We start from the raw sequence: 72,089 nt of genomic DNA, 5'->3' as shown, positions 1-72,089 counted from the left end.
GACCTGTCGGGCAGCACGGAGAGAATGGTCCGGTGAGTATAACAAGGACCTATAGTGGGTTTTAAACATAGAACAGTAGTATGTACTGTTTTATGTTTAAAATCTTTTTTTCTTAATTTTGGGTGGGAAAGTAGGGGGTGTGTCTTATACATGGGGGCATCTTATACCAAAATACAGTTTGTAGTAAGCTCAGTTCTGGTATTGTACAAATATAGTAAGTTTGGTTCCAGTACTGGAACTAAGTAGTAAGTTTGATTCTGGTATCATATCTACATGGTAAGTTTGGTTCTGGTATCGTATCTATGAAGTAAGCATGTCTCTGTCATGTCTATGTGGTAAGTTTGTTTCTGGTAACATATCTATGTAGTAAACTTGGTTATCATACTGTATTTATGTGGTAAAATCATTTAGAAACTTTAGACAGGTTGGGGGGCCTGTAATCTTCATACAGTCCTGGGCTCATTGGCAGGTGGGGTGCCTTAATATTTTTTTGCACAGGGCGCTACCTGATCGAAGTTTGGCCATGCACAGGATCCATCACTGACAATAGGTGATGGTCACAGCTCATCTCAATGTGGGAGTAAGTTTATGTGTATGTTCATGTATGTGTAAAAGCGCGCCTCCATATATACCTGTATGTGTTCTGGTACTGTATCTGTGCAGTAACCTCAATTCTGTTACCCTACCTATGTAGTAAGCTCAGTTCTGGTAATTGTACAAATATACTAAGTTTGGTTCTGGTACTGTATCTAGGTAGTAAGTTGTGTTCTGGTATCATACCTATGTGATAAATTTGGTTCTGGTATCATATCTATGTGATAAGTTTGATTCTGGTATCGTCTCTATTTAATAAGCTTGTTTCTGTTATGTCTATGCAGTAAGCTTATTTCTGTTATGTTTATACAGTAAGCTTGGTTCCGGTAACATATCTATGTAATAAACTTTGTTCTCATACTGTGTCTATGTAGTAAAATCATTTAGAAACTTTATCATACAGTTCAGGGCTCATAGGGGGGTGGGCAGGGGCTAAATAATTTTTTACACAGGGCGCTAACTGTCCAAAGGCCAACTTGGCACAGGATCCACCACTGACAATAGGTGATGGTTATAACTCATCGGCACAGAATATACCCAAAACATTCCCCCATAGAAATCAATATCATGATTTTCCACTAATAGAACAAGTAAGGTGATATATTCCCTTTAAACAGTCTAGGCTCTGCGTCGGTGTACAATATTATACCACTACTTCATGTCATTTCATGTCTTACTATTGTTTTGATGCAGTTGTGTCTCAGCATGCCAGTTGCAGTATATTGATTTCTATGCACACTCAAATAGCTGATAGGAATATTAAGCTATATCTCTCATCCATCATTGTCCCTAGACTTGTAACATTATGGGCTATAGATGAAGATGAATGCCCTGGGCTGTCTGACACATCCTTCATGCCACATCATGTCTCACAATCTGTAGGGAAGGACTCAATTAAGCATGTCGCTGCACAGTAAGAGGGATAGAAGCATGGCCGTCTTCAGTGCTAGGTGAGCTTGGACATCAGGACAAATACAGTTCCAAGACCAGCTTCAAGGCTTAAGGCAAGCTGGACAAACATATCCAATGTGACTTTTCCCTAGGAGTCCAGATACACTCGTAGCCAGCTCTGGTTGGGAGAGTTTTCTCACTGTTAGGGCTCCCACCCACTAGCGTTTTTTTCTCCACTGCGCTGCGAGAGTAAGTGAAAACTCTCGCAGAGCAGTGCGAGAAAATCGCAGCGATATCGCTGCGACAGTCTTTTCAATGGGGCCAGCGGCAGCAGCGCTAGCCCCATTGAAAAGATATGGAGAATGCAGTGGACTCCTGCCACAGCTGTGACAGCTGTTGCTTTCATTGCTGCCGATCCCATTGAAAGCAGTGGTTTCTGACAAGCCCTGCAGAATGATTATCAGAGGAGGGCTTGAAATATAAGCCCTTCCCCGATAATCATAAAAAAGTGGTTAAAAAAATAATAAAAAAGTTACTCACCTCTCCTGCTGTCAGCCGCGTCCTCCGGCTGGCTCCCTGGCACTGCTACTGAGCTCTTTCAGCAGACGGGGATTTAAAAATCCCCGCCTCCTGAAAGGGCTATGCAGATTGGCTGAGGGATCAGCCAATAGCAGCTACTGCTTAGCTATTGGCTGAGCGCTCAGCCAATGGCAGATAGCTCTTAGCTATTCATTCATGAATAGCAATATCTTAGCTATTCATGAATGAGTAGCTAAGAGCTATCTGTCATGTATTTGCAGAGTCATTTAGTATAAATTTACCCTCTTAAAGGGGTTTTCCAATGAAATACTGTTGATGACCTATCAAGATAGCTTGTCAATAGTTGGTCGGCCGTGGTCCGTCGCTCGGGACCCCGACCCATCAGCTGAGCGGACGCAAGCTGTCAGTGCTGCAATAACACAGAGGTCGGAGCTGAAATCTCCACACCGACCTCTGTGTAGCGGCCGGCGCTTGTAACTGCAGGTACGGCTATGATTGAAATCAACAGGAGCCTTGCCTGCAGTTACAAGTGCTGGCCACTACATTGGAGGTCATTGCAGAGACTTCCACTCCAAATACACAGAAGTCGGACTGGAAGCCTCCACACCAACCTCCTTATAGTGGCTGGTGCTTGTAACTGCAGGCACAAACTCATTGATTTCAGTGAGAGCCGTACCTGCAGTTACAAGCGTTGGCCACTACAAAGAGGTCGGTGTGGAGGCTTCGCCCACTCAGCTGATCGGTCAGGGTCCCGAGAGGCGGACCCCAGCCGATCATCTATTGATGACCTATCCTGATGATAGGTCATCAATAGTATTTCACTGGAAAACCCCTTCAACCTCTCTACAAAAGATCTGATAAAATAATCCAGAAACTGTAATAACCCCCAATTCTTTAGGTTCCGATCAACCAGAGTTACCCTAGCACTTTTCCTCTTGGTGAAACTATAATTGGCAAGTTATGATTTACCCGGACTGAAGCTTGGCAGCCAATAATGAAGTTGTAACTCCTAGCTGGTGGCATGTGTCTAACACAACAACATCTGGAAATGTACAGGTCACCTGAGCAGACTTGGACGGGGGCTATATTTTACTCCAATCCCTTTGACAGTAGAATTACTGAGAGGTTTTATATTGTTCATGAAGCTATCCCAAGCAGACTTATTACCGTAACCGTTTCCACATTTGGAATCATTTCCATACAATCCTATGTCCAAGAAAGTAAGCAGTGACAGATCCTTGTATTATACACGATGAGCCTGTGGTCTTATTTGCTTAATTCGCTTCTATTAAAATGTACTCTACATCCTCGACTTGTGCTGCGGGCCACCCAGGGGGTTTTGCTGCTTTGCCTCAGTGTTCCAGACCTCACACGTCTACGCCGCGCGCTTTAATAGAGCTATATTTCCCCTTTATATTAATGTATTAGAAAGCATAAAACCAGAATCACATCCATCCGCAAGGGACAAAACCTTAACTCCTTCCTGCCCAAATCTGGAATTTACAACAATTATTTGTATTAAATATTTCGTATGATATGAAAACAACTAAATAATAAACTAAATCACCAGTAGAGGTAAATCATCGCGCTTTTCCAGCATTTTCAGTGACATTAGAGTATATTTAACATCAGCCTTACAGAGCCGGGGTTTTATGGGTTGGTTTTAAATCTGGGATTATGTAACATATGTTGTGAAGAATAGGAAAATAATGGTATAGTCCACTATTATGTTCTTAAATCAGATGGCAAATGTGATCTTTTTAAACCTTATTTAACCCCTTAAAGTGCAAACTATTTTAGTTTATTTTCTATATATTGAAAATTTTCAATATATATAGAGAATATAGCTGTAGAAGAAGTTACCACTCCAGTCATACGTGAACCATTGAGATCCCATTCACAGTATTGGTGGAAGACCCAGTGGTCCCAGATTTTGGTACTACCCTTTAAACTTTACTCTGGAGTCAATTTAGTTGTGGTGATTCCAAATACTGTATGTATTGCTTTTTTATGACCTTTATTGACCTTAAAGAAAACCTGTTGCATTGAACATGGTAACTGATCTACAAGCCGTGTGGTATAGAGTTGGGTAAGCCAAGCAGATTGAAATATAGTTTTATGGGAAATATTCAGTATACCTTGTATTTTGTTTAAACCTCTGCTCATTCTGGTCTTAAGAGTCCAGTAGGAGGTTTCACTCAATGACTGACAGCTATCTGAAGAAATAAGTGATAGTGCCGCCAACTGGATTTTTGAGCATAGAAAGAGAGAGAATTTCAATGAATAGGTTATTCAGTTATATTGAATCTTCTTCCACAAAACTATTAGAGATGAGCGCGCATACTCGCTAAGGACAATTACTCGATTGAGCATTGTCCTTAGCGAGTACCTGCCGGCTCGGAAGAAAAGGTTCGGCTGCAGGCGCGGGTGAGTGGTGAGTTGCGGCAGTGAGCAGTGGGAAGCGGGTAGGAAAGAGGGAGAGAGAGATCTCCCCTCCGTTCCTCCCCGCTCTCCCCCGCCCACCACCGGCACCCGAACCTTTTCTTCCGAGCGGGCAGGTACTCGCTAAGGGCAGTGCTTGATCGAGTAATTGTCCTAAGCGAGTATGCTCGCTCATCTCTAAAAACTATATATCTATCTGCTCAGCTCCTCCTGCTGCATAACCTAGTGGTAGTAAATTGGACAGTATTGTCATAGTGTTCAAGAACCATAAATTTTGTATTTCCCATCGACATGCACAGCTTACTTAAAATGTGGCATTTATTTCTACAGGACCACTGAAGAGAAGTCAATTATAGTGCTGGGCTATCCCCAGCAGTCCCACTGAGATGAATATAGTGGCAGCACGCATGTTGACTGCTTCTCCACTCATCTGGCGGGGAGAATAGGACCCCCTTACTAGTGATTTTGAAGGTCTCAAAGGTTTCACCTCATGACGCCCTTATATCCAAGGCTGGATCAGGAACGTACAACCCCAATTCCCAAAAAGTTGGGACGCTGTGTAAAATGTAAATAAATGTAAAGAAAAAAAGAATACAATGATTTGCAAATCTCATAGAACCATATTTTATTCACAATAGAACGCAGTACACATATCAGAAGGTTAATGAAAGAAGAGAAGAAAAAAGGGGAGCCGAGCAAATCTATATACCGAAGTTTTAGTTTGAAAACATTTTTTGTTTTCTTTTTCCTCCTCCCTTATTCTATGCATAGGAGTGAGATTAATTGATTCTTAACGAGTCTGAGAGGGTGCAACCAGTCCACGGAAAGTCGGACCTTCCAAGGAGGACATACGTACAAGTTCAGTGCTCCACTCCTCTGCAAAGAGAACACACCAATGTTGGCTGTGTATCCCCAGCTAAAATACTGAGGAAAGGGCGCAACAGCCCCGAAACGCGTCTATATACTCAAAAAAGATAAATGGGATTGTGCCTATAACCACTTTTTTTTTCTACATTAGTCACATATCAGAAGGTGAAAGCGAAACATTTTTCTCTTTCATTTTAACAAATTAACTAATTGATGGCAGCAACACATCTCAAAAACGTTGGAAGAGGGTTACCAAAAGGCTGGAAAAGTAAGCGGTACTTATTAAAAACAGCTGGAGGGTCACTTTTCTGCTAATTTACATGACTGTGTATAAAAAGAGCATATTAGAGAGGCAGAGCAAAGGTGGTCAGAGGTTCACAAATCTGTGAAGACTGCGTGTAAACATTGTGGAATGATTTCAGAAAATTGTTCCTCAATGTAAAATTGCGAAGACTTTCAATATCCAAGCATTTACAGTGCATAATATCATCCAAAGATTCAGAGAATCTGAAGAAATTCATGTCCAGAAAGGACAAGGCTGGTAGTCAATATTGGATGCTCAAAATCTACAGGCCCTCAGGCGGCATTGCATTAAAAGCAGGCATGATTCTGTAATACAAATCATTGCATGGGCTCAGGAATACTTCCAGAAATCATTGTCTGTGAATACAGTTCGCTGCGCAATCAAGAAATGCAAGTTAAATCTGTATTGTGCAAACAAGAAGCCATTTAGCAACACAATCCAGAAAAAAGCGTCTTCTCTGGGCCAAAAGTCCTTTAAAATGAACAGCGATAAAATGGACTGTTGTAAAAAGAAGAGGGGATGCTACACAATGGTAGACATTAGAGACGAGCTAGTATACTTGCTAAGGACAATTGCTCGATCGAGCATTGTCCTTAGCGAGCATCTCCCCGCTCGGCAGAGAAGGTTCGGCTGCCGGCGCGGGTGACGGGTGAGTTGCGGCAGTCAGCAGGGGGGAGTGGGGGTGGAGAGAGAGAGAGAGAGAGAGAGAGAGATATCTCCCCTCTGCTCCTCCCCGCTCTCCTCCACTGCTCCCCGCCCGCCGCCGGCAGTCGAATCTTTGCTCCCGAGCGGGCAAGTACTCGCTAAGGGCAATGCTCGCTCGAGCAATTGCCCTTAGCGAGTATACTTGCTCATCCCTAGTAGACATGGCATTGGCCCAACTTTCTTGAGACATGTTGCTGCCATCAATCTCTAAATTAGTTAATTTCTTAAAATGAAATTTTAAAATGTCTCATTTTCAATTTTGGTGTTTTATGCTTTATTGGGAATAAAATATGGTCATATGAGATTTCCAAATCATGGCATCCTTTTTTTTCATCATATTTCTTTAGATTTTACATGGTGTCACAACTTTTTATAAGTTGGGGCTATATAATTGTGCTAGAAAAAAAATCTAAAAATGGCCTCATGTTGTAGGTGGCTCTAAATTACTAGCAGAGGGGCGAACACAAGTATTACCTGATGGCACATCTATGCTTTGAGATGTCATCCTTATATTGTTTGTTTTTCTGGGCCTCGATGAGCTGGGCACAGTGCACAATTGCACCAGCTCAGCTTTTTATCATGCCAAAAAGGAAATCGAGGTAGATGTTTAAATTAGAAGAGCCAACACAGCAACCTGATGATGACACAAAAACTAAGCACAACCACCATGCTATGTAGCCACCATGCCTTCTGTGATAAATGGTCCTCTACTTGCAGCCAGCCTGCAGATATTCCCTTAGACCCCTGAATCAGTGGGTGAGTGGGGTCTTTAGCAAGTACTCCATTTTACAAAAACCCTAATTCAGCTTTAATGAGCCCACTGAAGTGCAGTGTATCAGGCATCTGCCCAAGTGTGACACCAGCCCAGTCTGACAAGACCAGACCATGATCTTACCGGCCTACTGGGTGTTTTTCCTGGTAACTCAGGCATTACTTATATCTTGGAACAACCTCTTTCATTTATTTGATTACCATGGGTCATCAATATTTGATTGTTGAGGGATTCTGCCCCCATTATCCCCGCTGATCAGGGAACCTTCACTGTAGTACCCAACACAATGACATCCATAAATATGTAACCATGTCTGGTAGTGTAGCCTAGCCCACTCAAGTCAACAAGCTTGAGTTGCAGTACCATAAAGGACAGCACCGGCACAAATGTTGCTGTGGTAGTACCAGAGTGAAGGGGATGCCGTGCCCCAGCAACTCCCTGGCCCCTTTTGTTCATCTGATTAGTGGAAGTTTCAGGATTGAGACCCTTAGTGACCAACTACTTTTCACAGATTGATGACTTATTTTACATTATGGTCAAAAACTTGAATCTTCCAAGCCACTTTAGGAATCCTCTCAAGCCACAAGTCATAATTTTAGACATCCTTCCAGTGATCTGACTGCCAGATGAGTCTAGTTAGCATTCCCTGTGTTTACTCGAGCGTATTTCAAGATCTCTCCGTTACAAATCAAATATTATACTGAAGCATGCAATATCTCATTTTTCTTATGAAACATTTCATATCATCTTTCATAGAGGAGGAAGGCGCTCTCTGTTCATGTGGCTTTGTGTAAATGACATTTCTACAACTCTCCGACATGTAGTCACGCTGAGGCCTAGGCGCTTAAAGATATTATTTTTCAGCCACAGGGTCAGGAGTGCATGTTCCTGTGTGTTCATGCTGTATGCACAGCTGTCCTCATCTACTTTCCTAGATTTGCAGAGTAAAAAGTGAAAGTCTGTCTTTTTCTTTCTTCATTCAAAGGTTACTTAAACATTCCCTTTCTTTTTGACCAGACTGAATCTTCCCTTGTTTTATTCATGACTTATTTATCTTTGTAGCCAGTCTGCAATGAGTCAGTCTGTTAACTTTGGCTCTTGAAGAATTCCCAACCATGGCAATAGAGGTTGCAAGTGCACCATGGATATCTATATAGTTATCCTATAATCTGTAAGGGGCTTTCCTAAAGGATTAAAAATGTTATCATGGTGATGAGCTATAGGGTGCACCAAAAAGTGTGCCAAAATTACAGCATGCACCACAATTTGTGTCAAATTTTGGCATGATAAATCTAGGCAAGCTCAATAGGTGCTTATTGATTGGCTGAGCCTGCGATATAAAAGGGCAATTCTTGCTGTGCCACAGGGAGACCACAGGGTGTTATCTGCTGAGCTGTAGGTGGTGCCAGATAGCTGTTGGAGACTGTGGGGTACATCAGTGGACAGGGTGCAACACAAAAGAAGAGGAGGTTTCTGACAGAGCGCAAACACAAGGAAAGCAAAGGAAAGCTGAGCTAAGCTGAGCTGAGTACCAAGCTGTAGGGATGGCCTACAGAACGCCTTGCAGAGTTGCTAGAGTAAGATTCTGAGTGGTGAAGAGCCAACCAACATTGGTGAGAACACAGAGAGGACATCACAGAGTTTGTCTGAAATGATTTGTAAGTGAGGTCGGCCTCAGAAAAACTGCTAGATATGAACACCAATGGAAGGGTTAAAGACAGTATGTTAGCAGACCCGTTATAGGACATAGGGCTCATATTATGTACAATGTTTAGATGTAAGGCTAGGAAATTGAGACCCATAGGAAGAAAGGCATGAATGTGTGCTCAATATTCTGATACTGGACGGTGTCAGAACCCCGTGAAGTGGTTTCCAGCAAAAATCCCCCTGAAATTCCAGATCTGGCATATGACAGGCAGAAATGGTGCCCAACAGATCCCACTGACTATAAGGAGGTCTATTTGTCTCCTGTTAAGCCCTGACGAACTTTCATTGACTATATAGTGCAGCATGCTGCATTATTTTGTTCAGACTGCATGGATGGGGCTACTTACCCTAAACTATCCTTACAATAACCAACCCAGAAACCTTAAAGAAAAAATCATGGTGCACTTTACTTGTGGATCAATTGGGTTTGGCCACAACTTATTTATTAACATAGTTAGAACTTTTAACATAAATGTTCCATACCGATATCATAAACGTAGAAACTTGAACTTCAGAGTTCTCTGCTGGAAGTGATACAGCAGGCATGTGGACCAAATGCCTTATTCTCTCCTGGCAGACAATTGTGCCAACCGCTGTGACAACGTAGAAGCAAAGGGATCTGCAAATCTCATCATCTCAAACCAAATGAATGAAAAAAAAAAAACATGGGGGAGTGTATTTAGCATAAATGGCAGAAGGTGCTCTCCTCCTGTAAACTCCTTCCTTTTATACCCTCCTACCCCTCCCTTCTCCTTAATGCCACATTAGCCAGCACAATCGTTAAACAGGCCCAAATGTATCCTGCCGTCCCTACACTGCATGGCAATATAGGCTCTAGCGCTGGGTCTGTGCTAGAGGCTCTGAACAGATGTGAACAAAGCCATATGTAGCGTCTGTATCAAATATTTGCAACAAAGTACAGTAGAATACACGGGGAAGGGTCTGTCAAAACTCTATTCACATGTAACCAAATTTAACTTGTATTGGGTACAAATCTGCTGCATGACTATTACAAGTAGGAAATACCCTGTTTCCCTGAAAATAAGACATACCCTGAAAATAAGACATGATTTTCCAGAATTTTTGAGGATGTAAAATGATTTTTCAGGCTTTTTGAGGATGCTTGAAATATAAGCCCTACTCCAAAATTAAGCCCTGCTAACATTTAATCAAAAAAGTCAATTTAAATAGTATCCAGGCAGCTATACATGTAAAAAAGTTAAACCTTTTTGAACAAAAATTAATATAAGACACTGTTTTATTTTCGAGGAAACACGGTAGATATTTGCTCTGGATTTCATTCTTTGGGATAGCACCACAGGAAAGAGTGTCACAAGGGTGTAGGGAGTCTAATATAGAGCAAGCAATGCTCTCTGGGAAACACTATGCAAATGAGTAATGGAATAATCCTCCACAGCACCACCTATTGGCAGGTAACTAATAAAGATGAGCGAACGTACTCGTTTTGAGTAATTACTCGATCGAGCACTGTGATTTTCGAGTACTTCAGTACTCAGGTGAAAAGACTCGGGGGGCGCCAGGGTGTGGGGGGAGGCGTGGCGGCGCGGGGGGTAGCAGCGGGGAACAGGGGGGAGCCCTCTCTCTCTCCCTCTCCCCCCCCACTCCCCGCTGCAACCCCCCACTCACCCACGGCGCCCCCCGAATCTTTTCGCCCGAGTACGGAAGTACTCGAAAATCGCGGTACTCGGGCGAAAAAGGGGCGTGGCCGAGTACGCTCGCTCATCTCTAGTAACTACCCTACCATATCCAACATTTCAACAGGCCCTGCAATGTGACTGGGGATATAAGACAAATCAGAATACCCATGTACAACTATTTGAAGGTTCTTGCTCCCCATCAGTGCACAGAACAAGCTGAGATGCTATCAATGTAAGACCAGGGAAGGAGGGGAGGGTAATATTTACCCTTATGGAGAGCACCATAGGAGAGAGTGCCATAAGGGTATATACACATAGTCTTATATGTACTATGCAAATAAGTCATGGGACAATCCTCCACAGTTCTGGTTTGGCTTACATCCCTAGAAATGTTGCAAGGTCTGATAGAAGATTGGTTATAGACTCAAGTAGCTAACTTCCAGTAGGTGGCGCTGTGAGGGATTATTCCATTGCTCATTTGCATAACAAAGGATAAAATTCATACCAAAATCTGGATATGACACATGCAGATTTTGCAATGGATTTACTGCGGATTAGTGTCAAAATCTACAGCTGAAAAAGATCTGCTGTGTCTGAATGAAAAAAAAAACCTTGAACTTCGTCTTAAAAAAAAAAAATTAAATAGATGAATTGTTCTGCCTTCTGCATATGTTTGTGTACAGAATTTGATGGAAGTTGCTGAGGCAGAAAGTGATTCAGAAATGAAGAGCCAAAAAACTTGTAAATTAATATGTGATGATGAATTCTTCTTCGTACCCTGCCAAATGGCACCGAAAATGGGATCTGTGAAGAAGGGAAATGATATCTTGTCTATGCAACAAACTTACCCTTTAACATTTGGAAGTCATCACAATATACGTGTGAATTATTAAAATCATTTTTCAATTGCAGTTTTCTTCCAAGATGACTTAATGTAATGTTTACATAGATGACATGATGTCAGGTGGGGGGAGCGCAAGCAGAAGATATTTGTACGGTGCAGTTCCTGGAAAAATATTCTCATTTTCATAAGTGAAGGATCTAGATTTCCCTCTACTCATAAGCCGTGACATCCTCCAAGACGTTCTGTCAGGTTGAAACAACGACCCAATAGATGGAAATAATACCACTTTGGAGGCTATGGGAACGGTAAATATATTTCTGGAACTTACTGGCATCTTTCATTAGGATTTTATTTATTTATTTTTTTCGACTTTCGCAGTCTATGTATTTTTTTCGTCTGGCGCTGCAGACATCTCTTGTGGATTGAATCATTTCCTGGATTTTACATCAGTGCAAGAGTGTCTTATGTCATCATTCACTCATTTCACGAAAAGAGAAAACATCACACGTACAGAGGAAACTGTCATTGGATTCATCATTATTGTGCAGAAATACTGATTATTTTGGCAAAAAAAACCCTCCAAAAACATGCAAATTCTATGAACAACCTGTTTGTAAGGAGGGTAAATCCATGCCGCTGCTTAAAGTTAAATTGTGTGTTTCACGCAATTTTGTGTGCTCTCTTATTGTATCGGAGGTGGGATTCAAGCCGCTGAACCGTAATGCAAAATCTGTAAAAGGGTCCCCCGAATATAATGCTTCATTTATAGTACTGCTCTTCTCATACAGTGAAGAGAGTACCTTTAGGCCCCTTAAAGGTTCAGAATTTGGGTGCAACCATACCCTCCGCACCCATTATAGTTATACCCCTGATTGTATCCCACATTTGTATGTTCACTTTTTGTTGCACCAGCTGGTAGGCCGCTATGCACAGCACCACCAACAGACCCTACCAGCGTCAAGTTTCATGGTTGCTATCTTGTATAAGGAGGTTGCTGGGCTTCATCGCCGGCCCACGCAGAGGCTTTCTGAAGTGCTATGCCTTGTGCTGCAAGAGGGATAGAGCCCTAAGGGGCGATATAAGGAAGAGTATTGGTGCCAATATAGTGGCGTAGGGAGTAATAAGATGAAGTGTCATAGGATTCCGAGCTAGGGTAAGCTGGCGCCTCTGGTGGGAGAGATCGCAGAGCCACCCATGCCATCCATCTTGGTTTCCCCATGGTCTTTGCCGTCACGGCGAGCCTCCCGCTCAGGTCGCTGCATTACACTTTGGCATCATAAACGCCCAGCCAATGCCTTCTTCTTCCTCTTCTTCTCTGCAAAAGCCTGCCAAACTTTCCCACCATCTGAAACCTGGGAGCAGTGAGAACAAAGTGGAGGGAGAGAGAAAAATCCCTACTGCGATGCTGGAGGAGGGAGGAGTCAGGAGCGGCCTGAAGGAGGAGTCTGCAGTGAGCTCCATAGTTTTGGTTCAGGTTGTGCTGGTTCTGAAGGCAGATCGAGAGAATGAGCAGGTGGCAGCGGGAGTGGTCTGCGATTTGTCCTACCAGGCTACTCTCCTGTGGACCCTCGGTGGTACTTCGAGGATGAGGTAGAGCTGCAGGACCTCTACCCAAGTTTCGCCCATTGCCTGCGCGTTCTCTTAAGGACTTGAGTCCGACTGCTGCGGAGCCTGCCCTCCATGCCATCATTGTGGCCAGCTGCGATCAAGGAGTGCATTAGAGGACTTCAAAATGTTTCCCGCAGGAAATGCCAGCCTCAACCATAAAAGTGCAAAAGACCTTTATGCAACAAGAAGCTTTCCCAGCTGCCATGGACAAGGCAGAGGGGCAGGGAGACTTGATTGAGCCTGCCAGAGCGGACACGGAGGAGACCCGACCAGTCACCAAGGCTAAAAAACTACACCACTTCACTTCATCAGAGGGAGTCTTAATGTATCCTCCCTGGATTTTGTTGCACAGGAGCAATCGGGAAGCCCGACAGGCCTTCCCTCCCTATTTACATCCCTCCATAAAGGAATACGGGGATCAAAACTTTGCCTTCGTTTTCTGGGTTGTGAGACTTGAGAAGGAGAGAAAAGCAGAGACTTCAGAAGACCAGGAAATCAGAGGTCTATGGAGTCCTGGGACATCCGTATGTTCTTCTGATGGGATCGGGTCCAGAGAAAGTGATTTTACAAGCATGGACTCTGAGATGGAGGAATCCATAGTTTCATGTAGGACTCATAGAGTGGACTGGGTCTGAGGGGTTTCGTAAGAGACATTTCGGACTTTTTGTTTTGTTTAACGTTTGGACTTCTAAGTTTTACCAGGTACTTTGGCATTTTTCTGTGCTTTATTTTTTTGTGTGCCACAAGTTTTCCATGACCAGATTTAAAAAAAAAAAAAGAAACAAAAAAGTAATGATGTATTTGTTTGCCATACAAATATGTTTTATTGTGCATAATTCTGCTAAGATTGTTAGTAACATTAAAAGCTATTGTGCTGGAGTGTGAGAGAAGTTTTCTTATTTAAGCCGGAAGTACGCGTGCTGTATAAGAATGAGCCTAAAACTGAGACTGTTAATCTTTTTAGCCCACACCCCATCCTCATCTCTTTTTCAAAAAAAAAAAGGGGGAGAGTGAAGCTCATACCACTTCCACCTATATTTTTCCTAACCAGACACCTTTTGCTATTTCAGACTTTGGGGAGAAGACTAATGTAAGGGCCCCATAGCTTATGCTAAAATATCTCGAGTTCCGCTCGACTCAGCAAATTGAAAAAATAGACTGGACAGTCTTTATGCTCAGAGTATGCTGTCATAAAATAAAAGTTAACACTAGAAGTGTCATTTTGAAGGAGCCTAAAATGGGTTTAATGCTCTGCAGAATAAACCAAAAGGGAGTGTAGAGTACTTGTTTCGCTATGTTCTCACCCGCAGGGGCGTAACTAGAGGTTCATGGGCCCGGGTGCCGAAGTTCAGCTTGGGCCCCCCTCCCCATGCCCTTAGGCTAGTTTTACAAGGGCGATCGCAAAATTGGAGCAATATTGCAATTTTTCCCATTTTTTCACAAAAAACATTGCTGTTGCTTGCAGTTTTCTTGTGAGAAATAGGACTTTCTAATGTTAAAAATCGCATTGCACTAAAATCGCAAGTTTGTGCGATACAATAAAACAAAGGCTCCATAGGGAAACATAGGTGATAAAGAATGCAAAAAGATGGGGCAGGCAGCGATTTTTTTTCCTTGCAACATCACATCAGTGAAAACATCAAAAATGTGAAAGAAACCATTGAAAAGCCTGGGCTTCATAATTCTGCGTTATCACCCGTGTGAAACTGGTCTTAGGGTCTGTGCCCAAGTAGTGGAAAACAGCTCTTGTTTTAATCGGACGATCCGCACAAAATGTTACATCAAAACCACAAAAGAAAATTGAAAGGGTGAAATCTGCTGCGGATACGCATAAAAACCTGCGCCAAAGCCTTCACCAATGGTGCGGATTTTGACATTTTTTCATGTGGTTTTGATGCAAAACTTGGTGTGAATTGTCCGCGGCGGACAATCTGCGCTATTTTACATACTTGGGAATATACCCTTAGGCCACTCTCACACACAACACTTTTTACAGCGTTTACCGCGGCGTTTCAAACACCACAGTAAAAGCTGTTACAATACCTTTATTGATTTCAATCGAACTTGGCAGACTAACGTTCGGATGGGGCGTTTCTAACACCGCGATTTTCGAGAGCTGTCTGCTCTGTTTTCATGTGTTTAAGCACTTTTTAACACACCTCATCGCCCATTATAATGATGGGGTGCGTAAAAATCGCAGTGTAGAGCTGTACAATGTGTTCTTAAACATCACTCAGAATCGCGGCTTTTGAAATGCAGCGTTTTACTGATGGTGTGTGCGACATTGGCTTCAAGCCAATCTCACACAGGCGCTCGGCAAAACTCTGCGATTTCGCGGTAGACCCCTGCAGAAAAAAAAACGCTGCGAATTTCGCAGTGAAAAACAAACTGTAGTGGGTAGTTACACTGACAGTGTAACGGTGAAGGTGTGGAAGTGAAGAAAGTATCTGTACGGGAAATTGTTGTTTTCGCTCACTAACTGCTTGATAAAGGATCAAAGCTGCCAAGCTGTGAGTAAAAAGTACAACCGTGCACTTACGGTTGTTTTTCTGCAAAATTCATTATTGGACTGTGGGCTCTTTATTTCGTGCAGTGGCCTGGAAGGGGTGCTGGCGTCACGGGACATTCATATTCTTCACTGCTACGTTTATGTCCTGCGGGGGGCTGAGCTAGGCCAAACTGGCACCGCTGGCAGTAAAGATCGCAGAGCCACCCGTAACATCCATCTTGGTTTCCCCGTGGTCTTCCCCATCACGACAGGTCTCCCACTCGGGTTGCCGCACATACTCCACCAAATACCATATTGCAGAGGTATTCTCCCTAGAATATGTAGCATGTATGGCAAGTATAGCACTTCATTGATGCAATGGGCATATACCACTGGGAACTGAACCTTATTTATATGCATTCCACTGTCAGACATGTAACTAAATAGTTTTACTGTTCGACCATCTTATAATGTCCAGTAAAAATGCTGGATGGGAACCGAATCATGCTGAAATGGGAATTTTATTAGTCTACATTTGACCAACGATAGTCTATGTTCATTTTTGGGCTCTATTCAAATCTTGTTTTAACCCCTTGAGTGGCAAGCCCGGAAATTTTCGGGGACGAGCTCCACTGCTCATAGCGATATAGCCCGGAAGATTTCCGGGCTATGTATCACTATGGGAGCTGCAGAGCACAATGCCACAAGCTGTGGGAGTATGCTCTGCCTGCACAGACCCACAGAGAACAAAGCAGGACATTGAGAAGCAGGAAGATATTACCAATATGCCGGCAATCTCCTGCTTCTAATGTCCTGCTTTGTTTACAGGTTGCCATAGAGACCATCAGCTTGTCAGAAGCAAGCCGATGGTCTCTGTTGCAGGAAGAGCTGGTGCTTGGCTGTCAGAGGATAGCTAGGTACCAGCTCTTACAGCAGAGATCCGAGAAAACCTCTGATCACTGCTGTGTTAACCCTTTACATGCTGCAGTCTATGTGACTGCAGCATGTAAAGGGCTGTTACCATAGGACCCCCCCAGAATGTGATCAGGGGGTCCTGATGGGTCTCTGTGAAAGTCCCCTAAAGGGACAAAAATAAAAAAAAGTAAAAAATTATTTAAAAAAATAAAATAAATGAAATTAAAAAACACTTGTCTCCCTTTACTTTGTGAAAAATTTAAAATAAAATTACACATGTGGTATCCCTGCATCGTAATGACCCAGAGAAGGAAGTTAGTACATTATTTAACCCCTTAATGACACGGTCCCTTTTTTTCTTCTTTCCCCATTTCTTTTTTCCTCCTCCCGTTTAAAAAATCATAACTCCTTTATTTATCCATCGACGTCTCTGTATGAAGGCTTGTTTTTTGCAAAATGAGTTATATTTTTCAATGGTGCCATTTAAAGTACCATATAATGTACTGAAAAACTTTTACAAAAATCTAAGTGGAGTAAAATGAAAGAAAAATGACATTCCGCCATCCTTCAGTGCGTTTTGTTTCTACGGCGCACAAACTGCAACAAAAACGACATGATAACTTTATTCTATGGGTCGGTACGATTACTACAATACCAAATGTGTATACTTTTTTTTACTGTAGCACTTGTATTTTTTTTCAAAGACATTTAATTTTTTAAAATTATTTTCTGCTGCATCTTCTGCGCGCAATAACTTTTTTCTTTTTCCATCGACAAACTTGAGCAAGGCCTCATTTTTTGCGGGACGTCCTGTAGTTAACGTTGGTACCATTTTGGAATACATACGCCTTTTTGATCGCTTTTTATTGAATTTTTTCTGGGAGACAGGGTGACTGAAAAAGTGCATTTCTGACGTTCTTTATTTTTTTTTTCGGACTACGTTCACCGTGAAGGATGAATAATGCACTGTTTTGATTGATCAGACATTGACGGACGCGGCGATACCAAGTATGTATTTTTCTTTTATGATTTAGATTTTTTTATTATAGATATGGCAAAAGGAGGGTGATTTAAAATTGTATTACTTTTTTTTTTTTTTAAGTGTGAAAAAGTCATGAAAAAGAAAAAAAACTCTTACAATTTGGTATTTGAATAATCGTACCGGCCTGCAGAATAACTTTAATGCATTATTTATACTGCTCAGAGAATGCAGTGAAAAATAAAAATAAAAAACATGCCAGAATTACAGATTTTGTTAATCTTGCCACTTGAAAAAAATGGAATAAAAAGTGATGAAAATTTTACATGTTCCAAAAAATTAGATAAATGAAGACTGGAGTTCATCCTGCAAAAAACACGGCCTTCTAGAGCTCCGGCAATGGGAAAATACAATTAATATGGCTTTTGGAATGTGGCGAAACAAAAGCAAACCTTTAAGAAAAAAAATGTTTTAAATGTACACAAACAGCAAAACGTAAAAAACTGTATAAACTTGGTATCGCCAGAATCGTGCTGACTCAGAGAATAATGATATCACATCATTTATTCTGCACGCTGAACGCCGTAAAAATGAAATCGAAAAAACAAATGGCAGGATTTTTTTTTTTCCCCCAATCTCCCTACCAATGTTTTCACAAAAGTTATGCAATACATTATATATACCCAAAAATGATACCATCAAAAAGTACAACTTCTCCCGCAAAAAACAAGCCCTCACATGGCCGTGTCAATGGAAAAAATGAAAAAGTTATGGCTCTTGGAACGCGACTGCAAAATTAGTTGAAATTAAATGATTGGCCCATTTAAAAAACCTGCCCTGGTGGGTCTGACAGGGTAAGAAACCGGCCACTCAAGGGGTTAAGGGATTCAGACATAACCCTAGGAAGGAACCCGGTAATGTCGACAGAAATGTTATATGAGCGCCCCGTGGGACTGCATGTCCATGTGCGTGAGCCTTTAGAGTGTGAAGGCATTTGGGATTGCAGCCTACAAGAGCAGTTGACGACAGCAATCATAAATGCTCGTTTCATTCTGAAGCAGTGGGACACTAGAGGAAGCAACTGTAGTGAGGTCCACTATGACTTATTCATTATTATTTGTGTAACATGACACTCCCTTTTTTTCTTTTTTCATTGTATTCTCCTCCCCACTTTCAAATAAAGCATAACTTTTATATTCTCCATTGACATAGCCATCTGAGGGCTTGTTTTTTGGAGGACGTTTTGTATTTTTAATGGTACTATATAATGTAAAAAAACATGAAAAACATTAAAAATTTCTAATTGGAGTGAAATGGAAAAAAATACAATTGAGCCATTTTTGGAGGGTCTTGTTTTACAACATACATGCTACCGCAAAAATGACATGGTACCTTTATTCTGTGGGTCGGTTCAATTAAAACAATATCAAATTTGTATAGTTTTTTTTGTTGAATTACTGTTGAAAAATAAAACATAAAAAATATATTTTCTGCTGCTATTTTCACATCATCGTAACTTTTTTACTTTTCTTTTACTGTAGATGTGTGAAAGCTTGTTTTTCGCAGGCTGATCTGTTGTTTCTATTGGAGCCATTTGGGGGTACATATGACTTTTTGATAGCTTTTTATTAAATCTTTTCTTCAGATACGACGACTGAAAAATAGCAATTCTGGCATTATGTTTCTTTTTTTTCTTTGGCAGCATTCACCATCTGTTTCAAATAAAGTGTAATTTTAATACATCAGACTTTTATGAATACAGCGAAAGCAAAAAAAAAATTATATGTATATATATACCCCCTGTTTCCCTGAAAAAAGGGACCTACCCCAAAAATAAGCCCTATCGTGATTTTTCAGAATATTTGAAAATGCAGAATGATTTTTTAGGGTTTTTGAGGATGCTTAAAATATAAGCCCTACTCCAAAAATAAGTCCAAGTCACAGTTAATAAAAAAAAGTCCACTTAAACATTGACCAGACAGACAGCTATACATATAAAAAAGTTTAATTTTTTTGGAGCAAAAATTAATATAAGACCCTGTTTTATTTTTGGGGAAACAGGATGTGTGTATATATATATATATTTTTTTTTTCTTTTTTCTTTTTTATTATAAATATGGGAAAAGGATGGTTAAACTTTTAATATTTATTTTTCATTTATTTTTACTTTTTAACTCCCAATAGAGGGCTTCAACTTACAGTTTGATTGATTATACAATACAATGCAATGCTTCGATATTGCAGTATATTGTATTTCTATAGCATGCTTTTAAAATTTGCCACAGGCACATCTTAATAGGCAGAAATACATAGCAGCTCTGAGGGCCTTCAGACGGCTCTGGGCTGCCATGATATCCTAATGTAGCCATGCAAATTCATTGTGGGTGGGGCCGTGTATTTGGGTCATTTAGATGCTAATTGGGTCACTGAAATGCCAAAGTCAACATTTACAGAGGTATTTAAATGCTTATTAGCGGTAATCGGAATTATCACCATTCATGGCTGTTGTAGCTGAGTGTCATTTGAACTCCATGCACATCCAATGTACATGTACATTGAATGACATCAATGAGTTTAAAATATGCAACATGCTATATAAATAGGGGAGTATTATTAAAGCGGTTTTATGAGATTAGAAAATATCGCCTCTCTGGTCCGTAGGTTGTGTCTGGTATTACAGCTCTGCCCTATTCACCCGAAGAAGAATGAACTGCAATATCTAATGTCTGGCAACCCCTTTAAGCTCACTAAAGGACCTTAATAATGCACCATATTTATGTACATCAGGATGCCAGGAGAACTATGTGACTGTTTTGCTTGTTTGTCAATCAGTTTTCAATCCCATCTCAAACAAATGACACATAGCACAAGGAACTAGTAATCAGAGACCCAGCTGCTTCCTCCGTTCAGGCTGTACATTTCTGTTCTAGTCTTTTGTGTCTTGAAAGCCAAAATAGAAAGAAGGAAAAATTGAAAATGTAATAGACTTAAAAGGTGTTGCAATCACAAACCCGCAATAAACACGTCTTTATGGGTGGTCTGAAGACATATATATAACACAAGAACTGTTATAATCGTTACTTTATTAGCTTCCAAAGCCTTTCTAGAGATTAATGATCAACTGCAACCTAGCCGTGGAATTAATTTACTAAATGGGCCAAATAGTCAGCGGCTAATTATTAAAACAGTCTCTCAGTAAAGATACATGTGTGTATTAAACAGTCCCTTCTAGATAACATATACTTCTATTATATCCTGTGGACTACACGTCTTGCGGCTGCTTGGAGGAAACCAGCGCGATGACCTGGCTCTGCATTCATGATTTCCGTTACAAACTGCGGCCAAAATTGCTCATAGCGGCTTGGAAGATCATCCCTAAACTCTTAAGTGTCCCGATTCCATCTCAACGGGCTAGCTCTCTTAACCACATTAAGAAGGTGAAGGATATGATGGCTGTAGAATGAAACACTGGAAGTAAATTGTATACAAACTTGGGTGTCCTGGACATAGTTTAGAGACTCCCCGGCTTACCAGACATGGTTACTGTCTAGCACACATTCTTAATGGTCCTTGACTAGTCTATTATTTCCTTTTCTGGGGTTTTTCCATATTTTCCCTCCCTTTTTTTTTCACTCTTTGACGAAACGGGTTTTGGACATTTTTTAAGCAACTAGAGATGAGCGAGCATACTCGCTAAGGACAATTACTCGATCGAGCATTGTCCTTAGCGAGTACCTGCCCGCTCGGAAGAAAAGGTTCGGCTGCCGGCGCAGGTGAGAGGTGAGTTGCGGCAGTGAGCAGAGAAGAGCGGGGGGAAGAGAGGGAGAGAGAGATCTCCCCTCCGTTCCTCAGCGCTCTCCCCCGCCGCTCCCCGCCCGCCGCCGGCAGCCGAATCTTTGCTCCCGAGCGGGCAGGTATTTGCTAAGGGCAATGCTCGATCAAGTAATTGCCCTTAGCGAGTATGCTCGCTCATCTCTAATTCTAACATATAACAAATAAAGTTTGATATTTCTGCCAATGGAAATCAGTTCTGATACCTCCAATATTTATACTTCCAGGGGAGCAGTGAAGATGTCATTGGGTGGCGGTCTACCTAGTCCCACACCCAACAGCTTGGCCATAGATCCCACAGTTCTTACCATCAAATCCTGCTGCCAAAAATAGTATTTCATCTTCTTTCGTCTTTCCTCTCTACCATATTTTCCCCTCCCACCATCTTTTCCTATTCTTTGACATAACGGGTATTGCACTTTTTTTTTAAAGCAATTGCTATAACTTTGGTCTTTTTGTTATGTTCTAACATGATATTTCCGCCAACTGTAATCAGTTCTGATAACTGCAATAACATACACCTCCAGAGGAGGAGTGAAGATGTAATCGGGTGGCGGTCTACCTAGCCCCAAACCCAACAGCTTGGTCATAAATCCTACAGTTGCCACCATCAGAAACTGCTGCCAACAGTATCGAGCTCTTGTTAGAAATGTTGCTCATTGTGAGACATTTTCATGTTCACCACATTAGAAATATATAACAGCACTTGTAAGTGTTCTCATTTGTTAGACATAAAGCATGTAATGGCCGAGCACCATTTTCTCAGAAGGCATTTTTTTTTATATATGGCCCCTATGATCCAGTTTATGAGTTCGCTGAAATTTTTGCTTTAGGTAAAAGGAGCTTTAATCCATGTTTTAAATCCTTAACACAAAGCTCCAGGCACAAAATATGTACGGCGGTAACAGCAAGCAATGATGAAACACAATGACCTAGTGACTTCCTACACAGCACATAATATAATAATATAAAATATAGTTGGCTGACAGCGATGATAGGTTGTCAAGTCTTATAGAAGATCGTATTACATGGGAAAGGTGAAAGTTAAATTGTCTGAAATAAGTTATTTTGAAATGGCCCAGGGCTATCAGTGCTGACATTGAGTGTTATGTAACACGCCAAATCATTGTTCTCAAGTACAAGTCTGGATAATGTCTAATCTCCAAGGTCTGAGTATGTACTGATACTGTCAATATTGGAATAAGATGCCACAGTGGGGAATGATTGTCCTGTTGGCTCCCCTGACATGTCTGGTTTAGTAAATAATTGTATCCGCATTAATATTTTAGTTCTGGATCCCTTTTTTTTTTAGAATTCTGCATTGAGTCAGCTGTATTTTTCATCATTCCTATTAGCCAAATGGTACAAAAATGTTTATACCCTTTTGGTTAATAGATATTAGAGTGTTGCTGCTAATGGAGTGTATTCTGAGCAGGGACGAGTTACAAGTAGTAACCCCAAGGGTCTGTCCTATTCTTCTTAATTAATGTTGAGCGAATCGAAACAGTCGAACCCTGTTTGAGGTTGAGCCTTGCTTAAAGTTTTGTTCAACCTTGGTTGGTTCGTCTTGGAAGAACCCACTAAAATACCACAGCCACTACTTCTTTTAGGGGTACTGGAGAAGTTCCAGTTTGGTTCAAACTAATTCGTACTGAACCAAACTTTTTGCCAGCATTTGGCCGAACTGAACTTTTGAAAAGTTTGCTCATCACTATTCTTAATATGTTGTTAAGTGACATAGGAGAAGGTTTAATAAGAGGGGCGTTCTTCCAGATGAGCGAACCACTCTCCCATAGGGGGCAGAGTCCAGATGACCATATGCTAGAAAAAAAAGGTGCACATCAGGCTGCAGAGACCTTTTAATTGTCATAATGTGCCTGTCAGCACTGTCTGGGAAGGCCCCTCTGCTAGCCAAGTGCCACAGTTGGGAAAGGGAGGACAGCAGAGGCACCTGTAGCATTAGTTCGAATCCCCACTCCCCTGCCAGACAGCAGCGGTAGGGAGCGGGGAGGAAAAGTAGCATTGGTCAAAACAGGGCTAAATCCTACCCAGGGGATGCAGCGCTGATGCACCTTGCACATCAGTAATGTGAATAGTAAGCTCATTGGTTGGGCTTGGACTTGCAAATGAGCCGAAAGGCTCAAAAAAGTTCCACGCACCACATGTGCCCAATAGAAAAGGCTCTGCACTGTATCACAGCAGTCAGAGCAGAGCACAGGGTGCAGGGCAGAGAGTGTGACAGCAGCAGTAACAGCAGCAACTTTGGTGTATGTTGGGCCCAGCAGACAACCGTGACATGGTGATGGAAGTTGTGTAAGAGAGCGGGCTGAGCAGCACTATGTTAGTGCTGTTCCCATGCTGGGGATCAGCACAGGAGAGGGTTCTGATGACTGGTGTTTGAATGAAGAACACTGTTGAAAGGACCCTGATGGCCCTGTCACCTCTGTCACCCCCATGCCATAATCCCACCACCCACTTGGTTCAGTTTAATAGGTATGGCTTGTCTGTTTGCTGCTAACACAAAACTGTGCAAAAAGGTTAGTAGTCTTGGTGGTATCTTAAACATGAAGAAACAGTTAGCCATAATGGTCAAAACAATTAAAACTGCAGTTTTTAAATGTAAAATAATGCACTTGGGGAGAAGAAACCCTCGGACTGAGTATCATATTGGTTATTCTGTGCTATCCAGGACTTCCGAAGAGAGGGATTTAGGGGTTCTGATTACTAACACCCTCAGAATGAGTCCACAGTGCTGTCAGACTACAAAGAAAGCAAGTAGGATGCTCAGCTGCATAGCTAAAGGTATAACCAGTAGAACCATGGAGATTGTGATCCCACTGGATAAAGCTCTGGTGAGAACACATCTGGAATACTGTGTTCAGTTCTGGAGATCTTATCCACAGAAAGTCACTGATAACATACAAGCCTAAGCTACAAAAGTGGTGTAAGGTCATAAAAACAAAACTTATCAGGAAAGACTTAAAAGATCTTAATTTGTACAGCTTGGAAAAAAGAAGGGAGATGGGGGACATGATGGAAACCTTTATATATGTTACAGGAGGTGAGAAGGGAGAGGAGGGACATGATGGAAACCTTTATATATGTTACAGAGGAGGGAAGGGAGAGGGCGAACATGATGGAAACCTTTATATATGTTACAGAGGAGGGAAGGGAGAGGGAGGACATGATGGAAACCTTTATATATGTTACAGGAGGAGAGAAGGGAGAGGGGGACATGATGGAAACCTTTATATATGTTACAGGAGGAGAGAATGGAGAGCAGGACAAGATGGAAACCTTTATATATGTTACAGGAGGAGAGAAGGGAGAGGGGGAAATGATGGAAGCCTTTATATATGTTACAGGGAGGAGAGAAGGGAGAGGGGTACATGATGGAGACCTTTATATATGTTATAGGATGAAAGAAGGGAGAGGGGGACATGATGGAAACCTTTATATATGTTACAGGAGGAGAGAAGGGAGAGGAGGACATGATGGAAACCTTTATATATGTTACAGGAGGTGAGAAGGGAGAGGGGGACATGATGGAAACCTTTATATATGTTACAGGAGGTGAGAAGGGAGAGGAGGGCATGATGGAAACCTTTATATATGTTATAGGATGAAAGAAGGGAGAGGGGGACATGATGGAAACCTTTGTTATAGGATGAAAGAAGGGAGAGGAGGACATGATGGAAACCTTTATATATGTTATAGGATAAAAGAAGGGAGAGGAGGACGTGATGGAAACCTTTATATATGTTACAGGAGGAAAGAAGGGAGGGGAGACATGATGGAAACCTTTATATATGTTACAGGAGGAAAAAAGGGAAATGAGAGACACGATGGAAACCTTTATATATGTTTTAGGATGAAAGAAGGGAGAGGAGGACATGATGGAAAACTTTCTGTGTTACACAAGGTAAGTGTCACGATGCACTCCTGCTGCTCCCCTTGTTCACCTCTAACTGGGGCAGCAGTTCAGTGCCGCCATTTTCCATGAGCTGCAAGCTGCATCTGCTCCACTGGTAGTTCCTGGGTGTCTGCCCGTTAGGCTTGTGCCTGCTTCTGCCCCCTTTCTTAAAGGGCCAGATTATGCTCCCTTGTTCTGATTACTAACACCCTCAGAATGAGTCCACAGTGCTGTCAGACTACAAAGAAAGCAAGTAGGATGCTCAGCTGCATAGCTAAAGGTATAACCAGTAGAAACATGGAGATTGTGATCTCACTGGATAAAGCTCTGGTGAGAACACATCTGGAATACTGTGTTCAGTTCTGGAGATCTCATCTACAGAAAGTCACTGATAACATACAACTAGCCCAAGCTACAAAAGTGGTGTAAGGTCATAAAAACAAAACTTATCAGGAAAGACTTAAAAGATCTTAATTTGTACAGCTTGGAAAAAAGAAGGGAGATGGGGGACATGATGGAAACCTTTATATATGTTATAGGATGAAAGAAGGGAGAGGGGGACATGATGGAAACCTTTATATATGTTACAGGAGGAGAGAAGGGAGAGGAGGGCATGATGGAAACCATTATATATGTTATAGGAGGTGAGAAGGGAGAGGAGGGACATGATGGAAACCTTTATATATGTTACAGGAGGAGAGAAGGGAAAGGAAGACATGATGGAAACCTTTATATATGTTACAGGAGGAGAAAAGGGAGAGGGAGGACATGATGGAAACCTTTATATATGTTATAGGATGAAAGAAGGGAGAGGGGGACATGATGGAAACCTTTATATATGTTACAGGAGGAGAGAAGGGAGAGGAGGGCATGATGGAAACCATTATATATGTTATAGGAGGTGAGAAGGGAGAGGAGGGACATGATGGAAACCTTTATATATGTTACAGGAGGAGAGAAGGGAAAGGAAGACATGATGGAAACCTTTATATATGTTACAGGAGGAGAAAAGGGAGAGGGAGGACATGATGGAAACCTTTATATATGTTACAGAAGGAGAGAAGGGAGAGGGGGGCATGATGGAAACCTTTATATATGTTACAGGGGGAGAGAAGGGAGAGGGAGGGCATGATGGAAACCTTTATATATGTTACAGGGGGAGAGAAGGGAGAGGGGGGACATGATGGAAACCTTTATATATGTTACAGGAGGTGAGAAGTGAGAGGGAGGACATGATGGAAACCTTTATATATGTTACAGAAGGAGAGAAGGGAGAGGGGGGCATGATGGAAACCTTTATATATGTTACAGGGGGAGAGAAGGGAGAGGGAGGGCATGATGGAAACCTTTATATATGTAACAGAAGGAGAGAAGGGAGAGGAGGGACATGATGGAAACCTTCATATATGTTACAGGTGGAAGAAGGGAGAGGGGGGCATGATGGAAACCTTCATATATGTTACAGGTGGAAGAAGGGAGAGGGGGGCATGATGGAAACCATTATATATGTTACAGGAGGAGAGAAGGGAGAGGAGGACATGATGGAAACCTTTATATATGTTACAGGAGGAGAGAAGGGAGAGGGGGGACATGATGGAAACCTTTATATATGTTATAGGATGAGAGAAGGGAGAGGGAGGACAAGATGGAAATCTTTATATATGTTACAGGAAGAAAGAAGGGAGTGGGGGGACATGATGGAAACCTTTATATATGTTACAGGAGGGGAGAAGGGAGAGGGAGACATGATGGAAAGCTTTATATATGTTACAGGAGGAGAGAAGGGAGAGGGAGGACATGATGGAAACCTTTATATATGTTACAGGAGGGGAGAAGGGAGAGGGAGGACATGATGGAAACCTTTATATATGTTACAGGAGGAGAGAAGGGAGAGGAGGGCATGATGGAAACCTTTATATATGTTACAGGAGGAGAGAAGGGAGAGGGGGTACATGATGGAAACTTTTATATATGTTATAGGAGAGAGAAGGGAGAGGGAGGACATGATGGAAAACTTTCTATGTTACACAAGGTAAGTGTCACTATGCACCGCTGCTGCTCCCCTTGTTCACCTCTAACTGGGGCAGCAGTTTAGTGCCGTCATTTTCCATGAGCTGCAAGCCGCATCTGCTCCACTGGCAGTTCCTGGGTGTCTGCCCGTTAAGGCTTGTGCCTGCTTCTGCCCCTTTTCTTAAAGGGCCAGAGTACGCTCCCCTGTTCCCCTGTTCTGTCCCCCACCAATCACAATTCACCACCAGCTATATTAGACATCCTTCCCTTCATGAAGGGTACTAAAGCAATCAGTCTCTTTAGCCATTATGACAAAGCCCCTGCAGGGTTCACTGTGGTTCTGACTTCCTACCTGTTTACTAGAGATGAGCGAACGCGTTCGTCCGAGCTTGCTATTCGTGCGAATATTAGGGTGTTCGGGATGTTCGTTATTCGTAACGAACACCATGCGGTGTTCTGGTAAATTAAACTTTCTTCCCTGAGACGTTAGCGCTTTTTTTTGGCCAATATAAAGACAGGGAAGGCATTACAACTTCCCCCTGCAACGTTTAAGCCCTATACCACCCCCCTGCTGTGAGTGGCTGGGGAGATAAGGTGTCCGCCTGATATGAAAGTCTGCCCCTCCCGCTGCTCGCTATGGATGCATTCTATATGCGCTCAATGGGGCCAGCGGCAGCAGCGCTGACCCCATTGAGAACATATAGAAGACAAATCCTTCTTCTCTGGCACAGCTGTAACAGCTGTAGCAGAGAAGAACGATGTTTGCCCATTGAATTCAATGGAACCGGCAATACAGCCGACTCCACTGAATGCAATGGGCTGCCGGCGATCGCAGGATGAATGGTCGGAAAGGGGTTAAATATATAACCCCTTTCCTGCAATTCATCCAGAAATGTGTTACACTAAAAATATATACCGGCGTTTAAGGCGACGGGGCGTATAAGACGACCCCCCAACTGTCACCTTATACGCCGGTAATACAGTGGAGCAAAGAATAAAAAGCATTACTTACGTTTTTAGATGATCTGCGGTGCTCCTGCAGGCTGTCACTCCCTCCTGGTCCACGGCAGACAAGCTTTCTCCACGAAAGACTTTAAATCCCTGCCTCCAGAAGCACATGTGCCTTCAGCCAATCACAGCCAATGACAATGATGTCATTGAATGGCTGTGATTGGCTGTGTTTCTGGAGGCGGGGATTTCAAGGCTTGAAATCCCCGCCTCCAGAAACACAGCCAATCACAGCCATTCAATGACATCATTGTCATTGGCTGTGATTGGCTGAAGGCACATGTGCTTCTGGAGGCAGGGATTTAAAGTCTTTCGTGGAGAAAGCTTGTCTGCCGTGGACCAGGAGGGAGTGACAGCCTGCAGGAGCGCCGCAGATCATCTAAAAACGTAAGTAATGCTTTTTATTCTTTGCTCCACTGTATTACCGGCGTATAAGGTGACAGTTGGGGGGTCGTCTTATACGCCCGGTCGCCTTATACGCCGGTATATATTTTTAGTGTAACACATTTCTGGATGAATTGCAGGAAAGGGGTTATATATTTAACCCCTTTCCGACCATTCATCCTGCGATCGCCGGCAGCCCATTGCATTCAGTGGAGTCGGCTGTATTGCCGGTTCCATTGAATTCAATGGGCAAACATCGTTCTTCTCTGCTACAGCTGTTACAGCTGTGCCAGAGGAGGACGATCTTTATGCTGACAGTGGGGGGGGGGGGGGGGGGGGGCACTCTTGCCGCTATTGTGGCTTAATAGTGGGACCTGTGAACTTGAGATGCAGCCCACCATGTAGCCCCTCGCCTGCCCTATCCGTCACTGTGTCATTCCCATCACTTTCCTGAATTGCCCAGATTTTCACACATGAAAACCTTAGCGAGCATCGGCGAAATACAAAAATGTTCCGGTCGCCCATTGACTTCAATGGGGTTCGTTGTTCGAAACGAACCCTCGAGCATCACGGGAAGTTCGTTACGAATAACGAACACCCGAACATTTTGGTGTTCGCTCATCTCTACTGTTTACCCATTTGTCTGAATTCTGTGCTTCCTGATCTCAGCTCTGTATACTAGATTTTGTTATTGCTTGCTGCCTCTGCTGACCATCTACTTGGACCTTATTATTGCACCTATATAATAGAGAGATCTTGTCTTTGCTGCAGAGAAGCTCCTGGATGTTACCTTGGGAATATTATCAGTACAGTAATAGCTAACCTGGACAGGTCAGAAGGCACTGGAGCATGGTAAAAGGGAATCGGGCAAAGACATAGTCAACATAACAGGCTGAGATCATGGTAGACAGAGTTCATGCAATATGGTTAAACAAGTGGAAAGTCAGGGTAGAAGGCAAAGTGTAATCAATATAACAAGCCAAGGTCAAGACAGGGAGATCTTGGGTAAGCTGGGTAATTAGGTTGAGGGTCAAAACTGGGAAAGAAGTAGATGCTGAAATAGTTTCACTGAGTTTCTAAGACCCTTTTGCTCAACCCTAGAAGAGCCAGAATAGACTGGGGACAAGAAAGCTAGGTGCATGTGCGGCCCTTCAAGAACATAAACGTGCTCTATACACTCAAAGAGATAGAGTGACATTTGCCGCAAAGGCGATCTGGAGGATGCTAGCAACTGGAGAAAGGTGCTAGGAGAAGTTGCCAGCCACGGACCATCGACATAACAGTCTCTATAGTTATAACTACAAACAACTGTGTAGCAGGATGGATGGAAGAGAGTATGAGAGCAGAATCAGACTGTAGTCTGTAACCTATGGATACACATAGGTCTGCATAGGAGCTGCAGAGTAGCTTTTTTAAATTTTAGATACATTGAAGCAGAACTGGTTACACAATTGGAAAACATTTTTTTTTCCATAAGACCGTGAATGTTTTTTGATCCTTTCAAAGTATTTAAAAACTCTCCCATGCCTGAATTTTTTTAACATATTAACTATGCGTTGTAGAAGATAAGTTCATGTAACATTATATGAGAAAGAATTAACTCAGGTACGGGCTGGAAAATCAATTTCTAATGAGAAAACCACATTAAGTTACATGAAAACAAACGTGGATTTTCTCTGCTATCGGGTAATTGGATAGGATTCTATTAGCATTTTCAAAGTATTTTTCTTTCTATTTGCTGCTTATTAATCGTGCTCTAAGCTGCCTAATACCAACATTTTCATTGTTGAATAAATAAAGATGGGATTTTGATTTGCCAGTAACGTAGCCGAACAGCAGGGCTTCTAAGCTTTCACAAGGAGAGCTGCTGTACTGTACAGTCTGTGCTGTATAAATTAATTACTCTTTATGAAACCAATTCTCTTTATGCTGTGACTAAATGCTGCGCTCAATTCCCCTATGACTCATTTGGGCTGTAATATTTTGGAGCTAAAATCCAGAGAAGAAAAGGTCAGAGAGCCGCGATGTTGTTTGATTAGCAAGTAGACTTCCCATTCTTTAGGCCTGAGCATAAAGTTGGATAAAAGAAATAAGCAAGATTGTAGTTCTATGCAATGGATTTCAAATGCAATAATTAATATAGCGTTCAATTATAAATAGCATGCATGAGAAACAGGTTGATGGTATGTGATGGCGTGGTGGGGTGGCATGGAGGCAGTTCGGTATAGCAGACATAAACTTTTACTAAACCATAGATCATATTTACAGCTTATCACTTCAGAGGAGGGTTTGTATGCTAACGCTGCATCAAAACACAGTGCATCGGTACATTTCTTACTGCAACAGTAACCAAACATTGTTTATTCGGTATCACGCAACGGTCAGCATAACACCTTGCAGGTACTACAAGGTGGCAGCAGCAAGGCACAGGTAATGATGGAGCTTTTTCAAGGATGCCCAGTCTGGAAAAACTTTGGCAACTCTCTATACAAAATTAGTTTGGTCTACATACATTCAGGGCTACTTTTGGGTGTTTTGGCATATGCTGAGATTCCACATCCAGCTTCCTTCTGCCATGATGTGTGGAAGCTACACACACCTATCACACACCATACATATAACATACAGGGGCATTAAACAGCCATGACATTTCGGCACACAATACATGCATGTGCAGCGTCCGAGAAGCGGGCCCCAGTCTAGGAGACAGCAGGGTAGAGTTTTGGCCTTCTTACAGTCCCTCTACCGTCTCCCACCTGGAGGGTAACCGGTGACACGTTAAAGGGGCCGAGGGGAGGCTAATAAACCCAAGGATGAATTACCTTAGTCCTTTTTGTGTCACGCATGACGCCACCGTTTCTTCTGTCGCAGAGGATTCCTAGCTGGTGCCGTAAACCCTCTCTCGCGCAGCTTACGTGGGGGAATTCTTGGTTATTGGAGTAAATCCACACACACACCGGTACTTTTTAAGACACAGCCTCTGGAAATGTATGGGCGACTGGTCATTTTACTGGAACATTGGTTAACCAAACTCTTTTCATCTAGCAGCAGTTTCACAATGACTTGACAAGTGGTATGACAGAGAGAACTCATGGGTAGGCAGGAGAAACCACATTCTTAGGTGTCTGTAGGTCCTGGGCCCAGCAACACACTTTCCTTTCTTTTCATCTCTACCGATACCCACTCACTGTTAGTGATAGACAAGCTCCAGGACGACTCCTCGCTCTCTCTTCTGGCTGCGGACTCCTGAGGGTAGTAGTCCCCAAGCAGCCATTAGGCTAGTCACTCGGCCTCTTCCATTCTAGTTCTATTGTAGAACTCCCAACACTCCTCTCTCTGACAGGACCGGAACACAACCCCCTTGCACACACCTTACATTCACATATGTATTACAAGGTCACATGACAAACAAACAGATACATTTTCCAGACAGGCAGCTCACATATCAGACAGTCAACCCTTTCAGTTCTGCAGCTATACAATACACATCAATCATGTAACACAGAAGACACTGACATTACATAGACAAATGCATGCATACAGTTATGGAGGGGCCCCATTGTTCTGGGCCACTGCAATAGCCTTCACTAAAATATACGCTTTTCCCCACTTATTTTGGTACATTCAGCCCACATTACTTTGGACATTCAGTCCACATTTCTCAGAACTGCAAGTCAAAACACTCTTGGTAATACGCAGAAGCCTAGTCTAGAGTATTACCGTCCGTGGCTTTATCCTTATATTATATATGAAAAGATTACTCACACCAGGTGCCTTGCTGTAGCATGACAATCATCATAGACATGTAAGATTACAACATCCTAGTAACCCACAATGTATTTTTTTATTGTGTTCACTTTGCACTTTAAATCATATGTATCCAAAATTCTACAGCATGCATTGTAGGGTTAAATTACAATGTAATTGTCCCAATTGGGATGATCTCCCCGCATTGCTGGCAGGTTGTCTCTTTAGTGTAGGGACTTACAAGACAAGGAGGATCCGTGAAGTGGCTCGCGGGCTTAAGTATCTTGGCCAAAATATGAACTAATACCTCGTATTGTATCTATTCCATCTGTTTATACATGTGAGTGTGCTTGGGTGTGTTTTCAGCGTTTATCAACCATTGGTTTATGTCTGTCTGTGAGTATGAAGTCTGTTTCGCAGTTCTGCTGTTTGGTCTGGTTTCGCCAGTTCATGAGTGTGAATGGTGTAACACTTATGTCTGTTTCTCAGTCATGTCTGTGAGTTTTGTGTCCAGTTCGCAGTTCTGCAGTTAGCATGCCGGTTAGACTCTGCAGAGTGTTCATGTCCAATTTGATGTTACAACTCATTACTAAATGCTGGCTTCCAGTTAGAACTCTCCATAGTGCTTAGACTCCGGTAACTGTTCCCAGTTCTTCTGCAAAGATGACCTTTACAATACCTGATCTGTCTCTGCCTCCAGGTATTGGCAGGGAGGGAGACTCCCTCTTCTCCTATGTGCTTTGAGGTCCTTGGTCCCAGTGGTCTAACTGCATATACATCCTGTCTGGCAGCTTCTTCATCCATGTAGCACAGGACTGTGCAGACATTTCCAGGCCCATTGGTCCTCCAAAACGGCCTCCTCCACTTCAGCTCTGTTGCATCACACTGCTGCCTCTGCCTTTGCTCCACCTGCTGATTCGCTGACTGGATGGGATCGACTGACTCCATAGAACTCTCTGCTCTTCCTTTTATCTCTAAAACTGTTGAGTCACTCTCCTCTCTGCACTTTCTAAAACTGCTGAGTCACTCTCCTCTCTGCACTTTCTAAAACTGCTGAGTCACTCTACTCTCTCTGAGGGTCAGATAGGAACACACAGCTTATGGCCATTCTCACACATGCGTTTTTTACCGTGATTACAGCGGTATTTTGAATGCTACGGTAAGCATGGTACAACGCACCCATTAATTTCAATGGGGCCTTGCAGACCTGCGCTCAAACGCGGCTTTAAAAACGCTGCAATTTTCAAGCGCTGTCTGCTCTATTTTGGCGCATTTTCACGCTTTTTAACACACCTCATGATCCATCACAGTAATGGGGTGGGTTAAAAATCACTGCGAATGCTCTGACAAGCGTTCGAAAATGGTGGTAAAAGTCACTGCGTTTTTGACGATGCTGTGTGTGAGAGTGCGTTGTTACTGCACTTGTAAATATATGGAGGATGGTGGATATTGTTACAAATATTGCATTAGGGCCCTGGAGCTTCACTTAATGCTTCTAGAGATGAAGAAGAGATTTTATGAAACTCCCACAGACTACAATGCAGCATTGAGCCCCAACTGAGCTAACTAATGTATAGTTGACAATACGCTTGTCTGCTTCTGTCTGGGATAATTTAGTGATCCTGCACTGAGCAGGGGGTTGGACCCAATGACCCTGGAGGTCCTTCCAACTCTACCAGTCTATAAGTCTGCCTAGTTTTAAAGGGGATTTTCAGGAACATCTATTGAACCATATCCTTAGGGTCAGCCTTTAATTTGTAATAGGTGGTGATCCAATCCCGTCACCCACTGATCAACAAAATGAAGACATTGCAGCACTTTCTTTGTCCATACGCAACTATGCCACCAATGGCTATTCTTCATGTATCTACTATAGACAATGGTAATACGCTCTAATTACAGCTTGCTTTACACTACAGAATTATTGTTTTCTTACTTTTCTAAGGAAATTGTTGGCTTACAGAACAGATTTTTGAGTTTGCATTCATTGAGATGCGATCGTTGGTTTGTAAAATGATAGTAGATGAGTCAATGTTTTCACAGATGAAATTATCACTTCTGCGTTGTCCAGTAACTATGGAAATAACTGCTGCAAAATGACTCAGTACTACCGTAGTACTCTGTATGTAACGTGCATGGTAATGTTACTAGGATTCTAGTAGTTCCTGGGGCAATAGTTTTAGACTGAGGCCTAGGTCAGACGGGCGTTTTTTCGCGCGATTTGCGCATGCGCATGCGTCCGGCGATTTTATAAAACCATAGCAATGGTATCGGACACATGAGCGCTTTTTATGCGCTCGTCCGATAAATTATAGAACAGAAATCGCAGATCGCACCTATCTGCGATCTGCAATTCCTATTCTCTTCTCTATATGCATTCAATGGGGCTGGCGGCAGCAGTGCCGACCCCATTGAGAACATATAGTAGACAAATCATTCTCTCTGCCACAGCTGTAACAGCTGTGGCAGAGAAGAATGATGTTTGCCCATTGAATTCAATGGAGCCGGCAATACAGCCGGCTCCATTGAAAGCAATGGGCTGCGGGCGATCTCACGATGAATTTTCGGGAAGGGCTTAAAAATATAAGCCCTTCCCTGAAATTCATCCAGAAATCTGTAAAAACAAAAAAAAAAATATATACTCACCTGGTCCCGGCAGACGGAGTTCAGCCGCGGCCGGCCACAGTTCTCCTGAACTGCTCTAAGTAGTATTCAGCAGCCGGGGATTTAAAATCCCCGCCTGCTGAATGAGCTGCCTCTGATTGGCCACAGCCTCACCAATCAGAGGCAGCTCTCACTTACCCATTCATGAATTCATGAATGGGTGAGTGAGTGCTGCCTCTGATTGGCTCAGCGCAGGGACCAATCAGGGGCAGCTCTCAGCTGAATGGCAGGGCAACCCGCCGAATTATCATGGCGTCATTAATGTCATTCAACTGAGAGCTGCCCCTGAGCCAATCAGAGGCAGCACTCACTCACCCATTCATGAATGGGTGTGAGTGAGACCTGCCTCTGATTGGCTCAGCGCTGAGCCAATCAGGGGCAGGTCTGACTCACACCCCCTTCACACCCACTGCAGGCCAGCCGAGCTGAACTCCGTCTGCCGGGACAAGGTGAGTATATATATATATTTTTTTTTTATTTTTACACATTTCTGGATGAATTGCAGGGAAGGGCTTATATATTTAAGCCCTTCCCGACAATTCATCCTGCGATCGCCGGCAGCCCATTGCTTTCAATGGAGCCGGCTGTATTGCCGGCTCCATTGAATTCAATGGGCTAACATCGTTCTGCCGGGACAAGGTGAGTATATATATTTTTTTTTATTTTTACACATTTCTGGATGAATTTCAGGGAACGGCTTATATTTTTAAGCCCTTCCCGAAAATTCATCGTGAGATCGCCCGCAGCCCATTGCTTTCAATGGAGCCGGCTGTATTGCCGGCTCCATTGAATTCAATGCGCTGGGCAGCTCCGGCCTGTTTCTAATGAAACACGGCTAGGAGCAGTTTTTTCATGCGATTTTTTGGCCCAGGTCACGCGATTTGCGGCTGCGCATCCGTCATGCGATCCGCAAATCGCGGGAAAAAACGCCCGTGTGACAGAGGCCTTAGGGTAAGAATAGAATTTATTCCTCCATCTTAACCTAATTCCACACAGGTGTTTGCAATTTTCCTGCAAGAAAATCGCATCTTTATTCACTGCGATTTTTGAGTATCAGCGATGCATTTTTTAGAGAAAAATCTTGCATCGCTGCTGCTGCAATCAAATTGCGCATTTTTTTAATCACAAAAGTCAATGGGGCCTTCTGATGTTAAAATCGCATCACAAAGCATGTTTGTTGCGTTGCGATGCGATAAAACGCAGGCTCCACAGAGATGCATGGGCGATAAAAAAAGGCAAAAGGCACAAAGATACAGCATGCCATGATTTTTTTGTTCTCTCGACATCTCATGAGTGAAAACATCGCAGTTGGGAAGGAAACCATTGTAAATCATTGTTTTCATAATCTGCTGACCAACACAGCAGGCTGAAATTGTGTAAAAAAAAAAAAGTGGCGTGACTTGGGAGTGTGGCTTATTATGCCATATTATTTGACCTCTGGGCACCCGGTTGCCTCTAGTAATTGCAGCCTCGCTGGCAGCTGCATCACTTGACACAGTGGCCCCAGTTGAAATGGCGATCCCCACAGTGGCCCCAGTAGAAATAGCGACCCCCCACAGTGGCCCCAGGAAAAATAGCGACCCCCACAGTAATAATAACCCCCCTCAGTAATAATATTAACCCCACAATAATAGTAACCCCCCTCAGCAATAGTAGTAACCCCCTCAGTAGTAATAGTTTCCCCCAACCCATATACCGTAAGACGCACCCCCTACTTCCCACCCAAAATTCTGGAAAAAAAATGTACACAAAAATAACCCCTAACTACATTACACTACACTACACCACACCTAAAAATGATGTCATTGAATGGCTGTGATTGGTTAACCCAGCGCCGGCTCTCATTGGCTGACGCTAGCGCTGGCTAGCCAATCACAGCATTATCTTTGCTGGAGGTGGGGAATTCAAGCCATACTTCCAGAAATAAATGCTCTGCTGGCACGGAGGACATCGCAGTAGCCTGCAGGAGCGACGGGGACCCGCAAGTGAACCGGAACGCTGGTGGTAGATGAGTATTAGACCCCTCCCCCAGTGTGATTACCAGCGGGGAGCTGTTGCACCCCAGTTGGGAATCACTGAGAATACCAGCCTCAGTGTCAGATGGGCGGTTGTGGCTGGTATTCAAAAATAATGGCCTGTAATATGGGCGGTAAAAAAAAACAATACCGGGTCAAAAAAACGGCCGGCTGGCAACCCTAGGCTGGTCACTTGGAGGATCTCTCTCCAGCTAGGACTAGTAGTAGTGAAAAGAAAGGGAGGAGGTGGAGTTATTTTGATGAGGATCCAGTGCAGAGGATAATTAGGTGAAGTTTTCGATAGGTAAATCCTTTTTATAGTGGAAAAAAGCTGTGTGCATTAAATTTGAGGTGCTGCCAAAACAGTGACTGTCCAACCCATATAGGTTGGCCAGTGATGCAATGCGTTGATAGGGACGAAAAACACTGATAGGTTGGCATGACCTTTTAGATGACTATGCAGTATTTGAGTTGCAAAAGAATATATCTTTATTTGGTAAAAACTAGCATAATAATTTTGACTAGATAGGAGTCTTGCTGGAGTATAGGCCAATATTTGTCAAGAATGGACTTAATAATACACCATTATCAGGTCCATTCTTGGCAAATCTTGGCCTATACTCCTGCAAAACCCATTACTCATCTAAAAGGTTGCGTCAACCTATTGTGGGGGGTCTGGAACGCAGACCGTAATGCGAATGTTGCCTGTATCCAAATTAAGAGGAAATATTATATAGAGTACTCATAGTTGAGAACCATAATGACCCACTATACACAGACTTAGTAAATCAGAATGAATTCTGTTTATTGTTGTACATTGCTAGTTTATATGCAAGTTGTAAAGAAGGCGTTTCCAAATGTTACCTGATGCCTGGTTACAAAGTACTTTTGGCAACTGTAAATCAACAAGCTTTTCTAAACAAAAGGTATCAACAAAACTGTTTGAAGTAGACATAGAAACAGTTACAGTGTGATACTCTTGGCTGTCTACTTTTGTTAATTACATTTCTCGTTTGACTAGAAGTGTAATCTTCAAAGTTCATCAACAATTTGCACATCAAAAGAGGGGACATTGTTTCTAGTTTTCACATAGACAAAACTGGTTCCGCCACCTACTCGGGAGTCAGCACAAAGTTGGTAAGTTGGTATTCAGTAAGATAGCTGAATAAAATCTAATTAATCATACATTTAGTATTCTAAAATCAATATTCAAATAAACGCTTGAATATACCTTTTTACATATGATTCTATATCCAAATTCTACTAGCAACTTCCGGAATGTTTTACATATAATACATAACATTATATAACCAAATAACTAATGTCACATTTATTACACTGTTTCCTTATCTTTCTTATGTTAGGTTATTGATTAATAATGATTGACCCCTATCATTCCCCCATTTGGACATCAGAGCCACCATTATCTCCTGGTTCTGTCACCCATAGGTGCCGGGTTCCCAGGTAGGAATGGTGCACTCTATGTCCATCAAGATATGAAGACATAATATCAAATATTGCAAGTCAATCAAGTTTACAATACAGTAATCTTAGATTTATCAACATCAATATCGTCATCGTCATATTAGACACTTAAAGGGGTGTAGAAAATCGGCATTCAGTACATTTAGCTGTGCATAAAATTATTACCTTAATTGCAATATATATATATACACATAAGATTATACTAGTCGGACGATTGCAGAGTAGTTGTTACTTCTGTTGCCTTAATTCGTTGGCATTTCCCGATTTCATTAGAGTCACAAGTAAAATTACAACATTCTTCAGCCAACGCAACATTTCTCACCTAAAACCGAGTTATATTCGTCCAATGTATATATTCAATGGTATCGCAATGGGAACAATATTCAAATAAATTAAGGAAGGTGTTTTCCTGAACAACATTGTCATCTACTACATCACTATCATTGTGAACTATTGAGCGTATGTCTCGAAGAGTCTCTACAGGAGTGGGGACAGATAATAGACAAGTCCGCAAAATGTCCTCTCCACTCCTGAGGTTGGGCATACATGTGTGGGAAATATTTGCCCATCCAGTCCATCGCTTCTCCATGTGGATCGTTCGTAGTGGTGTTTCCCAATAATAAGACAGTCCAATAAGACAAATGCAGAAGTCAAAATCAAAATGTCCATTACCTCCCCCACCCAAACAACGCCGGGATCCCACCCATCACTTTTCCTCTGGCTCGGGAACTTTCTTGCAGTGGGAGGCATGTATCCACTTTTACAGAAGTAGGCGTTGACAACAGAACTTGGTATGGTCGTCAAACCTTGGGTCCAAGGCCTTTATTACGTGTCTTTTTTTTTTTTTTCGACCACCCAGTCTCCAGGCTGCAAGAAATGAGTCCCCTCTAGATTGTGAGGGTCTGGAATTGGGGAAAACACTAGATCGGGTGTAATTTTCAGTTTACGACATAATTCTTGTACATATTCAATAACCTTATCACACCCCTGCTGTAGGGCCTGTGGATGATACAGGCCTAATCTTGGCATAGAGCCAAACAACACTTTAACTTAAGCATATCATTTCAGTTCTTTCAACTTTGTCTAAACTCTGCGGGTGGTATGGAGTGTAAAACGCTTGTTCCACCCCCAAGGCTGACATCACCTCTCGCATCACTTCACCTGTAAACTGTGTACCTCTGTCACTCTCAATTGTCTCTAGTACCCCAAATCTACATACAAGTTCTGACACAAGTTTAGTCACTGTACATTGTGCGGTGGCTTTGAACAGGTCCACGCACACAAGGACGTACTCATACCTGCCTGATTTGGGAAGCTGGATGTAATCGATTTGTAATCTCTGAATAGGATACAGTGGTCTGGGTGTGCACTTCACATGCCTTCACATATGCCTTTGCCAACCTGTCGAACCCTGGAGCATACCATACCTTGTCCACAACAGAAACCATGGCATTCCGAGAGGCATGCACTTTCCCGTGAGCTAGGACGGCGAGGTGGGTGTAGGCAGCCGCTGGTACATCATCTACGTCCCGTAGGACGCCAAATCCCAAATCAACAAGAGTGGTGGGACCAAGATCCAACTTACAGCACAAGGGGTCTTGCGTCCTGTCCTAGGAGAGCTGCAGCCTTGGCTGCCCTATCCCCTTGTTCTCTGGTGACTGCCCCTGTGTGTGTGCTTTAACCTTTATTATGGCCACCTGTCCTGGCAACATGATAGCTTAATGGGCTTGCCTTGTGCCGTGAGAAAGCTCCTGGACCGCCAAATGGGTCCATAATCGTGTGCAGTACCAAAGACGAGCCTGGAATCAGTGTAGATATTAGCAGTGGTACCTTTTTCAATCGTACAGGCCTCAGTTCCTGCGCTGACATGTGTGGCGGCAGTGGTTTTTGTACAAGCATCTCATTCAGTGTGACTACTTCAAAACCTGTTACAAACCTTCCTTTGTCATTCAGGTATCTAGATCCATCCACAAACATTTCAAGGTGGGGGTTTAGGAGGGGTTTGTCAGTGACATGTGCGAACCCAGCTGTCACAATCATGCTGGTGTTCTGCGTCAAAGGCCTCCTCTTCATCATCAGTCAGAGAATTTGCAAAAAGCTGGTCCTCTGTACTTACTCCCCCATTTGAATCAGTGTCACCTAATGGCAATAAGGTGGCCGGATTCAAAGTGGTGCAACGTTGAAATGAGACATTGGATGAAGAGTGTAAATGCAAGTTCCATTTTGATCCGTCTAGCAAGAGACAGATGTCTACGGCTTACCTGTGTCAGGATACCATGTATGTCATGTGGGGTGTAGATCACCATGGTGTGATCTAAGAAGTTTCTCTTTGCTGGCTTTGCAGCCATTCTACTCTGATGGAGGAAACACAAAAGGCTTAGTGATGCATTGAGGTAACTATTTGTGTCAGCAGTACATAAAAGAAAATAAAAACAAATCATCAACATATTACAAGAGGGCGGTGCCCTCGGGAATTGGCCAGGCGTCTAATACCAGCTTCATGCATCTGGTGAACTGGTATTGGGCTATACTGTGCCCCTTGTGGCAGCACTATCCAACAGTACTGCTTTCCTCTGAAATTAAATACAAACAAATACAGACAGTCTGTCGAGGTCCGTCTGACTGGTAGCCCAAAGGCTCAAAGGAACGACACTAAGAACTTGTTTCTCTGCGTGCGTAAGAGTGAAGACAGGTAGAGGTGTCGCTAGGCCTGCTGCCATCCGACCGAAGGTCGGGTGACTTTCAGACCTGGGGTGTATACGAGCCCCACCAGACGAGTGAAGTTCGATACAAGATCCCAAGGATCCCATCATTTCGGTTCCCAATATGCTTTCAGGACTTTCCAGCACAAGGAAGCGCATGAGGCATCGTGACCCTTTAAACATTACCTCTAGCGGTTCAGTTTCTGCCAGCTGAATTGGCATTCCTGAAACCCCTTGCACCAATTACTGCTAGACAATCAGGCTGGTATTCTATTTAAAATAGATCAGAACCTTGTAGCAAAAAAAAATTAAAAATTAAAAATTTAGAAATTGCTGACCTGCAATACCTGGATCACCTATGTCAGATATCCAGTTCCTTGTGCTAAGCAATGACTCAGGAATTGGAGTTTGTCTTGGAGGTGGCTTACTATTTGTCAGGACCTGCGGAAAGCTGAGTTTCTGCAGTAGCTATCAAGACAAATGCATGAGCCGGATCCACCAAGAGAGCAGTTAGTTTACAAAACCTCCTCTGAACTGTCACTTGAGGTCTCAACCCGTACCGATCCATCCGGTGAAAATTTGATGGATGCAGATAAGGCTTGTAAGATATTAGTACAAATAACAGACATGAATTACAACAAGGCAGAATAATCCACAAACATGTATTCATATTGGAATATGATATTCTTTAAGCAAATTCATTATTAATCTGATCCTGCCTGCAATGTCTCATCAAATTTGAGAAGGGAAAAAAAAAACTTCCTAACTGCCCAAGCTCCTCACCCCCTCCTTTGTAGACAAAAGAAGGATGAAACATTACCTACTTTTACATTATCTAGCTCCACCCCTTCGATGCTGGTCGTCTGCATGTCTCTCCTACAGAACATTCTCTCAGATACAATGCAGTACTAACAGCATTTAGCAGTGATATAGACGTCCAACCAATCACAGAACTGACATTTACACAAAAAGCAAAAAAAAACTAAAATATATCTTGAAAATCACTATATTCTCTATTTTTAAGACCGTATAATTCACATAATTCATTACAAGTTTCTTATTTCATCAGCGTCTGTCTTCCTTTCTATGACACTGAATTTTATCTCTATGAAACAGAACAATAGCTAAGATATTAATAAGCAACTAAAACATTCAGACTTTAAACAGCATTAATTATTAGTAATTACAAGACGTATACTTCTCTCCTAGGCTGGTCTGTGTTGAGGGTGGAAGACCTCTTCCTATTGTTCTTCCCTCCCATCTCCTTACATCACCTAGCTCCACCCCCTGTGATCTGGCTCAGCGTTTGGTCTTTCTTGCCTCATTTAGTTTCTAGCCACCGGACAGTATATACCATATAACACAAGTATCTCATGTGAAGTAGAAACTGGGATTGTATTTACTGTTCATAGAACTTCCCATATTGAACAAAGTATATATATATATATTTAATATAATACAACATAGGGGCTTTTTCTTGTGCAGCCAAAAATAACCAATTCTCAATTCACATTTCTTTGCAAAGACAAGTAGGCCCTCTAGTCTACAGAGAAACTTCTCCAGACAGATAGCAAAGCTGTATAACAGGTTCCACTGCCTGTGACCATCTTCTATTGTGTGTAAATAACCTGGGCTGTCTATTTAAGATTAACCCAGAATGTAATACACTTGCCCCCACCTTACAAAACTGCAAATTCACACTCACTAAGGGGGGTTTTATTCATTCCTATACGGACTGATAATATGTGAAGTAGAAATTGGGATTGTATTTACTGTACACCAGACTTCCAATAATGAGCGAATTATGTATAGATAAGAAAAACTCTTAGTACCGCGGTTTTTACACGATTCGCTCAGAATAGGCTACCCAATGACAAACACAATACAACTTATGCCCATTTCTACCCACATACTGATATTCACCACTCCAGATAGCAACTATTATCACCGTTCATTGTTAAACCTTCTACCTTTCCTTAACTCATTGACTTGTTTTTTTCTTTACTATAACCTTCAGCTAAAATTGCTTACATCAACTTTACACTCAGGAAAAAAAACAAAAAAAAACCACCCAGTATATATATACTTCATTGTTCTTTTGAACCCCCACAGATGTGAGTGGGGTATAACTTCCTTACACTTAGAAATTAGACATTACAAGAACACTAAGACGTACAACAAAGATTAGTTTACATAACAACAAGACTTACAAGACAAACAATAGTGGTTATTTGTCACATAATTGTCGACAGATTTTGCATGAACTTACTTTATGTCCCAGAGGGACACAAACTATAAGAGGATTCCCTTTCTCTGATAACCCCTTACTGCCATATCTATACTTGCCTTAATCCATCTGTCTAACATATTTTTATACAACCTTTTGACTATCTCTGCATCTTTTCCCCAAACTTGCTGGTCTAAGACTCCCAAAATTCTAAAGACCTTACTACATTCTTCTTCCCACAGCTAACGTGCCTTCTTTGTCTTTTACTATTTCTCTGGCTGATTTCCATATAGGCATACTGCTTGCCCTGTACGTTTCCCATATTGTCTGTTCCTTTATCTAAACCGGCGTCTCTGATATCTTTCATATGCTTTTTCCCGTACTGTTACCAGAACTCATAGTTAAAGGTTCCTGCTTTTCTAAGTCCTATCTTTCTATATTTTATATCCCTATTTGTCACCCAGACCTCTATTTGTCACCCAGACCTCTATTTGTCACCCAGACTTCTATTTGTCACCCAGACCTCTATTTGTCACCCAGACCTCTATTTGTCACCCAGACTTCTATTTGTCACCCAGACCTCTATTTGTCACCCAGACCTCTATTTGTCACCCAGACCTCTATTTGTCACCCAGACTTCTATTTTTAAGGGAACTTCTGGTGATATTATAACAGACTTAGTAAAAGCAAATTATGGCTAACATGACACAGACTATCAACGTACAGATTTCAACAATTACTACAGGCAACATGGCAATATACACACAAGGGTTCTTCCGTCTAGCACGGTTACTAAGAACACCGTAAATAACAGGCAGAAGCGTCCTATATAACATACAGCAACTCACCCCCTGTCGACACGAGACTTGAAGTCAGGAGAGCCCAGAGCTTGAGTGGTAAGTCAAGAGCTTACCGTATACCGGTGTTTTGTAGATCTGGGGTCCCGTGGCCTCTCATCCGGCTGGTCGGCAGGTAGTGTAGTCAGGTATCGGCCGTAGGTAAGGAGTTAGCTTCTGCCCCACTTGTCGGGCGCCAAATAAACTGTGGGGGGTCTGGAACGCAGACCGTAATGCGAATGTTGCCTGTATCCAAATTAAGAGGAAATATTATATAGAGTACTCATAGTTGAGAACCATAATGACCCACTATACACAGACTTAGTAAATCAGAATGAATTCTGTTTATTGTTGTACATTGCTAGTTTATATGCAAGTTGTAAAGAAGGCGTTTCCAAATGTTACCTGATGCCTGGTTACAAAGTACTTTTGGCAACTGTAAATCAACAAGCTTTTCTAAACAAAAGGTATCAACAAAACTGTTTGAAGTAGACATAGAAACAGTTACAGTGTGATACTCTTGGCTGTCTACTTTTGTTAATTACATTTCTCGTTTGACTAGAAGTGTAATCTTCAAAGTTCATCAACAATTTGCACATCAAAAGAGGGGACATTGTTTCTAGTTTTCACATAGACAAAACTGGTTCCGCCACCTACTCGGGAGTCAGCACAAAGTTGGTAAGTTGGTATTCAGTAAGATAGCTGAATAAAATCTAATTAATCATACATTTAGTATTCTAAAATCAATATTCAAATAAACGCTTGAATATACCTTTTTACATATGATTCTATATCCAAATTCTACTAGCAACTTCCGGAATGTTTTACATATAATACATAACATTATATAACCAAATAACTAATGTCACATTTATTACACTGTTTCCTTATCTTTCTTATGTTAGGTTATTGATTAATAATGATTGACCCCTATCACTATCAGTGTTTTTCTTCCCTGTCCGCGCATCTGTGAAGCTAGATCACTTAATTAGTAATATGGCCCCATCCAATCTGGCCCTCTTTAGTCCTGAAGGAGCTGGACGACTAGAGACTTCCATTGCCAATGGACACCAGTCCCTCCACTTTTTTCTTCCAACCTCAGTTTCACTAGAGAATTTATTAGCTGCATACGGTGGCGCATATATATTTATATATAGGACTTGATGTTTATTCCCCCCATCCCTTTAAAACTTTTTCAATACTCTTTGGCCAATTTTCCACCTTTTTGTTTGCTAAGAATGCAATTTTTCTGGAGTGGGGAGTGCTGCACATCTTTATGCGACTCCAAGGGCCCCATGGCATCAGCATTGTTTGCCTACATTGGAGGTCTAGTCCGTTAACTACCATGCACTAGAAAATTACCAAAACCCAGACTGAACTAGCAAGAAAAAAAAAGGGTCCTACAGCCAAAACATGTGATCCGGTTTAATTCTCTCCCTGGATATCATGCAACTAGGCTCTGAAAAGTAATGATATTAGTGATGCTTTTGATACTTTGCTTCCAGACCACACCAGTATTATATAAACATTATAAAGTCAGAAGAAAGTAGAATTTTGTTTTGCCTACATATGCAGAAGTATACTTTATCATTCAGTCCATGATAAATGACATAATACTAAAACACCGTTACATAACCGAGTCTTGTTTACTTTCCAGAATAAAGCCTCAGGTGGTGAAAAATTCTTGCTCTATTGACTTTTTACAGTCTTTCCGATGTAATGAGCTGTAAGATTAGCTTCAAGCCTCAGGGTAAAATTTCTGTCCTTCTAACTATCGAGCCATAAACAGCTTTAGTGGGGTACGCAGAGTCGAATATCAAGGCTGGATACGGTGACCTGGATCTGAGCAGCACTGTAAAATAACATTATTAACAACATTAATATGTTGCAGAGCTAGAAAACCTACACAAGCATGAGATGAAGCTTAAAGAGCTGTGCCATGAAAGGAAGTTATCTTCTGTTCACAGGATAGGTGGTAAGTTTAAGATCAGTGGTAGTGGCATAACTTGAAGCTCTTGGGCCCCAATGCAAAACCTGTAACAGGGCCCCCAACTATAATGCTTTATTCATAGTACTGGGCTCCCTATATGGAGAAGAGAGGCCTTAAGGGCCCCCTAAGGCTCCTGGGCCTGGGTGCAACTGCATCCCCTATAGTTACGCCAGTGATCACTGGGGTCTAATCAAGAACGGGGCTCCAATGCAACTTAACGTGTGGACAGCGATGGATATGTGTGCACTCCATTTATTTCAATGAGACCGCCTGAGATAGCCAAGTTGAAGTGCTGAAATGAATGAAACAGCATTGAGCATATGCAACGGCTGCTGCCCACACTTCAAGGCCCATCAGTCATCTGTCATGGCACAAGCCTTATATTGAAATATATATAGATTTATGATCCTATTTCAACATAGAATACAACATATGTAATATAGTAACAGAATATTTAAGGCTGAAAAAAGACATATCTCTCTACTTCAGCCTATTAATCCCCCCTTCCTCCCACTGTTGATCCAGAGGAAGGTAAAAAAAAAAACAACAAACAATGGGGTAGATGCCAATTTCTCACTTTAGGGGAAAAAAAAAAATCTTCCTTGCTCCAATCTGAATAATCCCTGGATCCCTGACCCTTCTGAAGTTATTATTGATTACAATATGTAATATTGTATCACTCAAGAAAGGTGTCCAGGCCTCTCTTGTACTCTTTTATTGAATTCCCTATCACCACGTCCTCAGGCAGAGAGTTCCACAGTCTCACTGCTCTTATAGTAAAGAACCCCCTTCTATATTCGTGATGAAACCTTCTTTCCTCTAGACATAGAGGGCGCCCCCTTGTTACAGTCACAGTCCTGGTATAAATAGATCATGCGAGAGATCTCTGTATTGTCCCCTGATATATTTATATACTTATTAGATCGCCCCTCAGACATCTTTTTCTCTAAAGCGAATAAGCCCTTGAAATATTCTATACCATAATTTTTGTTTTCATTTCTCTTCATCCATCTCTTAGCTATACCTAACTTGTCTCTAAGTTTTTCAAAACTGGCAACAGAAATGGCAGCTATTGGCGCACCTGTAGCCATTGCCCGTTTTTTTTTCTAGACTCCTAAAAGAATAAATATGTATTATTATTAGAGATGAGCGAACGTACTCGTCCGAGCTTGATACTCGTTCGAGTATTAGCGTGTTCGAGATGCTCGTTACTCGTAACGAGTACCACGCGATGTTCGGGTTACTTTCACTTTCATCTCTGAGACGTTAGCACGCTTTTCTGGCCAATTGAAAGACAGGGAAGGCATTACAACTTCCCCCTGGGACGTTCAAGCCCTATACCACCCCCCTGCAGTGAGTGGCTGGCGAGATCAGGTGTCACCAGAGTATAAAAATCGGCCCCTCCAGCGGCTCGCCACAGATGCGTTCTGACATAGCTGAGGGAAAGTGCTATTGTATTGGAGCTGCTATAGGGAGAGTGTTAGGAGTTATTGTAGGCTTCAAGAACCCCAACGGTCCTTCTTAGGGCCACATCTAACCGTGTGCAGTACTGTGGAGGCTGCTTTTTGCAGTGTTGCACTTTTTTTTTTTTTTTTGTATATCGGCCGTGCAGAGCATTGCGCCCTGCAGTAATACTCCAGGGACAGAAGTGCTTAGGCAGGGACAGAAGACATATTAATATTATTGATTGAATATAGGCAGTGGGCCTTTGCTAAAAAAAATTGGGAAAAAAAATCTATTTGGCCTGCCTGTCACTGTGCTCAGTGTTCTGGGTCTGTGTATGCTGGGTGTAGTAGTTCTACAAAATCATACGCAGCCAGCTAAGTGTTACAGCAGGCTTGCGCCAAATTATTTCCTGGCTCTGTCTGGGCTCTGAAATCACCGCTGTGTTGCAGTTCACAGTGCAACACTGTGCAGTTCTGTGACATACTCCAGGGACAGAAGTGCGTAGGCAGGGACAGAAGACATATTAATATTATTGATTGAATATAGGCAGTGGGCCTTTGCTAAAAAAATTTGGGCAAAAAATCTATTTGGCCTGCCTGTCACTGTGCTCAGTGTTCTGGGTCTGTTTGTGCTGGGTGTAGTAGTTCTACAAAATCATACGCAGCCAGCTAAGTGTTACAACAGGCTTGCGCCAAATTATTTCCTGGCCTTCCGTAAGCGAAGTCAGCTTCCAAACACAGGCCAATAAGCGGCACATTTAATTACAGCGTTCTGTTTCTGCATTACTGGTAATACAGCATGCTGAGGGGTAGGGGTAGGCCTAGAGGACGTGGGCGCGGCCGAGGACGCGGAGGCCCAAGTCCGGGTGTGGGCACAGGCCGAGCTCCTGACCCAGGTGTATCGCAGCCGACTGCTGCGGGATTAGGAGAGAGGCACGTTTCTGGCGTCCCCACATTCATCGCACATTTAATGGGTCCAGGCGGTAGACCTTTATTAGAAAATGAGCAGTGTGAGCAGGTCCTGTTGTGGATGGCAGAAAGTGCTTCCAGCAATCTATCGTCCACCCACAGTTCTGCGCCGTCCACTGCTGCAACTCAGAATCCTCTGGCTGCTGCTCTTCCTTACTCCCAGCCTCCTCACTCCATGAAAATGAGACATTCTGAGGAGCGGGCAGACTCCCAGGAACTGTTCTCGGGCCCCTGCTCAGATTGGGCAGCAGTGGTTCCTCTCCCACCAGAGGAGTTTATCGTGACTGATGCCCAACCATTGGAAAGTTCCCGGGGTCCGGGGGATGAGGCTGGGGACTTCCGGCAACTGTCTCAAGACCTTTCAGTCGGTGAGGAGGCCGATGACGATGAGACACAGTTGTCTATCAGTGAGGTAGTAGTAAGGGCAGTAAGTCCGAGGGAGGAGCGCACAGAGGATTCAGAGGAAGAGCAGCAGGACAATGAGGTGACTGACCCCACCTGGTTTGCTACGCCTACTGAGGACAGGTCTTCAGAGGGGGAGGCAAGGGCAGCAGCAGGGCAGGTTGCAAGAGGCAGTGCGGTGTCCAGGGGTAGAGGCAGGGCTAGACCGAATAATCCACCAACTGTTTCCCAAAGCGCCCCCTCGCGCCATGCCACCCTGCAGAGGCCGAGGTGCTCAAAAGGTCTGGCAGTTTTTCACTGAGAGTGCAGACGACCGACGAACAGTGGTGTGCAACCTTTGTCGCGCCAAGATCAGCCGGGGAGCCACCATCACCAGCCTCACCACCACCAGCATGCGCAGACATATGATGGCCAAGCACCCCACAAGGTGGGACGCAGGCCGTTCACCGCCTCCGGTTTGCACCACTGCCTCTTCCCCTGTGCCCCAACCTGCCACTGAGATCCAACCCTGCTCTGAGGACACAGGCACTACCGTCTCCTGGCCTGCACCCACACCCTCACCTCCGCTGTCCTCGGCCCCATCCAGCAATGTCTGTCAGCGCAGCGTCCAGCCGTCGCTAGCGCAAGTGTTTGAGCGCAAGCGCAAGTACGCCGCCACGCACCCGCGCGCTCAAGCGTTAAACGTGCACGTAGCCAAATTTATCAGCCTGGAGATGCTGCCATATAGGGTTGTGGAAACGGAGTCCTTCAAAAGTATGATGGCGGCGGCGGCCCCGCGCTACTCAGTTCCCAGTCGCCACTACTTTTCCCGATGTGCCGTCCTAGCCCTGCACGACCACGTCTCCCGCAACATTGTACGCGCCCTCACCAACGCGGTTACTAGCAAGGTCCACTTAACAACGGACACGTGGACAAGCACAGGCGGGCAGGGCCACTACATCTCCCTGACGGCACATTGGGTGAATTTAGTGGAGGCTGGGACAGAGTCAGAGCCTGGGACCGCTCACGTCCTACCCACCCCCAGAATTGCGGGCCCCAGCTCGGTGGTGGTATCTGCGGCGGTGTATGCTTCCTCCACTAAAGCACCCTCCTCCTCCTCCTCCAACGCAACCTCTGTCTCGCAATCAAGATGTGTCAGCAGCAGCAGCACGTCGCCAGCAGTCGGTGTCGCGCGGCGTGGCAGCACAGCGGTGGGCAAGCGGCAGCAGGCCGTGCTGAAACTACTCAGCTTAGGAGATAAGAAGGCACACGGCCCATGAACTGCTGCAGGGTCTGACAGAGCAGACCGACCGCTGGCTTGCGCCACTGAGCCTCCAACCGGGCATGGTCGTGTGTGACAACGGCCGTAACCTGGTGGCGGCTCTGCAGCTCGACAGCCTCACGCACGTGCCATGCCTGGCCCACGTCTTTAATTTGGTGGTTCAGCGCTTTCTGAAAAGCTACCCACGCTTGTCAGACCTGCTCGGAAAGGTGCGCCGGCTCTGCGCACATTTCCGCAAGTCCCACACGGACGCTGCCACCCTGCGCACCCTGCAACATCGGTTTAATCTGCCAGTGCACCGACTGCTGTGCGACGTGCCCACACGGTGGAACTCTACGCTCCACATGTTGGCCAGGCTCTATGAGCAGCGTAGAGCTATAGTGGAATACCAACTCCAACATGGGCGGCGCAGTGGGAGTCAGCCTCCTCAATTCTTTTCAGAAGAGTGGGTCTGGTTGACAGACATCAGCCAGGTCCTTGGAAAGTTTGAGGAGTCTACCCAGGTGGTGAGCGGCGATGCTGCAATCATTAGCGTCACCATTCCTCTGCTATGCCTCTTGAGAAGTTTTGCGCTTTGCGCTCGGAAACAGAGCCGGGGGAAGACAGTATGTCGCTGGATAGTCAGAGCACCCTCCTGTCTATATCTCAGCACGGTGAGGAGGAGGAGGAGGAGGAGGAGGAAGATGAGGAGGAGGGGGAAGAGACATCTTGGCCCACTGCTGACGGTACACATGCTGCTTGCCTGTCATCCTTTCAGCGTGTATGGCCGGAGGAGGAGGAGGAGGATCCTGCAAGTGATCTTCCTAGTGAGGACAGCCATGTGTTGCGTACAGGTACCCTGGCACACATGGCTGACTTCATGTTAGGATGCCTTTTTCGTGACCCTCGCGTTACACGCATTCTGGCCACTACGGATTACTGGGTGTACACACTGCTTGACCCACGGTATAAGGAGAACCTTTCCACTCTCATACCCGAAGAGGAAAGGAGTTCGAGAGTGTTGCTATACCACAGGACCCTGGCGGACAAACTGATGGTAAAATTCCCATACGACAGCGCTAGTGGCCGAAGGCGTAGTTCCGAGGGCCAGGTAGCAGGGGAGGCGCGGAGATCAGGCAGCATGTACAGCACAGGCAGGGCAGCACTCTCTAAGGCCCTTGACAGCTTTATGGCTCCCCAGCAAGACTGTGTCACCAGTCACGGCTGAGTCGGCGGGAGCACTGTAAAAGGATGGTGAGGGAGTACGTAGCCGATCGCACGACCGTCCTCCGGGACGCCTCTGCCCCCTACAACTACTGGGTGTCGAAGCTGGACACGTGGCCTGAACTCGCGCTGTATGCCCTGGAGGTGCTTGCTGGTCCTGCGGCTAGCGTCTTGTCAGAGAGGGTGTTTAGTGCGGCTGGGGGAATCATCACAGATAAGCGTACCCCCCTGTCAACCGACAGTGCCGACAGGCTTACACTCATCAAGATGAACAAAGCCTGGATTACCCCAGACTTCTCTTCTCCACCAGCGGACAGCAGCGATACCTAAGCAATCCGTAGGCTGCACCCACGGGTGGAAGCTACGTTCTCTCTCACCATCCAAAACGGGGACATTTCTGCTTCATCAATCTGTGTCTAATATTCCTCCTCCTCCTCCTGCTCCTCCTCCTGAAACCTGACGTAATCACGCCGAACGGGCAATTTTTCTTAGGCCCACAAGGCTCAGTCATATAATTTTTATAAACAATTTTTAGACGTTTCAATGCTCATTAAAGCGTTGAAACTTTCACCTCAACCAATTTTTATTTTAACTGGGCTGCCTCCAGGCCTAGTTACCAATTAAGCCACATTAACCAAAGCGATTAATGGGTTTCACCTGCCCTCTTGGTTGGGCATGGGCAATTTTTCTCAGGTACATTAGTACTGTTGGTACACCAATTTTTGGGGGCCCTCGCCTACAGTGTAATCAAATTAATTTTTAGCCCACCTGCATTACAGCTGACGTTACATAAGCTGTGCTGGGCACTGCAATGGGATGTATTTATGTACCGCCAGTGGCTTCCTGGCACCCACCCATGCTGTGGGTCCACACGGAGTTGTAACTACATGTGTCCACTTCTAAAGAACCCCAGTCTGACTGGGGCATGCAGTGTGGGCCGAAGCCCACCTGCATTAAACATGACATTATTACCTCAGCTGTGATGGGCAATGCAATGGGATATATTTATGTACCGCCGGTGGGTTCCAGGGAGCCACCCATGCTGTGGGTGCACACGGAATTCCCATTGCGGAGTTGGGGATTCCCAGTTGTACCTGCCTGTGACTATTTATAAAAAAACGCGGTCTGACTGGGGCATGCAGACACCTTGACAGAATGAATAGTGTGTGGCACATAGGTTCCCCATTGCTATGCCCACGTGTGCAGCTCCTGATGGCGGTGGCACAGGATTATATTTCTCATTGCTTCTGTACAGCATTGTGGGCTATCGCCCCGCCCCTTTTAAAGAGGGTCGCTGCCTAGCCGTGCCAACCCTCTGCAGTGTGTGCCTGCGGTTCCTCCTCATGGCAGACGCACTTATAAATAGACATGAGGGTGGTGTGGCATGAGTGCAGCTGAAGGCTGCGCAGGGACACTTTGGTGTGCGCTGTGGACACTGGGTCGTGCGGGGGGGTTGGGCAGCATGTAACCCAGGAGAAGTGTCAGTGGAGTGTCATGCAGGCAGTGATTGTGCTTTGTTGGAGGTAGTGTGGTGCTTAGCTAAGGTATGCATTGCTAATGAGGGCTTTTCAGAAGTAAAAGTTGTTGGGGGGGGGCCCACTCTTGCCGCTATTGTGGCTTCATAGAGGAACCAGGGAACTTGAGATGCAGCCCAACATGTAGCCCCTCGCCTGCCCTATCCGTTGCTGTGTCGTTCCCATCACTTTCTTGAATTGCCCAGATTTTCACAAACGAAAACCTTAGCGAGCATCGGCGATATACAAAAATGCTCGGGTCGCCCATTGACTTCAATGGGGTTCGTTATTCGAAACGAACCCTCGAGCATCGCGAAAAGTTCGTCTCGAGTAACAAGCACCCGAGCATTTTGGTGCTCGCTCATCTCTAATTATTATTCATTGATACTTTCAATGATCAGTTAGAATTAAAGGGGTTGTACAGCATTAGAAATTGGAAGTAGTAGTGATGAAAAAAAGAAGTGAAGTGGAGCTACTCCAATGAGGATCTAGTGATGAGGTGGCGGAGTAATTATTTTCTCCCAAATGAATTATTAGTAAGTCGTAGAAATATGAGAAAGAATGTGCATCAAAGTAAACTCTGTCAGACTGACCAGCGGAAATGTGAAGAGAAAAAGTCCAAAAGTGGCTGGTTGGATGGCGCAACCCTTTTATGAAAAATGTGCACCTACTCGATTTTAAAGAAGGTGATTTTTTTTATTTTGATAAAAACCAGATGACATTTTAGCTGGTTTTTATCAAAATTAGAAAAAAAAAATTCACCTCCTTTAAAGTTCGAGTAGGTGCACATTTTTCATAAAAGGGTTGCGCCATCCAACCAGCCACTTTTGGACTCTCTTTTCACAGCATTAGAAAAACATGGCTCTATTCTTCCTGAAACAGCCGCACATCACGTCAATGGTGTCTGGTATTGCGGCTTAGCTCCATTAAATTGACGAGGTCTGAGCTGCAGTGTAATCCCTTACAATCCCTTTCAGGATCTGTATATACTCGTGGCCTTAGGGTCTATTTTGTCAGGATTCCTTTGCTTTAGGGACACAAAAGCAACCTAATCTGTAAAAAAGAACAAGAACATAATGGACCCACTTCATGTCAGTCGGATCTATCAGGATCCACTACACAACAGATCCATCCTGACTAAGGCTGCCTTCACACGGCTGAGAAAATTGTGCTCATGGATATGAAACTGATTCTTTTGAATGGAGCCATATACATGAGAGATTTATTTTTTTTCCCCAAACTGTGGTGTGGGAAAAAGGAAAAAAATCATGCCATGTCCTATCTTTGGGCATTCCCTCGGAACGCCTTGTCCATTGTTTTCAATGGGGCCGGAGAAAGCATGCAATGCAAGGTTTCCCATTGAAAACAGTGGCAAACCTTACATGCGGATCCTACTTCCCTGAAGTGATGCAAAGCATTTTTGACATAAAAACGCCTTGCATCCGCGGGAAAATTAGCCTTACGGCTTAAACAGACGAATGTGTTTTAGTCCTGTTATGCGACAATGAAAATCATGGCCACATCACAGGATGAAACAAAACCATTGATTTCAATGGTTTTTTTCTCACTAGCTCTTTTGAATACTACACCCAAGAAATCATAGGATTTGCTCCATCTTTCCTGCAAGTGCACATAGCTACATTTTACAGTACAAGCTTTAACCCTTTCCAATCCAATTTGTATCCTGGTTTTCCTAGGGGTCTTATTCTTTTTCTGCCATTATACAACGGCGCTATCTGCTGGCTAAAGCCAGTACTGCATGAAGTGACAGTTGGATAGGCTCTGACAGCAGAGAGGCTGGCAATATACAGTAAGAGAACCCCGACGGACGTATTCCAACATCGGAGCTGTACAGCCTTAAATCATAATGTCTTCAGAGGTCAGACAGTGGATTGGAAAGGGTTAATAGAAGAAAAAATATATTCGCTTGAGAAAGGCGTAATTTGAAATGCCGAAACGCGTAGCATTAACCCATTAACGACCAGCCCATAGTGTTTTTACGTCCTCCCGAAGTGGGCTGTATTCTCTGAGGACGTAAAAACATGCTTCCTGCAGAGAATAATGCCTCACCGGCTGTGGACGAGACAGCTTCATGCTGTCGGTGTCCGCAGGTAGCTGACAGCATGGAGCTGTCATCCCGGGCTGTTCGGAGCCCCCCCCCCCCCCCCCGGCATTGCGATCGGCGCTATGCAATGGATAGCGCCGATCGCAAAAAAGTAAATAAAAGTGCAATAAAAGTTAAAGATTCAGCTGCTCTGAGGGATCGGATCCATCGGAGCAGCTGAAATTACTCACCGATGTCCGCCGCACGACTCCCAGCTGTCCCGATGCTCTGGGCGCCGTAGCCGTCCTTCTGCGCATGCGCGCCAGGCGGCATTACGTCAGCTGCATGCGCAGAAGGCCCGGCGGCGCGGGAGACTTAAAATCTCCTGGCTCCCGGCTCCTGTAGGTAGCCGGGAGGCAGGAGATGTCAGCGGGAACCACGGTGAGCGGTCCCCGGTACCGCGATCGCCGTTAAACAACGGATAACGACGATCGCGGAAAAGTGAAAAAAAGTGTAAAAAAAGAAAAGTTTCACCTCCCCTCATGGATCCGATCCATGAGGGGAGGTGAAAATACTCACCTCAGGTCCGCCGATGTCCTCCGGCCGGTGTCAGGACCCCCCGCTGGCTTCTGCGATGTGCCGATGAGGCGCGCATGCGCAGAAGCCGGCAAGCCCGGCAAATTCAAAATCTCCCTGCACCCGGCTGTCACAGATAGCCGAGTGCAGGGAGATATGACTGGGGACCGCTGTATGCGGTTTCCAGTCATATGATCACCGTTATCCATCGGATAACGGTGATCATATAAAGTTAAAAAGTAAAAAAAAAAAAAAAAGTTAAAAGTAAAAAAAAGTTTAAAAAGTTAAAGTTTCATCTCCCCTTATGGATCGTATCCGTAAGGGGGGATGAAATTACGTACCCAAGGTCCCGGATTTGTTCCCTGGTGGGATGTTGACCCGCGGATCTTACCCCAGCTTCGGCGCATGCGCCCGTCAGCATGATGGCGGACGCATGCGCAAAAGTGAAAGATTGCCCAAGAAATATAAAATCTCCCTGCTGCTGGCTACAAAAGGTAGCCAAGAGCCTGGAGAAGTCACGGGGAGCCGCGGTATGCGGTTACTGGTCACGTGATCGCCGTTATCCAATGCATAATAGCGATCACGTAAAAGTTCTTTAAAAAGTGGCAGTTTCATTTCCCCTCACCGATGCGATCGGTGAGAGGAGATGAAACATCTTCTCGGAGGCTTCCGCCTTTGAATCCAGATGCGATTATCCTCCATGGACCCTTCCGGCTGCTGCGCATGCGCCCGCCGGCAAAATGCCGGACACATTCGCAGGAGCCGGGAAGCCCAGGAAATTTTAAATCTCCTTGCTCCCAGCGACTAACGGTCGCTGAGTGCTTGGAGCAGTGACCGGCGGCCTCGCTGAGCGGTCCCCTGTCACATGACCAGAGAGGAATTACGGGTTCTGCATGCGCTTGATCAGCGGTAATCCACGGATCAATCGCATGCATTGGATTACACAATTCCCCCCAATTAGCGGGTCGGAATTACGTAATCCACTCGCAGAAACAGAACACAGCATGCTATATTTTACCACGAATATCTGCGACCTAGAGCCCTTTGTGCTCTATGACCGCGGATATACTCGCACCCCATATGCAAAACACATTGTGTACGGGCTGCGGGTACCCGAGTCATCTCTAAGCGACGGCGCGGGAAATGCAAACAAAAAACCGCCTGTGTGAGTAGGCAGTTATGCGCAGTACATTACGCAACCGTACGCAGGGTCACAGCCGGGTTCACAGCTGGAATCCGCTGCGGGCCTCGGCAAGCGGATTCCGCCTACGGTTACGTGAGCACGGCGTTATTCAGACCGCTACCAGTAATCCGTAATTTACAAGAAGCCCCGGGAACGTTCGTCTTCCTGCAGTTCCAGGAGCAGCTTGTTGAGCGCCTTCTCTGTGAGACCGCCGCACCGCAGCAAAATTACAAAGCCTCACAGCGCCACTTTCTACACCCCATCCCCGCCGCTGAGGTTACGAAATACCCCCCAAAATACATGAGAGGAGGGGGGATACACGGTTTTCTTGCCCCATGTGCCCAGCCCAACCAGCCTCCGTGTTTACCCCTGTCTTCGGACATAAAACGCAGTTTATATTATTACCTTTATCTAATATTTAGGGAATGCCAAAAAATGGGGATGGCGGGGGGGATTATTTTTAGGAAGTCAAATTTTTTTCCGTATAAGTGGGCAATGGGGCCTGGAATTTATTCAGTTCTGCCCTGAAATCCAGCGGGCATTCCCTCCATTATGGGCCTAGCCATGTGTCCTGTAAGTAGATTAGGGCCCCAATGGGTATGTTTCTGAACACGGGACAAACAGGGGTATCCATTTTGGGGTGAACGTCTTCATTCCTATGTACACTTTCCAAAAAAAACAGTTTTTAAATTGACACAATTGCCAAAAAAATGAAAATCGTAATTTTTTCCTTTTGCTTGGCTTAGATTCATTCAAAAACTGTGAAGTCAAAAAAGTCATCATACCCCTAGATAAATTCGTTAGGGGGTCTACTTTTCAAAATAGGGTCACTTGTGGGGGTTCTCCATCGTTTTGGTCACTCAATGGCTCTACAAGTGGGCAATGGGGACTAAATCTCCTTCAAGCAAAATTTCTGTTCCGAAAGCCACCGGTTGCTCCTTTCATTTTGGGCCCCATTGTGCATATAGACGTAATACTAGGGCCACAATGGGTATGATTCTGAGCACAGGACAAACAGGGGTATCCATTTTGGGGTGCAAGTCTTCATTCATATATGTGCGGTACAAAAAAAACTGCTTTTGAAATGACAGAATTACCAAAAAAATGAAAATCGTATTTTTTTTCCTTCGGCTTGGCTTAGATTCATTCAAAAACTGTGAAGTCAAAAAAGTCATCGTACCCCTAGATAAATTCGTTAAGGGGTCTACTTTTCAAAATGGGGTAACTTGTGGGGGATCTCCATTGTTTTGGTCACTCAAGGGCTCTACAAGTGGGCAATGGGGACTAAATCTCCTTCAAGCAAAATTTCTGTTCCGAAAGCCACCGCTTGCTCCTTTCATTTTGGGCCCCATTGTGCATCCAGACATATGATTAGGGCCACAATGGGTATGTTTCTGAGCACCGGAGAAACAGGGGTATCCATTTTGGGGTGCAAGTCTTCATTCATATATGTGCTGTACAAAAAAACTGCTTTTAAAATGACAGAATTACCAAAAAAATGAAAATCGTAATTTTTTTCCTTCGGCTTGGCTTAGATTCATTCAAAAACTGTGAAGTCAAAAAAGTCATTGTACCCCTAGATAAATTCGTTAAGGGGTCTATTTTTTAAAATGGGGTCACTTGTGGGGGTTCTCCATAGTTTTGGTCACTCAATCGCTCTACAAGTGGGCAATGGGGCCTAAATCTCCTTCAAGCAAAATTTCTGTTCCGAAAGCCACTGCTTGCTCCTTTCATTTTGGGCCCCATTGTGCATCCAAACGTAAGATTAGGGCCACAATGCGTATGTTTCTGAGCACGGGACAAACAGGGGTATCCATTCTGGGGTGCAAATCCTAATTTTCATGTGTACTATAGAAAAATTTCCTGTCTTTAAAATGACATATTTGCAAAAATATGAAATTTTTGTTTTTCTCTTCTAAATTGCATTGACTCCTGAAAAAAAACGGTGGGGTTAAAATACTCATGACACCCCTCAGTGAATACGTTAAAGGGTGTAGTTTTTAAAATGGGGTCACTTGTGGGGTATCTATCATTTTGACTCCTATGAGCCTTTCCAATCTTGGATTGGTGTAGGAAAACAAAGTGTTCCTCAAAATGCTGAAAAGTAATGTTACATTTGTACGTCTCCTAAATGGTTACAAAAAACCCGAAAGTTTTTCCAATGTGCGCCCAAAATAAAGTAAACGGATGGAAATATAAATCTTAGCAAAAATTTCTATATTATGTTTGCACATATTTAAGATATTGCAGTTGGAAATGTGAAAAAATGACGATTTTTTCAAAATGTTCCCAATTTTGGCGCTTTTAATAAATAAACACAAATTCTATCGGTCTTTTTTTTCCACCTAAATGAAGTACAACATGTGGCGATAAAATAATGTCAGAATCGCTTGGATATGCAAAACCTTTCTGGTCTTTTTCCATGCTAAAGTGACACGTGTCAGATTTGCAAAATTTGGCCTGGTCATTAAGGCGTAAACAGGCTTGGTCACTAAGGGGTTAATAAACATCGGTTTAATCTAAACCTACGGACCCTGGGGTCTATGTTAATTCCTTAACCCTTGGAGCCTGGGGAAGATTTTCTCTTCTATTGAAACCTGTTTCCATCAAGCCCTGGTTACCCAGTAGGCTTCCCTTCCCAGTTCGCCCCTCTCCGGTTGGCTAGAGACGAAGGAGAAAGGAGGAGGATAGGCCACTTTGGACACTAGGTGCTGGCAGATCTCCCATCCTGGGTGATGTGCTGAGCACCAGGTGAGTGCAAGTTTATCTAAATATCTGGGCATTGTGTGTTTTTTTTTTTTTCAGACGAGAAATTTACTATTTCTATTTTACAGTACAAGCAATGTGGATGGGAATTCCAGTAAATCTCACCCACATACTGCAGAAAAAAAAATGTATCCGAGTTGTGGCCTTATATCTGCAACACGTCAATCTATGCTGTGGGTTTTCACAACTGATTCTACCCTTACAAATGAGGGGATGAAATTTGTGGCAATACCTGCCCAGAACTTCCCTTCCAAATCCCCATGTGGATTTTCTTGTGTAGAAATTCCGCGAGTTGCCAATCATTTTTTTTATTCTAGGTGGAAATGTAAATTGGTTTTATTTGCTAAATCAGTTTGTAAGCAAGCAGTGTACACTGGCCTGCGAATCGCCGACCTCTTGCACATGAAAATGGCAAAAAAATAGTCTCTTCTTGCACCTCCCGGTCAGCAACACAGTTCTCAGACAACTCTTCCTTAAATGTCCGTGCACACTGTGCAGTTTTCATGGTATCATCGTGCACAGAAAACGTATCATGCAACACATTATGTACCGTATGGTTTTTGAACTTTTTTGCACCCAATGCAGACACTGCAGTTTTCTCAGTACTTTCCTGCAAGGAAAACATTCTGTTTGCAGCATTTTAACCACATTGGCATCAATTTTTCCACTCTCAAGTCCATACTGCCCAGAACCCACAGTCTCTTTAGTGGCCTCACCACTCCATGGATTCTTCTCCAGATCTCGGTTACAGTCCTTTGGCAGGGACACTTCGTGCTGTGCCCTCAAAGCTTTGCAGTTAACCTCCAACACAGACCAGTGGGGTTTTACTGGCTACTTTGCCATTGGACAGCCGAACATACATAAGTCCATCTGCAAACACCCCCAGCATGGCTTTCTGGTTGCCTCCTGCACCACTCGCCATTTTGACTGCACAGTCCATAATACACAACTAAACAAGTTCAATAACTTGCCTCGCAGACGTCCTCTGCCTGGTCCTCTGTTGCTCCCACAGCAACCGCAGCTTCGGCCTCCTGGCCCTTTAAACGGCATCCAGCACAACCGTTTCCAGCAGACATGCACGTGTTGCTCCTGCAGCTTTATGCGCCACTCCAGGTCATGCAGCGCATCCTCCACCATATGTAAGCAAGATAGGTACACTTGCCTTGCGGATCGCCCCCCTCTTGCACATGAAAATGGCACACCACACGTGTAGAAACTGCTCAGGAGATGTGGATTTCTTTATGTGGCTCCTGCCAGCCTTTATTTGCCATCAACGCAATCACAAAACACAGCAATATCATCCAACGTCAATACACACAGTCCATATGCACCCCACTTGGGTGTGAGTCCAGGGTTGTCGCCCCTGTCGGACTCTGGACTCTGGACTCCTCTGCTAGGCCACCAGCCTGCAGCATCTTTCTGCACAGCTGCCTCTTTTGTAGCTAACTCTTGCTACAACTAGGGTATTAACCCTCTCTTTTCCTCTTGCAGGTATTAGAATGCCTGACTCGCACACTCTGCAGGTTATTCTGTGTAATGCACTGCTATAAGTGGTTATCTGAAAATTTTTTGAAACATTTGCTTAGCTCTCCTGGAATGCCAGGGGGGCTCCTGAGAAAAGAGAACATCTTCCAGATTCGGAAGTGTAGGCAAATCTACTGAATGCAGTGCCCTGACTGCAGTGACTTAGGGCCCATTCATATCTGCATCTAAGCCTATGCCTAAGCCGACATAAAATCTTGGGTGAAGTAGCTATTATTAGAGATGAGCGAACGTACTCGTCCGAGCTTGATGCTCGGGCGAATATTAGGGTGTTCGGGATGTTCGTTATTCGTAACGAACACCACACGATGTTCGGATGTTCGGGTTACTTTAACTTTCTTCCCTGAGAAATCTTTTCTATATGCGCTCAATGGGGCCGGCGGCAGCAGCGCCAACCCCATTGAGAACATATAGAAGACAAATCCTTCTTCTCTGCCACAGCTGTAACAGCTGTGACAGAGAAGAACGATGTTTGCCCATTGAATTCAATGGAACCGGCAATACAGCCGACTCCACTGAATGCAATGGGCTGCCGGCGATCGCGGGATGAATTGTCGGAAAGGGGTTAAATATATAAGCCCTTCCCTGCAATTCATCCAGAAATGTGTAAAAATAAAAAATATATATATACTCACCTGGTGCCGGCAGACGGAGTTCAGCGCGGCAGGCTGCAGTTCTCCTGAACTGCTCTGAACAGCTGTGAGTAGTATTCAGCAGCCGGGGATTTAAAATCCCCGCCTGCTGAATAAGATGCCTCTGAATGGTCACAGCCTGACCAATCAGAGGCCAGCCCTCACTCACACCCATTCATGAATTCATGAATGGGTGTGAGTGAGGGCTGGCCTCTGATTGGTCAGGCTGTGACCAATCAGAGGCATCTTATTCAGCAGGCGGGGATTTTAAATCCCCGGCTGCTGAATACTACTCACAGCTGTTCAGAGCAGTTCAGGAGAACTGCAGCCTGCCGCGCTGAACTCCGTCTGCGGGCACCAGGTGAGTATATATATATATTTTATTTTTACACATTTCTGGATGAATTTCAGGGAAGGGCTTATATATTTAACCCCTTTCCGACAATTCATCCCGCGATCGCCGGCAGCCCATTGCATTCAGTGGAGTCGGCTGTATTGACGGCTCCACTGAATTCAATGGGCTAACATCGTTCTTCTCTGCCACAGCTGTTACAGCTGTGGCAGAGGAGAACGATCGTTATGCTGACAGTGCGGGGGGGGGGGGGTCTCACTCTTGCCGCTATTGTGGCTTAATAGTGGGACCTGTGAACTTGAGATGCAGCCCAACATGTAGCCCCTCGCCTGCCCTATCCGTTGCTGTGTCGTTCCCATCATTTTCTTGAATTGCCAAGATTTTCACACATGAAAACCTTAGCGAGCATCGGCGAAATACAAAAATGTTCCGGTCGCCCATTGACTTCAATGGGGTTCGTTATTCGAAACGAACACCCGAACATCGCGGGAAGTTCGTTTCGAATACGCGAACCCGAACATTTTGGTGTTCGCTCATCTTTAGCTATTATGTCTGGTAAAATTTCAGTCAGATTATTGGAGGGTAAACGGACCCCATTATACTCAACAGCATCCGTTTGGCACACTTCTGGTCCAGCATATGCACCATTCATTATTTTTGGCATTTTTGTTTTTCGGCTTCTAGGGCAAAGCCAAACAATGGTAATAGACCAGAACTGCAGGGCACAAATATGAATGGGGCCTTATCTGTCTTTCCTACCACAATGTACAATCCTCTTCATTCCCTAACACAATATAAGGGATAGGTCCACCAAGAAGATTCTGTCTCCTTCTGGCTGTATAATTTCAGTGCGGGATGATGGCGTGGAGATAATGAGAACTGCTGATCACATTTTTGTAAGTATATATACAATATGTTTGTGTGATATATATTTTATGTAGAACATTCCTGAATAAGGGGTATCTGTACCGGAACTCGAAACGCGTAGCTGGTACTGTGATTTCCTAATAAAGGTGTTTCATCTATGGCTAGAATCAGTGCCATTCTTTGGATTTATGGGATTAGATGGAATCCCCCACCGTCCCGTTTAAGTGGAACTCTTCTTAAAGTTCTTATTTATTGGTAAATCAACCCTGAGTGCCTTTGCAGTGTCGCATAGGGTGACTTCGGACACATGACATGCACTGAGGAGATGGGAGGGCAAGATACTGGCTTGTCACAGCAGCACTTACCACTCTCCCTCCTGGAGGGATGCACGCAGCCAAGGCCAGGGCTGCGCTGGGCCTCTTCCGGACACCCCCGGCATGGGAATGCCCAATAAACATTAGGACAGGTGAAAAGGTTGTCACGGGTGATGTCACCATTCCGGCACCGACCAGTATGAACTTCGGCAAGGAAATAAACGAGCCACTGACAATGATATAGTACCTCTGGTCCCTGGGAACGGTCAGGGCCTGGAATAATTTTTACTTGAAACTTCAATAGTACAAGACACGAAGGACAATTTTAGAACGTGCAGGAATGAAATGCAACCAAGTACCTCCACACGGCAGACCCAGACTTTAGGCCGCTCGTGTGTGATTAAATAAAGATGCGTACCTCCACTCAGCAGAACTCTGATTTTTGGATGCTTGAGTGTGAACAATGAAACTGAAGTACCTCCACCTAGCGATCCCAGACCGTAGAATGCGCGGGTGTGAATTGCTTAGATAACAGTACCTCTGCACTATGCCTTGCCACAAGAACATGCACGTTCAACTCAGGCTCTTTCTCTCTTTTGGGGGCTCCCTCCTCTAGCAGCATTTCTAGTGGTGTGCGGGGAATCTCTCTTCCTCCTCCATTCTTCACTAACTGAGGGCTGAAGGTACCCCCATGTAGCTGGAACTCTTTGACAGGAACCCAGAAGACATGGACCTTTTCCCGCTCTCACACACTCCCATTTATATCTTCTCTCACCCCACGTGACAGGACAGAGTTTGATACTTTTTCAGACAGACAGCTCATACTTTGCAGACATTAACCCATCACACGCTGCAGCTGTGCAATACACATAACAGAATGACAAGACAGTTTTGCACAGAGCATCTACATAAGACATTCCATGTATGACATTATGGAGGGGGCCAGGAAAGCATGTCAATACCATGCCACTACACCTTGTTCTCCTGGTATTGCTCTTTATTCCCTGGCACTGAAGTTTATTTCTGGATACGGTCTGAGGGTCTGAGGTTTCCATTCATCTTGGGATCTGGTCTTGGTTTGAGTCAAAATACACTCTGAGGTTTGGTCAAAGGCTTATATTAAATTTAGCCATGTAATAAAGAAGTCTTATACACTATTTGGGATTCAACTGTATGATGTTGGGGGTTCGGGGGACTATATTAGCAGAACATTTGTTAAAACGTTGTTCTATGTTTAGTGTACAACCTCTTGGAATCTACTTGATATCACTGCACAAAAGAAAGCAAATATAAGTATCAAAAAAGGCAATACCGGTCAATCTAAATGAAAGGTAAAATAAATGGTATAAGAGCCTTGAATGACATAAATTAATGTACATTTTTATTACTTACCAGTATATTACATTGTGGGGTAACAGAGTATTGACCCTTTATGCCCTGCTGACAGATGTAGGACTTGAATATGGTCACAACGCTGTGTTGTTTCATATCACGTAATACTTTCCGATCCTTAGATCACTTCTTTGAGGTGACAGTATGGCCTTTGTTGAATCAGGTTGGCATGACATGGGAATGGAGGGCATGTTTTTTGATATTTGCCTTTTGGCCTAGATACCTGCAGATTGTGCAGGATGCCTGTTGAAGTAGGTGGTTATTAATGAAGTGAGCTATTTGTATGTCCTGCCAATGCTTCGCAGCTGTCCTATTTTTTCACATTCTAGGCCTGAAACATTTTCATATTGCCCATTTTGAATTGGATGTTATTAAAATCCATAAGCCTCTGTTTTCCACTTCCAAGCTAAGTAGGACACCTGGCAAACATTCGAATTGGCCAATGTAAGGTGCAAGGACCCATAATTCTTTTGGTGTTTGCCTAAAACAGCTTACTCTTTGAAACTTGCACATCCCAATAACTGCAGACTTTAAATACATGTCGTGCTTTTGATTTACAAATATTATACTGTTTAAGCGCATTCTAACGAGGTACGTAGCAGTAACTTTGAAGTAGATTTAGAAAATACTATTTTTCAGATTATGATCCCCAAATGGGTTTTCTGGGAGTGAAATATAGGTTTCCTGTCCTCAGGATAGGTCAATATCAAATCCGTAGGGTTTTGACCTTTGTGACCCCACCAATCTGCTCATTGAGGAGGCCATGGCACTCTGGTGTGCGCCATAGACTCTTCAATGCATACCATGCATAGCTCCATGCATTTTATAGTGGCAGCGTCTGGTATAGCAGCTCAATCGCATTTACTTCAATGGATTAAACTGCTCTCAGGACTTATGGCTAATCACTGGTCTGAGAAGAGACTGTGCTGCACAGGCAGCTGCTGATTGACAGGGGTCCCAAGCATTGGACCCCCAACATTTGAATATTGATGTCTCATCCTGGAGATAGGTCATCCATATTTTAGTCCCAGAAAATCCTTTTAAAGGAGCTATTCAGGTTCAGAAACCAGGGTTTGCTTCTTTTTCACTACATCTATCCTTGGAATGTGAGAGTGATCAATGAGTGGAACAAGTTGCCACGGGAGGTGGTGAGTTCTCCTTCAATGGTAGTCTTTAAACAGAGGCCAGACAGACATCCGTCTGGGATGATTTAGTAAATCCTGCACTGAGCAGGGGGTTGGACCCGATGCCCCCGGAGGTTCCTTCCAAGTTTACCATTCTATGAATCTATGTGTCTATTATTGCAGTTAGAAGAGTCTTGAAATTTGCTACGAGTAATGGAGAAACATAAAAAAATGTCTTAGTCATCATATCTGATCCCCTACTTTTTTGCTTTTCCTGCTGCAGCAATGAGGTCACCTACACTAAGACATGTGATTGGCATAGCCATTGACCAGTTCACTTTGATCAGTGAATAACTGCAGGGGTCACACGCCTCTGTTTAGGGACATTATAGCCACTACAGCAGGAAGTAGAGAGCAGTGGAGGACTGGGTACCGATGGAATGGGAACGGTGAGGGATTCGGTGTGAATTACTTTTTTATGCTTTTCCACCACACTGAGCAAGTGTCAAAAAATGTTGGGGCTGGATAAACACTTTAAGCTTCATTTACATGAACAGGGCACGTCACCTGTGACTACTGAAAGGACCTCATGGCCTGGATCTCTGGAGCTTGTATCCTGCATCCCACGTTTCATGACCAAAGCTACTGTTTGTGGAGGAAGCTACAGGTGATGCCGTTACATCCCCTATTTTATTGACTGGACATTTTTATCTAGACAACTGCCTAGTTATGTTTTTTGGGCCCCTTATAGCAATGATATCTAATGCTGTATAATTATACAGTAATATTGAGGGAAACCGTGGAAGGGTGTATCAATAGAAGGTACTGTGCATGACACCACCTGACCTAAGGGTCCTTTTAGACAAGCCGATTTTCATTTGAATGAGCAAACAAGCGAGTGACATCACCGCCAGCTCCTTCGCTCTCGTGCGGCCTGTTTATACCGGCAGATACATTGTTGACTCGTTCAAACAAAAATCATTTAGTCTTTTGCATTCGCTATATAAGTGAATGAGAGGGATTGAATGATTGCTGTTTAAACTGAACAATGGTTTTCATGCCTGCATAAAATGAATGATGAATAAAAGGTGAATGACTATCGTTCACCATTCAGTCGTTGGCTCACGTTTAGACCACACGATTTTCGTTCACTTTAACTCGTTTGAATGATTTTTTGAACTATAATCGTTCCGTCTAAAACATCTTAAGACTGGATCTGTGTGGAAAGCACTGTCTGCAGGTAGTGGCTCTGAAAGCAAGATGTCTCATGATGTCTTGTCCAGTCATCTCATAAGGAGGTCAGACAACTTCTATAGAGGTTATAATAATATAGATAGGTCATCAATGGAAAGGTCAGTCATTCTCACTCCCCCCCTCCCCTCCGCTTTTCCCGAGCACGCTCGGACGAGAAGGCGGTTACTCGAGAAGAGTGATGATCGCTCGAGTAGCTGACCTTACCGAGCGTGCTCGCTCATCTCTACTTATGATATATTGGAACAGTTTATTTCCGTCATTTGCCTGGTGTTGCGAGTTGCGGTCTAGCAACGCACGATTCAGCATATGATGTAACCAAAATGAAGAATACTTATTTTCGAACAAAAGATTGAAAGCAAAGAAGGTTATAATAATAATTGGGCAATTAAATTGTTCCTTTTAAATATTATGTTGCTAGATACGGCTAACTATAATAATACTTTGCACAATGTGAGTTAACGGCCGTACCTGGAGAACAATATGACTAATGCAGTACAAGATCAGTCCTGATGAAAGTAAAAACAAATCACGTAACATAATACACAGCATGTCTTTAAAGAGGTGAACAATCTATCCTTATCAGTGCGGTCTATTTAGAATCAGGGAGTTTTAACTCCTGTTGACATGTCGCTATTATATAGGCTTGTGCCCTTGTATAGCTATCTCAGTCTGACGCCATGAGCAATGGAACACCGTTGAAAATGTCTCTTTAAGTGCCAGTTTACATACTGCCCTCTGCATATTTGTATTCTGCATGCGTGAGGCCTGCAGCAGATCCCAGCTGGTGACCCTCTGAATGGCGAGTAACTGTATTGCGTATGACCACGGAGGGTCGCAGGCGGTCATGTGCAGTACATGGGTTTTTTTTGTTAGTATTTCCTTCATCGTCGCTTAGCGAAGCGGTGCCCGCAGCCCATAGGCAATGTTAAATGCATATAAGCTGCGGGTCGCACGCATTCATTGACCTCAACGGATGCCGTCAGATCGTAATCGGCGGTGAAATAGAGCATGCTGCAGCTTGCGAAATACGCAATTCGTTTCTTTGACTGTGAAGGAAAATTGAAAACTGCATGTCTTTCAATGCCTGCGCTTTACTGCGGATGTCAATCGTGGAAACTGCAATTCACATCCAGTTGTGTGAGACCGGCCTAATGGTAGTTTGTTCAACAGTGTTATGTTCTAAATGGAGTACATGAGTTATTCAATCTACTAACGTTACCTAATAACATCCCTAATGGTGTGTACACCTAATCTCTGAATTTAGGCCGGCCTCACTTACGGTTTTGTCGGGTTAGAATCGTCATTACTACCAACATCAACTTGTCCGAAGTCAGGAATGCAACTCTATTGCGCTATCCTTCTCAGTCTCTTGTCGGCATCCAGCTGTCACCCACCAGTTTGGGGTGATGGCACAACTGCTCTGTTCTTCCTTGCAGAAGATAGCCTCTGATTCCTGCTCTCAGCGCTCCAAGCAGTCCTCTCACAGCCAGATTCTATGCTCCCACTATGCCTGTCTCTCTCAAAATCAGCTGCTCCATGCAGACTATTACACCTCTTTCCTCTGCTCTGACGCTGTTCTCTGCCTTCCCCTTTGCAGGCTACTTTCATCCTGCGACAGTCCCTGCACACAATGTGGTACAGCAAAAATTGTCTCTTTTTGTGACCAGCGCTCAGACAATCAACAAGTGTCCCTCGAGCATGCTCCAAATGTATCCAATGTCACATGATGTATATAAAAATGTCACATCTTTAAATATTTCTAGAAATAGGGAGTCTGTCATAAATGTCTCTAAAGTCCGGTCGAATAGTAAGCCACACCCACTTTTCTAGTCACTTTTGAAAAGCGGAATAAGGGCTTATTCACATGGCCGTATATCAGCTGGGTTTTCACGCCACGGCCAATGTACACTGCCCCTCTGATGCATTGGTGCACAGTGACGTATCTCCGCAGCGTAAAAGTGCCCGGTCGTCTGTCCTATGGGAGCCAATGACAGCTGCAGGAGAAGGGAGGTGGAAGGGAGTTTAGCAGCGTGACTGCTAAACTCAATCTCCCTTCCCTTCTCCTCTTCGCCCCTTGCCACTGTTTGCAATGGGGGTCGGGGGGACTGAAGCAATATATGCTCGTGTGAATAAGCCTAAAGGTTGTATTCACATGAACAACCTTAGTTAATGCAAAGGTCACCCATTTCCATGCAATTTTCCTCCATCCGCTATGGGTTTTTTCAATTTTCACACGCAATTTATGTACATTTTTAACATGAGCATGTGTATATTTGCATGCGCATGAATGCAGCATTTTTGTGGAACAAACGTTTTTTTTAATGCACTCATCTGCGTATTTTACTGTACAGTTTGTGAAAGCAAGTCGAGCGCAATTGCGCGCAAAAGAAAATATGCACCGATGTTTCACGCATCTCCTAGTGCATTGTGTGCGCATCCTCAATGACTTCTACGGGGGGGGGGGGGGGGGCTATGTGCAGGAAAATGCATGCATGTGAATGAGATAATTGATATAAAAGGGTTCTACTCACTGCCTATTGCATCCGCAAATATGTGAATCCGGCCTTGCTGCTTCTGCAGACGACTGTATTATAGTGTGCTTTTATGTATGGAAAAATCCGCACACAATACGCGGAGAATAGAACCCGTTGATATGAATGGTTTCATTCTCATTTATTTTTGCAGGTGCAGATTTTGCAAGTGCAAATAAATAGGACCTGCTCTATTTTGTACGCATTTGCACACCAAAAAGCCCCATAGCGGTGTATGGGAGGTGCACAAATACACACACAGCTTTGCGTAGGTATGTGCTAAACGCTGCGCAAAGCCGAGCACACTGGGACCTCGTTTGGCTTAAAAGCCATTTAAATCAGGGTGGGGTAATTCCCTCGCCCATGTGAATAGGAATTGTACAAAACTAGGACATGCGGCGACTTTTTAAATTTGGACAATCGGTGCATGAGAAAATTCTCTTGTACAAATTAGCCTATTTAGATGACTGGGTTCTTTCCATTTTGGAATTTGACGGAACTTGCCTGGGAAAATCACCCGAGTGAATATAGTCTGAGAGGCGTTAAATCTGTTCTTTTTGGTGCCAATCAATAGTAAATTTGTCCAAATTGAATTGCGCAAAAAAGGCGCCATTTAAGTTTTATTCTATTTATTCATTTATTAATTCTACATGTTAGCTATAAAATTTTGTTAAAAGGTGAATATCCCCCAAGAGTCACCGGGTCACTATATATATATATATATATATATATATATATATATATATATATATATATATATATATATATATATACATACTGTATATGCTAAATCCCATAAATTCCATGATAGCTATAAATTCCTCCATGCAGAGAGGTCCTTTGAGGGGCACCGTCTTCATGTACGTGCCAATGTGCCAGCGTTGTTTACCCTTCTAGAATATCGCACATCACACCACATCCTCTCCACGCTGTACTGTGTAATTCTAAATTCTGAAGAATGTTATTTCTGGGGCACTAAGCAAGCATGAAGGAAGAATGTTATTTTTGGGGAGCTGACTCATTCTACATGTATTCAGTATATTTTCTAAGTAAGCAGGTTGGAATAATTCCATTTCCAATATTAGCCTTTCATTTTCAGGAGTCTAACCATAGGCAGCATTCATAGGGGGAAAATGATATTTTCTTGCATGCTGCAGAAAAACAAAGTTTAGTGTGGTTCTACCCCCCACAGCTAAGACTCTCCATCTGTTTGCATGTGTCATGGATGGTGTGAAAGGTGTCATTCATGGATCATACTATGTAGTACATACTGCATCACTGTCTGCGTTTGCCATATGTACTCAGAATTTAAAGAACGATCTGTTTTCAGGCTTTAAGGGAATACTTCAAGAGAAACGGATACACTGAGTTATGCCAAGTACAGGGCAGAAGCGAGAGGTGCATGACAAAGAACACCATAGATAGAAGTCATGCTACTGCCCCTTTGACCGGGAGCAACATAGAGCATCCAATTTTCCTAGAATCTTCCTTTAATTCATCTGCAATTTCCAAGAAAACATTTATCATGCAGTTTCCTGATACTAATGAGATTTGACCAAGTAACTTTGTGACATCAACATTGTAGTACCCTACCCTACCAAAAGTGATTGGACACCTGAGCAAGACTAGTATTTATTTCCGTATAGTAATACATAGTGGGGCTCCTTAGGCCCTAATGACATCAGATACTTCAAAGTAGCATATTTTCTACTTACGTCTAATACATGTCAGCTAGTATTTCCCTCCATTCAACCTGCAAACTTCTAACAAGTTCTCTCAAAGAAATTGGATGGTGTTCATATTTACCTATCCGATGTTCTAGTTCATCTCAAAGTTGTTCAGTAGGGTTTCAGTTGGGACCAGCATAAAACAGCGTTGGATGTATGACAAGGCGTGTTGCTGACGATTCCCGGAGTATTGTCCCATTGTCAGCAGCACATTATTGTCTAGAATATCAAGGTACAACTCAGTGTTCATGGTTCTTGTCACTTCAACGAATGAACCAAGACTACGTCACATAAAACATCCCCAGACCATAACGGAACCTCCGCTGTACTTATCTGTTGGCACAACACACTCAGGCAAAAGGCGTCCTTCACTTATGCTACAGCTCATACCATGAGGTACCGCACTTCGGCCTTGTGGGGCATCAGCAGCCACACTATTGGGACTTTTTGGCGAAATCACTGCTTGGGAACCTTGCAGCAAAGACTGTATCCTGCATGGAGTCAGTCAAGAGTGAAAATTAGGGTTTCCCCGATGCTGCCTCTTCAGATAGCCAAAAGCTAAACCGGAGTGTGTCAAGATGGATCCACATCCCCTTGCCTGACAGCTACAAGCAGGCATAGATCTGTGCTATACTTTGCACTAATTTCCAGTGTAAATGGTGGTAAATCTCTGCAAAAGGCCCCAGCCCCTCATGCTATACAGCACCAATGTTTCTCACCAATTTTTGGAAAAGTGCCAAGAGGTATAAAAAGTTGAAGATTACCATCCAAATGTGGCATGACCATAATTTGTGACTTTTTTATGCCATAAAAGCCTCTGGAAAGTCTTCACTCATATCTTTTTGTCTTTTTAATTATAGAACAA

Source organism: Eleutherodactylus coqui, chromosome 1 (assembly GCF_035609145.1).
Source record: "Eleutherodactylus coqui strain aEleCoq1 chromosome 1, aEleCoq1.hap1, whole genome shotgun sequence".
NCBI classification, from domain to species: Eukaryota; Metazoa; Chordata; class Amphibia; order Anura; family Eleutherodactylidae; genus Eleutherodactylus; species Eleutherodactylus coqui.
Note: the sequence above shows the minus strand (reverse complement) of the source record.